A 70,319-nucleotide genomic window follows, 5' to 3' on the forward strand; every position below is an offset into this window, starting at 1 on the left:
CGTTACATGGGAGCGCCACGTCGCTCCCATCACCACCCGCGCGGCCGCACTCTGCGCCAGTTGGAGCCTCCGAGTGCTCCTCAAGGGGAGCCCCATGTAGAGATTTTTGTTGTTAAGTGAGCCATTTATTAAGTGAGTCCTCGTCCCCCCCATTTTATGACTTTTCTTGCCACAAGGGAATCGCCACACTTGATAAGTTACTAAATTAGTGTTAAATTAGTGCCTTCCCCATTGATTTTGCTCGTCAAAAGGTCACAAAAGGGGATCACACGGCAACAGTCATAAATACCGGTCAGTTGCCAAGCATCTGAATTTTGATCACGTGTACGGGGAGGGGGGGGGATGCTACAAAGGTCGCAATTGTGAAAAATAGTCAAAAGTCTCCTCTTTTTTCCCCCCAGTGCCGTTGTACCTGAACTAATTTACTAAAGTCACTAAATGAACCGTTGTAAAACAAGGACTACCTGGTACTCCAGAGTTTGATGGAACTGCCCAGTAGGAATTTTCCCCCAGGAAGAGAACATTTGAAGTCAGAAAAAAACAAGATGACTGCAGCTTGGCACAAAGAAGGGTGAGGATTAAATTAGAAGGAAGATTCCAAGACTGATGTCCAAAAAAATGACATTTGAGTCTACAATTAAATTACCGTAATCCTTTAAACAAAGACGAGAAAGGAACATCGGTTATTTGGTGACTGTTCCTTTATCTGTTTTCAGCCTCAAGGTGGATGCTGACATTACATTGGATTCTTTTAAAAAAAAAATCAGATTTGAGAGCAGACAGTATAGTTCTCTCTGTTCTTGGAAGCGAGCCGGAGCAAAAAGCATCTCTTTGGCATGTGCTAATAAAAGTTTACAGGATGATATTTTAAAAAAAAAAAACTATTTGAAAAAGGATTTAAAATTCTCTCTGTCTGTCCGACTGTCTCCGTCTCTCTCTCTCTCTCTCTCTCATCTCTCTCTCTCATCTATCTCTCTTTCTCTTTCTCTCTCTCTTATCTATCTCCTGTCCTTCTGTGTTGTCTGTCCTTCCGTCTGTCTGTCTATCCTATCTGTCTGTCTGTCCTGTCCTGTCCTGTCCTGTCCTGTCCTGTCCTGTCCTGTGTTGTCTGTCTGTCTATCTATCTGGCTTGATCCCATCCGTTTTGGTTTAATTGGGCTGTTTTAAATTGTGGGCCGAAATTATTTAATTACCTTTTAAATTGTTTTTTAAATTTTGTATGCTCTGTTTTATCTTTGCTATTCACCGCCCTGAGTCCTGCTGGAGAAGGGTGGTATACAAATTAAATAAAATAAATAAATATCTATCTGTCTATCTGTCTATCTATCTATCTATCTATCTATCTATCTATCTATCTATCTACTCTCTTTCTCTCTCTCTTGCTCTCTTATCTATCTGTCCTGTCCTCCTGTGTTGTCTGTCTGTCTGTTTATATCTGTCTGTCTATCTATCTATCAAATGAGAGTCACCAACAAAGGTTTGGTTAGTTTTTTCTGGCTTTTTGTACCGTGTTCAGCTCCACCTTTGGGTCTCCATGAAAACCAAAACACAAATTCAGTTAAGGTTAATGATGGGTAAAACCTCTTTGTGCTGACCTGAATCAATCCAGCAACGGCTTTTGTGTTTAGGGAGTAGCCCGCAAGCGTTCTCATGTTATACAAATAATGGCCAATGCCAAAAGAAAAAAAAAAGAGTCAAACCAGAGTCAAGTCAGGACAATCCAGCATGACTTTTGAGGTGCATAGTTTCATGAAAAGGCAACTACAGCCAATCCTTGATTTACAACAGGTTTATATGAGGCATGGAAGCCATCCTTATCTTTTCTCCTCCTGCTAGGATAATGGGGCCACCGCTGTAATTGATGACAGTTATCAATGTAATTAATCAATTACCACTGATTGACCCTGCAACTTGGTAACAAGGAGGCCATCCACCTTCGGTTGTGAGCATGATCTCGCTCTCTCTCTTTCTCTGCTCGTTTTGCGTTCCCCCCCGCCCATTCGGTTCAACCCAAATGCCCTTTTTGAAAAGGCAGAAAGCAAAGGGAAATGAGGCATAATGAATAATTCAGGACAGTGAAGCTGTAGAGTGACTGCTTGGAATCCGTTCAGCTCTTTAAGTGTTCTAATGTTTGGAGCCATTTTACCATAATGCAATCGTTTCAGACTCCTGATAAATCTACGTCAACCATCGGACTCTCGTTGCCGCTCCCGGCTCATTCACTGCAAGCAGCTTCTTTTTCCGCGAAGTCTCCTTCAACGCTTGGCTTTTCCAGAGTGGGTGAAAAGACCATTTATTTGCAAGAAGTCCTGGGGATGGTTCTTAGATCTTAGTTAGATGGTTCAGCCATCTGAGGTTTCTTATTTTTTACAACAAACCGCATCTTGGAAGATCCCGGGAACATTAAACCAAGTTTGAGGATGCTGCCAAGGATGACGGATTTATAGCAAGGTGGAAACCTTGCTCAATGCTATCGTAAATGAAAAGAGCGTACATGGGTTGCAAGCATGAACATGGAACTTGCTGCCTTGGGGCATCCTTAGGGAAGGTGCCTAGCAAAGATCAGCAAACTTATAAGGTTCTATGGAGATCAAATCTAGCACTGCACACTAGTTTGAAACACAACCGAAGAAAATGCTGGAGAACTGGTAGAGTTAAGGCCTTTGTAATCCTTCCGTCCTCATTCGAACTGCGATGTCTCCGGTGACATGCCCCCACATGTCAAATAAGCATGGGTTTCTTGTGCCACAGACATGAAAATGTGGGCAAGATTGCCATTCCCCAGGGAAATTATTTCTCCCTCAATCTCTTTTGCATACAGCTTCAATAACAGCACTGAGTAATCACCATACAGTTAAAAGAACATCTAAAATTTATTCTCGGCCCGCACAGATTTCCCTGGCTCCTATTTTTTCTCTGCTTCGGTGTAAAGTTCCTGCCATAAAGGCAAGATGGCTGTTTGAAGAAAAGGCATCTTGACATCAGTATAATAATAATTTGTGTTTGTTCTGCTGAAAAACACAAGGGATGATCCACACACACACACACACACATATATATATTTGGATATATTTTTTTATAATTTTTGATCATCCAAAGGGAAGCTATTTCTGTGAAAAACAGGACAAGGGTCACGAACGTGATTTATCCAACTTTGATATCAAACTCATCCCACTCTGAAATAATTAAATTTTCTTTGACAATCCCATTCTCTTCCCAGAGGAAGAAATAAACACGTTTTTTGTTAACAGCCATAAAGATGCTTTCAGTTAAAAATCTCAGTGGGTTTTCTTTCTTTTTATTTTGTCCCAAAAGTGCTTTTTCAAAAAGCTGCTTGGATGAGAAGCGACAGGTTTTCAAAGAAAAACCAGAAAGTCCAGTTTTGCCTCTTGAAAAAGGACCTTTGGGACAACCATGATCTGGATGACTGAGAACCTCCACAGGTATATATATATATATATATATATATTTAAGAGCACATGCATTCGTTGTTCGCTTGCTATCATAGGCGGTGGCGAAGGTTAACAACCAGTTCAATTAATCAAAATGTTCTCGGGGCGCATTCCTGACAAAAGGCAAATGACATTTTTGAATTATTTTTATTAAACAGCAGATAAAGCAACTCATTTGCAGAGGAAAGGCAGGATATAAAGAGGAACTAATTGCACTTTTAATCCTTCTGACGTCTTCTAAAGGGATGAATGACACGCAGGCCGTGTGAAGGAAAACACTTCCTCGTGGAGAAAAATCCTTCCTCATCGGGCAATTTTGGTTGAAGTAAAACAAAGAAAATCTTTTAAAAGATTTTGGCAAGGCTTCCCAAGAATGTGCCCCAAAAGGACTTGGAGATGCCATCGTTTTGATGGCCGAGAACGCGATCGAAAACCTTATTAACGTTGCTAATCAACGATACGTTGAACCTCCAGATGGTTGTGTCCCGCATGAGATACTGTTCCCCAAATTCGTTTTCCAGGTGTCTCCTACAGTTGTAAAGAATTGCAACGTCGCTGGACACTTCGAACGTCCGACCATATCCTTTGAGAACGGAATGGCTGGACGCCTGAACCACGCTCCTCGGGTTTACAATCATTTTCTTCAAAATATTGATATTCAGTTTATTGGGCTCACGATAAACATGTCGCAATATGTTAACTCCCGGGATGGTTTTCCAGAGCGTGATGTTGAATTTATCCAAAGACGAAAATACGTTCTGAGAGAAAAAATGAGTCTCAAAAAAGAAAATGCCAACTCCTGGGTTTTGATCCTCGAGGCTATCGATCATAGTTTTCCAATTTGGGTGTTTTAGGGGAAGGATAATTTCATTGATATCATGAAAAACCACGTATTTGCTTCGGTACATATTACGGTAAATGCAGTCGTTTAGAACGGTGGTTTTTCCATAGCCCCAGTCCTGGTAAGAATACCAAAAAGAAGACAAGCGCACGTAGGAAGTAATTGGCCAAGGTATGACCTCCACAGTGCCTTCTTGAACATAAAAATGTAAGATTCGGTCCATGAGCGAGCTGCAGTTCATTTTGTAAAGGTACACTTTCTTGGCCCCGAGGATTTTATACATTTCCATGCTCTGCACAAACTGCAGGGCGTTGTCGTAATTCTCGAGCATGACCGACAGACAGACGGTGTATTCCGTCACAAACCAAGTCCTGGCAACCCGGTTGTTGATTTCAAACCACGGCAGCTCCGCCATGGATCCTTTGGTCGATGGATGAATGGACATATACTGTGGCAAGCAGCGTTGCGGTTCCAAACACACGATATCTGCCCCACCAACCGGGAAGCCGTTTCTCTCCGGATGGATGTCTATGCTGGCCCGAATGATAGAAATGCGGTTGTTATGACTGCAACAAAACCAGCAATAAAGATCTTGGATTTTTTTGTAATGTACCATTGCAATTGCCCGGGTGAGGTTTTGTTGCCGGTCATCGTGGTACAACGAAACGACAAAGGTTTTGTTGTGTTTTAAGGCGGTGATGGTACCATTGACCAACTCACCTCTGCAGGCCCCCAAATTTAGTTGGGTTTGTTGGGCTGGGGCCAACGGCCTTCTGGAGTACATTTCGAAGAACAGAAGAATTAGGAAAGGGATGGCCATCCAAATCATCTTGCTCTTGAAGCGAGGCATCTTATTCCTTTGATGTTGCTACAAAATATATATAGATATATTGGTCAAATGAGAGGAGTAAGTGAAATTACATTGTTCCTCCTTAAAAAAAATGACCCTCCCTAAAAACTAAATAGTTTTCACAAGGAATCTCTCGAACCCTCTAAAATACAATGGGAACTGAGCAATGAGCCTGTAAATCTGTACAGGTGTGTCTGTTTCAACTTGAGCAGTTCCTGAAAAACAAGCTCCTGCTGCTTTCTTTGAAAAGCCTTTCCACAAAGGCCCAGCTGCCTCACCATTCATAAGGAAGCCACCTTTGTCCAGCATCACCTGTTCCACCTGGGGACTGAATAACTCGTTTTTGCTGGACCTTAACGAGGGCTACTTTGAGCACAATAGATGGAACCTACCGATAAAGGAGAATATTTGTAGATCGGAGTTTGAAAAGAAAATATTTGTAGGTCAGGGTTGAAATTAGGCAACAGAGCGGGTCCACTAGCACTGCTGACGTTAGCTAGTTGGGTAATGAAACATCAGCAAGAAAACCAACAAGCTCGGAGAGCACCAGGGACCCTTCAGACTGAATCAAACCATACCTGCTAGGCATGCTTAATGTGCAAAATCACACCCCACCAGATAAATATTAACTACATCCTATTTATATATCTATTATTATATATTTCTTTATATATTAAAAGATATAATGACCTTTGTGTCTATATCATCTATGTTAATATTGATATATCTGTCAATTATCAATTGATATTATCTATCAATATCTGTATCCATATCTACACCTATCTATCTCAATCTTTATATTTTCTCTATCGATCTATTAACCTTTCTATCAATAACTCTATTTCTCAATCTCTATATTTACCTATCTATCATCCATCTGTCTATCTATCTATCTATCTATCTATCTATCTATCTATCTATCTTCTATCCATCCATCTCCTATCTATCTATCATCTGTATATTTGATATCTTATACATCATTTATATTGATCATCTATATATATATAACTATATCGATCTCAGCTACATTATATCATCTCAATATCTATCAATTATCTATCATCTTTCTCTAATTCTCAACTACATATATTTCCATCAATATAGATATATTATCTGTATATATTATATCTATCAATGTCTTGATCTATATATTTGTATCTATCTAATCTGTATATATATATATATATATATATATATATATATATATATATATATATATACTATTTCTTGATCTATATATTTATCTAATCTGTGTGTGTATATATATATATATATATATATATATTCTATTTCTTGATCTATATATTTATATCTAATCTCTGTGTGTGTAAATATATATTATACTTCTTGATTTATATATTTATATCTATCTAATATATATATATATATATATATATATATATATATATATGTATGTATGTATGTATGTATGTATGTATGTATGTATGTATGTCTTTTTCTTTTTCGTAGGCTTTTATGTGCATATTCTTTCTAGCCAGGTTTTACCTACGTAAACTAAGTTGTTTTGCAGCTCTGGTTGTGTGAAATCTCATTCACAAGCTTCAGGGCTTTTTTTCTGTTGACAAACTGCAACTCTCCCAGAGAGCAACACAGAGTTGCAGTTTGTCAACAGAAAAAAAGCCCTGAAGCTTGTGAATGAGATTTCACACAACCAGAGCTGCAAAACAACTTAGTTTACGTAGGTAAAACCTGGCTAGAAAGAATATGCATATATATATATATATATATAAATTTTCTTATTTCTTCGTAGGGTTTATGTGTGTTTTTTTCTTCTAGCCAGGTTTTCCCTACGTAACCAAGAGCTACAAAAAACCTTGGTTACGTAGGGAAAACCTGGCTAGAAGAAAAAAAACATATATATATATATATATATATATATATATATATATATATATATATATATATTTATTTTCTATTTCTTGATTTATATATTTGTATCTAATATATACACACATACACACATACTATTTATCTACATTCAATATCAATATATTAAATATGTACGTGTGTGTGTGTGTGTGTGTGTGTGTGTGTGTATATATATATATATATATATAATATCTATCAATATTTCTATTTCTATCCATCCATAGACACAAACACCCTAATTCTCAATTCGCCCCATTAAATATTTTCCTCTTTGCTGAAGAACACACTAAAAAAACCTGAAATTACTTCATTTTTCTCTGGTTTTCTTTTCTTTTGTTTTGTTTTTTTTAATTGGCCTTCAAAATGTCTGGCTATTTTAGAAAATGTGGCGATGGAGGGAATAGATAGAAATAAAATAGATTTAATTTAAATTAAACAAGCTGAGGTAACCTTCAAACCGTTGAGGGAGCTGAAGCCAACGACTGGGGAGGGAAAAAAAACCTGATTATTTCCCTGACATTAATGGCTAATTTTTTTAAAAAAATTAGAACTAAAATCCTCACCTCAAGGATTTCCTCAGGAGGCTGAAGAAAAATGTTATTTTTCACCCCTCAAAAGAAAAAAGAAAGAAAGAGAGTTAAGCCCTGGAGAGTTACATGAGGAAAGGAGGGAGAGAGAGAGAGAGGAATTAAAATGTATATACAAATTCCCGCCTTTTTCTCTCCTCTCGCAATGGCTATTAATAAACTGTTCAAAATGGTGGAAAATGGTGCCATTATGGCTGCCTCTTATTCCTCCTCCTCCTCCTCCTCCTCCTCCTCCTCCTCCTCCTTTTCCCTCTTGAGGGTGGAAGAAGTGTTAATAATCATGTAAACTTAAAAAGGCCCTCTCTTCCAAATTATCCATATCTGTCTGTCTGTCTGTCTGTCTATTTATCTATATATCTATCTATCTATCTATCTATCTATCTATCTATCATCTATCTTCTCTCTTGCCTATCTTTATGTATCTACCGGTATCTATATTTATCTCTATTTCTATGTCTTATGTATCTTTCCATATTTGTTTATTTATCTCTATATATCTATATTTTTCTCTATTTCTATATCAATGTATCTATCCATAGATACATGGATACATGTACAGGTGGAAGAAGTGTTAATAATCATGTAAACTTAAAAAGGCCCTCTCTTCCAAATTATCCATATCTATCTATCTATCTATCTGTCTGTCTGTCTGTCTATCTATCTATCTATCTATTTATCTATCTATCTATCTATCTATCATCTATCTTATCTCTTGCCTATTTTTATGTATCTACCGGTATCTATATCTCTATATCTTATGTATCTATCTATATTTATTTGTTTGTTTCTCTCTCTCTCTCTCTCTCTCTCTCTCTCTCTCTCTCTCTCTCTCTCTCTCTCTCATCTGTTTGTCTTTTTAATTAGATGTATACAACCACCCAATTAAAAAAACTATTCTGGACAGCCTTACAAATTAATGGAATAATGGCTGTGGACTCCTAGGTCTACCATTTTTAGAAGTCCATTCAGATGCCACCAAACATCTTAATATCTTCATAGAGGATCCTAGCTTGCATACAACAGCTTGGAGCAAAAACAGGTTTGCAACTTATGGTCAAAATATCTTGATTGTTAGAAGAAAATGTGAGGCATCAGCCTGGGTGTGGCTGAGACAGGTGAGTCAATCTTCCTAAAAGTATTTTAATGGCTATGTATCTTAAAAGATCGAACTCACAGCAAATAGCCAAAAATGCAAAATAACCCACACTGTAATCAGCAGCTCCCGTTGCAAAATTCAAAAGCTGTTCCTGAATTCTCATCTGGGTATCTGCCAAATTCCCCATCCAGTTTCTATGTAGGCCGGGGTGGGGGTGGGTGGGGCAATGCATTGTTGTTATGAAAAGGTAAAGAATAAAGGAAGTGCTCTGGTGTGCTAAAATGCGGACAGGACGTTCGGGATTATCGCACCTTAACAAAAGAACAGCTTGGAGTGCAAAGCCTAAACCCAGCCAGGAAATATCATGCCACAGGGGAAAAAAAAAACCAAAAACCAATGAAACAAGAACATGGAGATCTTCAAACAAGGGTAAACCCAGGAGAGAATTTTGCAACACTTGTCTGACAGTCCTCACCTAAGGCAAAGTCCTCTCTCACCCCCCACCCCACCCCAGATGTTTGCAAACTATGCTAGAGAATCATTTCTGGTTGGGTTTATCCCAGTGGTGAAATCCAAATTTTTTTTACTACGGGTTCTGTGGGCATGGCTTGGTGGGCGTGGCAGGGGAAGGATATTGCAAAATCTCCATTCCCACCCCACTCTGGGGCCAGCCAGAGGTGGTATTTGCTGGTTCTCTGAAGTATTCAAAATTTCCGCTACCAGTTCTCCAGAACCTGTCAGAACCTGCTGGATTTCACCCCTGGTTTATCCAGTGGTTGAGAACATTTGGGGTGCTGGTTAGCTTTATAATTTTGCAAAATGGGGAACGAGGTATAAACACAGCAACCGGAGAAGATTTTGGTGGTCCACCCTGTAAGCAGCTTGGATGAATGAAACCCAAAGGCACGTCTCCTAAAATAGGTTTCTGGGAATACATCCCTCCTCCTTTAGGGGTTGTATCAGAGCTGATGTTGTTTACACAACTTGCCTAGCAGTTGTTAAAATTTTATGAGAGATCATATCTCCCCCCCCCCCCCCCGAGTCAAATAATACTCTGGAGCTAAATATCTTAAGAAAATAACCAGAGCAAAGTTTTTTTTTAAAAAAAAAAACTGGGTTCGGGAAGCTTGCTTTCTTGCAGACATTTCATTACCCAAACTAGGTTAACATCATCACTGCTGCTAAGGAGTGGGGTTTGCTCTCAGTTTACTACATTACCAGCACTGATGATGTTACCTGGTTTGGTCATGAGATGTCTGCAAGAAAACAACCAAGCTTAGAGAGCACCAAGGATGCAATCCTCTCCACAAACCCCACTCCCTACTACCACTGATGATGTTACCTAGTTGGGTCAAGTGGCAATTGGACAAGTCATTTCCACATCCCCTCCGTCGCAATAGTCTTGCACAACAGCACTGAGTCAAACCCCAACTCTGCTCCATTCATCATTGAAGAAATGTGCCTCGCCCTCAACATTGCTAAACAAAAAACAATTACGAATGAGTTGGAACATGCAACCCCCATGCCTTTCTCAGTTTCATCACAAGCAATTTTCCTGATCTGGTGTGTTTGTGTGTGTCTGTATGTCTGTGTATGTATCCACAAAATCAGAGGGAGAAGTTGCATGCACAAAATCAGATTCAGAAGTTGCATGGACAAAATCAGACGGAGAAGTTGTATGCACTAAATCAGACGGAGAAGTTGTATGCATTAAATCAGACGGAGAAGTTGCATGCACAAAATCAGACGGAGAAGTTGCAGGCACAAAATCAGAGGGAGAAGTTGCATGGACAAAATCAGAGGGAGAAGTTGCAGGCACAAAATCAGAGGGAGAAGTTATATGGGCAAAATCAGAAGGAGAAGTTGCATGGACAAAATCAGAGGGAGAAGTTGCATGGACAAAATCAGACGGAGAAGTTGCAAGCACAAAATCAGATGGAGAAGTTGCAGGCACAAAATCAGAGGGAGAAGTTATATGGGCAAAATCAGAGAAGTTGCAGGCACAAAATCAGAGGGAGAAGTTATATGGGCAAAATCAGAAGGAGAAGTTGCATGGACAAAATCAGAGGGAGAAGTTGCAGGCACAAAATCAGAGGGAGAAGTTACATGGACAAAATCAGAGGGAGAAGTTGCATGGACAAAATCAGAGGGAGAAGTTGCAGGCACAAAATCAGAGGGAGAAGTTATATGGGCAAAATCAGAAGGAGAAGTTGCATGGACAAAATCAGAGGGAGAAGTTGCATGGACAAAATCAGACGGAGAAGTTGCAAGCACAAAATCAGATGGAGAAGTTGCAGGCACAAAATCAGAGGGAGAAGTTATATGGGCAAAATCAGAGAAGTTGCAGGCACAAAATCAGAGGGAGAAGTTATATGGGCAAAATCAGAAGGAGAAGTTGCATGGACAAAATCAGAGGGAGAAGTTGCAGGCACAAAATCAGAGGGAGAAGTTACATGGACAAAATCAGAGGGAGAAGTTGCATGGACAAAATCAGAGGGAGAAGTTGCAGGCACAAAATCAGAGGGAGAAGTTATATGGGCAAAATCAGAAGGAGAAGTTGCATGGACAAAATCAGAGGGAGAAGTTGCATGGACAAAATCAGACGGAGAAGTTGCAAGCACAAAATCAGATGGAGAAGTTGCAGGCACAAAATCAGAGGGAGAAGTTATATGGGCAAAATCAGAGAAGTTGCAGGCACAAAATCAGAGGGAGAAGTTATATGGGCAAAATCAGACAGAAGTTGCAGGCACAAAATCAGAGGGAGAAGTTACATGGACAAAATCAGAGGGAGAAGTTGCATGGACAAAATCAGAGGGAGAAGTTGCAGGCACAAAATCAGAGGGAGAAGTAGCAGGCACAAAATCAGAGGGAGAAGTATGGACAAAATCAGAGGGAGAATTATATGGGCAAAATCAGACAGAGAAGTTGCAGGCACAAAATCAGAGGGAGAAGTTATATGGGCAAAATCAGAAGGAGAAGTTGCATGGACAAAATCAGAGGGAGAAGTTGCAGGCACAAAATCAGAGGGAGAAGTATGGACAAAATCAGAGGGAGAAGTTATATGGGCAAAATCAGAAGGAGAAGTTGCATGGACAAAATCAGAGGGAGAAGTTGCAGGCACAAAATCAGATGGAGAAGTTGCAGGCACAAAATCAGAGGGAGAAATATGGACAAAATCAGAGGGAGAAGTTGCATACTTGCCAGAATATAGATTTAAGATTTGAAGACTCTTCTATCTCGTGCCTTGAGACGTGCACCTAGAAATAAATATTCTTTTGCCAGCACACAGAATAGGTTTTATCTAATTAAAATTTAATGTGTTTTTCTAAGGCAACCTCTTACGGCCCTTGTTTAAAATCGATATTCAGAATAGCGGCAATTGCAGTCTTACTCCGGCTGTGCGTTTTGGGTGCAGCTGCACAATTTAGGTGCAAAATCTCAACGAAGGAGGCAGGAAAGGACACCACAAAGTAATTATCAAGAGTCTGCATCAGTAAATTTATTATCCTTCAAAGTTCCTGTAAGCACAACTCTTTGGAAAGAGTTTTATCCATTTAATAGAAGTTCATGAACATGATTAGGATATAACCCTCGTAGCCCAATTTTCAATAAAGCAAAGTTTTCAACTTAAGAAAGAATTACAGAATTTTTGCCCTGAGTACACTGATTTTTTTTTTTTCCAAGAGAAGTGCCACCTTCCATTTTTTTATATCATTAAATCCTGGGTTATACTTGCTAATGGATTTTATCTCAGGACTTAATAAGCAATTGCCATGGACATCACCCATCCATTCTCTATAGATAAAAAACAGATTCTGGGTTGAACCCACAGTTTTATTTCTTATTTATTTCTCCCTCTGGCTTCCCATTTTTTTCGATCAAATACAGATTGATTCAGGGGTGAAATGTAAAATTTGTTACTACCGGTTCTGTGGGCGTGGCTTGGTGGTGGTGGGTAATATGACTGGTTGGGCGTGGCCAACTTTTTTTAAAAAAAACTTTTCAAAGCATTTTTTCTAATGCTTTGAAAAGCCTCTGCCGATCAGGCAACTCAGCTGGGATCATCAGACTTTTCAAAGCATTTTTTTTACCACCTCTTCAGCCAAGAGGTTGCAGAAAAAAATGCTTTGAAAAGCCTCTGACGATCCCAGCTGAGCCGCGCGATCATCAGAGGCTTTTTTTGTTTTTTTACTTTTAAAAGCATTTTCTCATCGGAAGAGGTTGTAGAAAAAATGCTTTTAAAAGTAAAAAAAAAAGCCTCTGATGATCGTGCGGCTCAGCTGGCCATGGTGTGGTGGTGGGGGGGGCAGGGATTTTTGCTACTGGTTCTCCGAACCACCCGCCGCCATCGCTACCGGATCGGGCGATCTGGTGCAAACCGGGAGCATTTCATCCCTGGATTGATTAGGACAGGGGTTCCCACCATCGGGCCACGGCCTGTTTGGAACCGGACCACACGAGCGATGAACAAGTGTGCGCAAAGCTCCACTCACAGGAATAGCCGACAAGTGCGCAGACATGAAGCTGCACATTTGCAAACATAAGGCACTTGAGCAGAAGGTGTTTGGTCTTACGCACAAAGCTCCATTTGCACAAGTGGAGCTTCACGCACGAATACAAGCGCCCACTGCTCGCGCGAGTGGAGCTTTGTGCGCGAACGCAAGCACTCTCCACTCAAACACGAAGCTCAACTTGATGCTGCTCACACCAATGGAGCTGTATGCATGCACACGCGTGCCTGCCACTCACACACACACACACAAACACCTCGCACTGGGCCAGGTCGCCAAACTGCAAAAGTTGGAGACTACTGGATTAGAAGACCTGTCTTCTTTTCCCTGATTTGGGGGGGAGGGGGGGTCAAACTCGAGGCCCAGGGGGTTGGATCCATCCCACGGGGTGCTTAGATCTGGCCCGCGGGCCGCCCTGGAAACAGCAAAGGACCAGCCCGCGGTGCCTCTGCCAGTCGAAAACAGAGCTCCATTTTCACTGGCAGGGCGCTGCAGGAAGCTGTCGCGGCTGAAAACGGAGCTTGGGAGCCCATTTTCGCTGGTAGAGCACTTGGGCCACCGCAGGCACCCCTGACACTAGTGATGTCACCTTGGCCACGCCCACACTGCCCCCCTTCCCCCCCGAGATCAAATACAACCCTGATGTGGCCCTCAATGAAATCGAGTTTGACACTCCCTGCCCTGATTGATAAGCTTAAATATCTTCAACATCGGTCCCAATGATTCAAGGAGATTGGTCGCCCAAAAGAGCGTAATCAAGTTCCACCATAGCAGCGAAATTCTAAAAATGAAAGGAACCTATAATAAAAGAGAATGCTACAGAATGAGAACTCACCTTACAGGAAAGACTAACCCGCCAACCAAGGTATGGTGAAATACAGGCAGTTCTCGACTTACAACAGTTTCATTTTGTGACCGTTCGAAGTGACAATGGGATTGTAAAAAAAAAAAGTGATTTATGACCGTTTTTCGCACTTCTGACCTTTGTGGTCACGGGATCAAAATCCCGATGCTTGGGGACTGATTCATATTTATGACGGTTGCGGTGTCCCAGGGTCATGTGATCCCCTTCTGTGACTTTCAGACAAGCAAGGTCAATGGGGAAAGCCGGATTCACTTAACAACCGGGTTGCTAACTTAACAACTTTGTGATTCACTTGACAACCGTCGTAAAATGGGGCAAAACTCACTTAACAAATGTTTCACTGAACAGCAGAAACGTGGGACTGAATTGTGGTCGTAAATCGAGGACAACCTGTGCTTAAAGTTTAAATGACTGCCATCAAAGGACTAGCCATCAGTCTTTTCCACAAAAAGCGATTTAAGATTAGGGTGCTGCCCCAAAATGAGCATTTTGTTTTTCCTGAAGTAGAAATAGTGTCAAGATTGAGAGGTAGATCATGCAGTCAACTAAGGAGCATGTGTTTCTGTGCATAGTTGTCTGTGTGTGTGTTGGAGAGAAACTGGCCTAGCCGGGGGGGGGGGGGGAGGAGTCAAGCAGGGAATTAGTCTGGAATCCCTTCATGGACATAAGTAGGTGAAGTTTAATTCTCCCATTGAACCTTATCTAGCCTTACCCTGGGTAAGACTGAGATGATTCCTATCCACTTTTCATGTATGGATCTAGTTGTTCACACTTGACAATATAGATGTGAGTGTACACACACACACAACCATGCACAGACACACACTGATGCAATTTACTAAGGCTTCAACTTTTTTGCTTTTGCGCCGAGTCACCGGCTCCTAAAATCCCAGATTTAAATAACACATCATTCACTCTGGGGATCAAAGTTTTGTTGTATCTCCAGAAGACTGGGTCTCGAATCAAAGTGCTATCGGGTAAGTTCGTACGTTCGGCGATCCTGCAGTGGAAATTAAAGGCGAGATCATTGGCGACTTCAAGGGAGCCTCCATACATCTTGAGAACAGAATGGACCGAGGTCTGAATGACTCTGGTTGGATCCAGAATCATTTTCACGTTATTGAAACTGTGAACGTCTTTAGGTTCCTTGTGGATGTGTTCAAAGACGTTAAACCCCGGCACCGTTGTCCAGGATGAAAAGTTGAAAGGAGTCTCGGAGAACATGGTGCGACGGAAAACCTGGTTTTCGAAAAGGAAAATCCCAACTCCTGGATGTTCCTTTTCTAATCTTTCCATTAGGGACTTCCAGTCTGCATCCTTCAAGGGAAGAATAACCTCATCGGGGTCAATCAGCAAGAGATATTTGCTTTTAAACATGTTGTAGTAAACGCAGTCGTTCAAGGCTGCGATTTGCCCATAGTAGCCCAAATCTTTCCTTTCCATGGAGTAATGCCAGTGGGTCGAAACGTTCAGGTACGAATCGATGGGCCAAGGAATAATTTCCACGATGCCTTGGGAGATGTAATAGTCGAGAACTTTGTCCATGAGGGGGCTGCAACTGTTCTTGTATATCATCACTCTTTCGGCCCCCAGAAGCCTGTACAGCTCCATGGACTGTACGAACTGCAAGACGTTGTCATATTTCCCAAACATGGTAGACATGCAGATCGTGAAGTCCACAGAGGGCTCCTCTGGATAGAGGTTTCGGATGGGAAATAGGGGCAGGTGGGTCAATTCCAGGTTGGGATTCCCGGGGTGGACAGAAATGAAGTGAGCTTCGCAGTCTTCTGGCTGAAGACAAAGCAGATCTGCAGTGCCGTATGGGAAACCGAAGCGGTCTTTGTGGACATCGATTTCTCCTTGTACGACCTCAATCATCTGGCTGTTCTCGCAGCAAAAGATGCAGTAAATCTTGCTGACTTTTTGATGGTGGATAATGCTCAGGACCCGGACGAGATTTTCCTGTCGCTTGTCAAAATAAGGGGTGATGATAAAACTGTGTTTATCCTGGAGTGGGGTGATTGCACCATCGGCGAGCCGGCCTTTGCAAAACCTGCCAGGGCGTTTCCCTTCCTTAGCATTTTCGTTCAACGGATCCCAGCTTTTCTTCCAATAATATGACACAAGGAACAACGTAAAGACGAAAACGAAGCCGCAAATTCGAGGGGACGAGCTGTTTTTTCTGCCGCAGATGGACATTCCCAAAGCTCCTGCAGTTGATTGTTCAGTATTTCATTTCATTTGGTCTAATGAGAAGAAAAGAAGGAAGGGGGGGGGAGAGACAGGAAGAGAAAAGAGTGAGATGCCACCATGTTACTGCTTGTTTTGCAAGACGATCTTTTTGCAAGAGTGAGATGCCCAGGGGTGAGCTGCTGCAGGTTCGGGAAAACCTCTAGCTAAGATTCTCTGCAGTTTGGAGAACCCCCAAATCCCGCTCCTGGCTGGATCTGCCTGTCCATGCGGTCTGTCTTGGATGTAAGTGCAGGATGCATGCGGAGGTTCGGGGAGGGTGAAAAACGGGCCTACCAGAAGTTTGGGAAGGCTGGAAACGGGCCCGTTTCCGGCCTCTAGAGGGCCTCCGGAGCCTGGGGAGGCTGTTTTGGCCCTCCCAGAGGCTCAAGGAAAGCCGCTGGAACCCGGGGAGGGCAAAAAGCCCCCCCCATGGTGCAGGAGGTCGACTAGGCCATGCCCACCATGGCCACGCCCACCCAGCACCCGGGCAGAGAACCCCTTGCTAAAATTTTTGAAGCCCACCCCTGGAGATGCCACCATGTTACTGTTCGTTTTGCAAGAATATCTCCTGATCTTTCGGGAAAAGGTTTTCAGTTCTTCTTCCTGTTTTGACCATCTAGATAGGAAACTAGGATTACATCGGGGCATGGAGTCATCTCCCACTAAAAATAAAGAGGAAGGGGAAAAAAGGAGACGGAGAAAGGAAATCAGAACGAGGGGTGGAAAGGATGATGGAGCATTCTCTGCTAGTATCCTCCTGAAGGTCCTCATCCAGTTGTGATTGTCCTCCATCAGAAGAGCAACAGCAAGAATTTTTGTAGGGGGTGAATTCATAGCTAGCAAAGGGGGGACATGGAAAAGCTATCAGAGAGCTAACTTTCTTGTGAAAGGGAGATCAGGGATTAGAACGGCTTGGGGAAGGGGAAGGGAAGGGGAAGGGAAGGGGAAGGAAAGGAAAGAAAGGAAAGGAAAGAAGGAAGGAAAGGAAAGGAAAGGAAAGGAAAGGAAAGGAAAGGAAAGGAAAGGAAAGGAGGAAAGGAAGAACAGATGAAAAGGGAAGGGAAGGAGAAAGGAAGGGAAGGACAGATGAAAGGGAAAGGAAAGGAGAGGAGGAAGGAAAGGAAAGGAAAGGAGAGGAGAGGAGGAAGGGAAGGGAAGGAAAGGAAAGGAAAGGAGAGAAGGAAGGGAAGGAAAGGATAGATGAAAGGAAAGGGCAGATGAAAGGGGAAGGGAAGGAGAAGGGAAGGGAAGGACATGGAAGGGAAGGACAGATTAAAGGTGAAGGAAAGGGAAGGAGAGGAGGAAGAAGGGAAGGAAAGGAAAGGAAAGGAGAAAGGAAAGGAAATTAATGGACGAGGAAGGGAAAGGAAAGGAAAAACTGATAGGAAAGGAAAGCTAGGGAGGGAAGGGAAAGGAGAAGGGAAGGAAAGAGGGAAGGAAAGGAGAGGAGAGGGGAGAGAGGAAAGCTGAGAGCTAACTGTACTCTTATTATTAACAGTAGCTAATTCACCAGTTTAATCTGTATAATGGATAAATTTGACAAAGGAAGGCCAATTCATCCTTTGAGGATAAATTTGAACTCAACCTAAAATGAAAAACAAACCTTTTACAAGTTGCTATTGAATACAACCATATTTTAAATTCACTTACCTATGTATTCCTTATTTTTTAAAACCTCATTGACCCAGTCTTGGCATAATGTCAGATTGTGGTTTGGAGCTACGTGAATCTGAGATCCCCACAGTCCAACCTCTCAACTTCTTCTAAAGAAATAAAAACCTTTTTGGCAGCTTCTTGACTGACGCTTCTTGCCTGAGGTGAACCTCCCACCTTGCCTTCAGCGTCATGTCCGTTGCTAGGATTCCCTCTGATATTTACACATTCACACTTTTGCAAAGAAGACAAAACTTATTTGTCCCAAGGATGGCTGCGCAAACAGAGCTTTCTGCAGAATGTATGTCCCAGCGGGGACCAATCTGTAAACATTGTGATCTCCACATCCGTGAGAATTTCTAAGGATAGTTCATCTGCCTCTAATTTAGGTATTTGATCCATCGCATAACATAGACGAGCTTCTGTAATTTTTCAGTTACTTAAACAGAATAACACCTCGGAGGTCTTCTACTCCAACCCCCTTCTTAGGCAGGAGACCCTACACCACTTCAGACAAATGGTTATCCAACATCTTAAAAACTTCCAGCGTTGGAGCATTCACAACTTCTGGTGGTAAATTGTTCCACTGGTTAATTGTTCTCACTGTCAGGAAATTTCTCCTTAGTTCTAAATTGCTTCTCTCCTTGATTAGCTTCCACCCATTGCTTTTTCTCCTGCCTTCAGGTGCTTTGGAGAATAGCTTGACTCCCTCTTCTTTGGGGCAGCCTCTGAGATATTGGAACCCTGCTATCATGTCTCCCCAAGTCCTTCTTTTCATCAAACTAGACATAGTAGGCTTAGGGCCGGGGTACTTACGAGACCGCCTTCTGCCACCAATAGCCTCCCACCGGCCAGTACGCTCGCACAGAGTGGGCCTCCTCAGGGTGCCGTCCGCCAGACAATGTCGGCTGACGACCCCCAGGGGGAGAGCCTTCTCTGTAACGGCGCCCACCCTCTGGAACAACCTTCCCCCAGAGTTACGTACAATAACAGACCTCCGGATTTTTCGTCGGGCCCTGAAAACCTATTTATTTCAACTAGCTGGGCTGGCGTGAGTTTAATTTTAAATTGATTTTAAATTGGGTTGTTTTAATTTACGGCGAGAATATTTAATTATTTTAATATTGTTTTTAAATTTTGTATGCTCTGTTTTTACTTTGGCTGTGCACCGCCCTGAGTCCTTTTTGGAGAAGGGCGGTATAGAAATTTAATTAATAAAATAAATAAATAAATAAATAAATATCCAGTTCCTGCAACTGTTCTGCATATGTTTCAGCCTCCAGTCCCCTAATCATCTTTGTTGCTCTTCTCTGCACTCTTTCTCGAGTCTCCACATCTTTTTTACATCGTGGCGACCAAAACTGGATGCAGGATTCCAAGTTTAGCCTTAACAAGTCCTTATAAAACACTTCATGTTGATTCTATCCTTCTTTTTACACAGAAGGCTTTTTTGGCAGCTGCTGCACACAGCTGGCTCATATATAAGACTCGTATTAGACTAGAGATTGTTCCAAAGTACATTTCCTTACCTTTTTTTGCTTCCTTACAGCCAAAAAAGAGAGCCATATCAACCTATCCCAAAGGCGAATAGTACCTTTTTTTTGGAGTAACTGCGTCTCACTTCATCCAACACAACCGGTGCTTAATTGTGTTCCAAATGCGGCCACGCCAACAAAAACAAGCCAAGCGTTAAAATCAGCTCTTTCTCCATGCTGTGTCTTATTTTACTTTCCTTGTTGACGTTTCTCGTTCTCCGGAATCTTCCGGCCAGAGCTTAAAACTGCTTTGCCCAAAAGGGAATGCTTTCTGCGCCAGACAAACACTAATGTACTTATTTGAACTATTTCTAAACTCTTGTCAAATCGTCCACAGCCCGGGGCAACCTTGTAAGGCAGGCAGAGAAGCGAGTAAAATACACAACTGCTTTTGTTAAGGGCGTGGATGCCCAGCAGGTTTCAACCTCTGTCTCTGCTGTCTGTCATCTTTTCGTTAGGGTGCATTTAGCACGTATAAAAACAGATCTGCTCAGGACTAGAAAAACAGCTTCCACGCTGCCAAGAAAACAATGCAGCTTTGTTGCTCAGTGAAACGTATCATCATTGATTTCAACCCCCCCCCCCAGTTTCAAAGTGAGTTGCATAACAGAATAACAAAGAGTTGGAAGGGACCTTGGAGGTCATCTATCCGACCTCCTGCTCAGGCAGGAAAGCCTATACCATTTTAAACAGATGCCTGTCCAATCTCTTCTTTACAAAAAACCCTCCAGTGTTAAGAGCGCTTACAATTTCTGGAGGCAAAGCCGTTCCATGGATGAATTGATCTGGGGTTATAGGATAACGGAGAACAACGGAATTGGAAGGGACCTTGGAGGTCTTCTAGTCCAACCCTGTTTTAAAATTCTTTTTTACATCGAAATTTTAATTTGTTTTAAATTATTGGGATTTTTTAATTGTCTTGGGCTAAATGATTTAATCTGGTTTTAATTATATCTTTTAACTTTTGTATTTATGTATTTTATTTTGTGCCTGTTCACCGCCCTGAGTCCTTCGGGAGTAGGGCAGTATATAAATCTAATAATAATAATAATAATAAAAAAAAACCTTGCTCAGGCAGGAAAGCCTGTACCATTTTAAACAAATGTCTGTCCAATCTCTTCTTAAAAAAAAAAAAAATCTAATTTGGAGCACCCATAACTTCTGGAGGCAAGCTGTTCCACAGATGAATTGTTCTCAACTGTCAGGAAATTTCTCGGGCTGCATTTTTCTCTCTGTCTGCAAATCCACCCAGCTACAGCAGCCATTTTTTCCTCCCTGCCGTCCCTGCCCTAACGTGCCTACGATGGAAAATGGGAGATACAATCAAATACGCCTAGAGGAGCCCAGCTTTGGACGTGTTGAGATCAGATAAAGAAAGGCTCCTGCCAGCTCAAATCATCATCTTCTCACCGCTTCTGCCAAGCCTGCACACGCCCATCGCGCGATTTCACAAGACGTGCAACCATCTTTGATTTGTAAGCTGTTTTAAGAGGATACATATAGCCAGTCTATAGAGAAAAGAAGGACTGGGAAAGGGAGAGGGGACACGATAGCAGGTCTTCCAGTATTTGAGGTATTCAAAGAAGAGGGAAAAGTCAACTTATTTCCCAAAGCACCAGAAGGCAAGACAAGAAACGTCAAAATGGAAAACGAATCAAGGAACTAAGGAGAAACTTCCTAACAGTGAGGACAATCAACCAGTGAGATAGCTTCCCTTCAGAAATTGGGGGTGCTTCATCACTGGAGGTTTTTAAGAAGACACTAGGCAGCCATTTGTCTGAAATGGTATAGGCTCTCCTGCGGGGTTGGACTAGAAGACCTCCAAGGTCCCTTCGATTCTGATTGATTGAAGACGCAAGGAAATGTGGCTACTTGCAACCCAAGGCACCCCTCAAAACCCTTACCCTACTAGGACTAACATTGCCACCGTTCTCTCCCCACCCCCCGCCGCCCAAATATTAAATTATTTGAACCTTGGGATGGTTTCGATCTTCGATGCCCTTCTCCGATGCCTCTAGCCAAAAGCAGACCCCAACCTGCGTCAGTCTCTAAAATGAGAAATGTTTCATTAATGATCCACACAGCTTAAGGGCGGGGAAAGAGTTGCTTTGATGGGCCCCTGCTTCTTCTTTTTATTTCACTACCCTCCCTTCTTCCTCTTGTAATAATTGTTGAAGCAAAGAGAGGGAAAGTGGCACAAGGGTTACAGATTAGCTGTAACCCAGAGTTAACTAATTAACTCTGTTCCTAGAATTCAGAAAGGGCGGGCAGTTAGATGCTCTCTTCCCCCACAAAAGCTATTTACTTATTGCCCTTAAAATTTGGAGATCTCACCCATTTTTAGCTGGGGAAGAGAAAGGGATCCCGATCTCAGATTAACGAAGAATTGGAAGGGACCTTGGAGGTCGTCTAGTCCAACCCCCAACTCAAGCAGGAAACCCTATACCATTTCAGACCAGTGGCTGTCCAATCTCTTCTTGAAAACCTTCATTTTTCACTGACAACTTCTGGAGGCAAGCCTTTCCACGGGTTAATTGATCCGGGGTTATAGGATAACAGAATTGGAAGGGGCCTTGGAGGTCTTGTAGTCTAACCCCCTGCTCAAGCAGGAAACCCTATTTTCAGACAAACGGCTGTCACATCTCTTCTTGAAAACTTCCAGTGATGGAGCACCCACAATTTCTGGAAGTAAGCTGTTCCCCTAATGAATTATTCTCAACTGTCTGGAAATTTCTCCTTAATTCTAGATCGGTCCTCTCCTTAATGACTTTCATCAGCTCTGTTTAGATCTCCTGTTTCCAAGTTGTATTTAAGGCACCTCCCAACAGACAGGATTTTTACTACATTAAGCAATAAGCAAGGCACGCTGCTTTCAGCCTCTCTTTTAAGTTAAGACAGTGGAAGAGCCAGCCGCAACACTCTCATCGTGATTCCCTACCGGAGTCGGAAGACACCTTGGCCAGGTCTTCTCCAGATTGCTCAGCCCCACCACCCCAGATACACAGCAAGCTGGCCAAAACCCACCTACTCACATCGCTCCAAGAAACTGGCAGCCTTTTCATTTTCTGTGGCTCGGCGTGCGTCTCTCTCGATCAGCCTCTCTCGCCACAGGAAGGAGTGAGTCAGCTCCCTCTTTGGCTTCTGAGGTTCTTTCCTAATCGTCTTGTTCGGTGGCGCAGGAGGAGCAAAAATTTGAATTTACCTGGGCTCTGAGCAAAGGGAAACAGGGCTTCCGAGCCCCTCTGGTGACAACCGAGGTTTTTTTATCCCTTCGCTCGAGCTAGCTGGTGGGAGGGGAACGGAATGATCCCTGTTCGGGTAGATGAAGGGGAGGTGTAGGCTGGCTTATCTTTTGCGTGTTGTTTTTTTTGGGTCGATGCCTGGCATTTGTGAGTGTTTTGTGTGTCTCTGTGTTCGCCTGTGGGTGTTTTGTTAGGCATTGGGAGATACGGATAGGTAGGCCGGGACACAGGAACTCTGGGGAGAGGGAAGAATCATGGAGAGATATGACCTAGAACTAAGAGAACCAATTTAGAACTGAGAGGACCAACCTAGAGCTAAGAGAATGAGAGAACCAACCTACAACTAAGAGAATGTGAGAACCAACCTACACCTAAGAGAACAAAAGAACCAATCTAGAACTAGAGAACCAACCTAGAACTAAGGGAACTAGAGAATCAACCTAGAACTAAGGGAACTAGAGAATCAACCTAGAACTAAAAGAACAAGAGAACCAACCTAGAGCTAAGAGAACGAGAGAACCAACCTAGAACTAAGGGAACTAGAGAACCAACCTAGAACTAAGGGAACTAAGGAACCAACCTAAAACTAAGGGAACTAGAGAACCAACCTAGAGCTAAGAGAATGAGAGAACCAATTTAGAACTAAGAGAACGAGAGACCCAACCTAGAACTAAGAGAACCAACCTAGAACTAAAAGAACAAGAGAACCAACCTAGAACTAAGGGAACTAGAGAACCAACCTAGAACTAAGGGAACTAGACAACCAACCTAGAGCTAAGAGAATGAGAGAACCAATTTAGAACTAAGAGAACAAGAGACCCAACCTAGAACTAAAATGAAAGAACCAATCTAGAACTAGAGAACCAACCTAGAACTAAAAGAACAAGAGAACCAACCTAGAACTAAGAGAACTAGAGAACCAATCCAGATCTAAGAGAACTAGAGAACCAACCCAGAACTAAGAGAACTAGAGAACCAACCTAGAACTAAGGGAACTAGAGAACCAACCCAGAACTAAGGGAACTAGAGAACCAACCCAGAACTAAGAGAACTAGATGAACCAACTTAGAACTAAGGGAATTAGAGAACCCGGGAACTCTTGTTCTCTTGTTCTCTTAATTCTAGGTTGCTTCTCTTGTTCTCTTAGTTCTAGGTTGGTTCTTGTTCTCTTGGTTCTAGGTTGGTTCTCTAGTTCCCTTAGTTCTAGGTTGGTTCTCTCGTTCTCTTAGTTCTGGGTTGGTTCTCTCGTTCTCCTAGTTCTAAATTATCTAATCTTATATCTAAAATAAGCCAGCCTACACCTCCCCTTCATCTACCCGAACAGGGATCATTCCCCTCCCACCAGCTAGCTAGCTAGAGCAAAGGGATAACCTAACCAGAGGGGCTCGGAAGTCCTGTTTCCCTTTGCTCAGAGCCCAGGTGAATTCAAATTTTTGCTCCTCCTCCACCACTGAATAAGACGATTAGGAAAGAACCTCAGAAGCTGAAGAGGGAGCTGATTCACTCCTTCCTATGGCGAGAGAGGCTGATCGAGAGAGACACACGCCGAGCCACAGAAGATGAAAAGGCTGCCAGTTTCTTGGAGCGATGTGAGTAGGTGGGTTTGCCAGCTTGCTGTGTATCTGGGGTGGTGGGGCTGAGCGATCTGGAGAAGACCTGGCCAAGGTGTCTTCCAACTCTTGTAGGGAACCACGATGAGAGTGTTGCGGCTGGCTCTTCCACTGTCTTAACTTAAAAGAGAGGTTGGTGGCAGGAAGACAAGCAGCGTGCCTTGCTTATTGCTAGTAAAAGTCCTGCCTGTTGGGAGGTGCCTTAAATACAACTTGGAAACAGGAGATCTAAACAGAGCTGATGAAAGTCATTAAGGAGAGGACCGATCTAGAATTAAGGAGAAATTTCCAGACAGTTGAGAAGAATTCATCAGGGGAAACAGCTTGCCTCCAGAAATTGTGGGTGCTCCATCACTGGAAGTTTTCAAGAAGAAATGGGACAGCCGTTTGTCTGAAAATTAGGATCCCTCAGTTTTTGAGGGATCTGGACACTTCCCCCCCTTTTTTTTCTGAAGCATGGAAGGGGCTTAATGGGCTGAATGGCTTGAAGATCAAGCTTATGGGGAAGCAACTGAGAATTGTCAGTTGGGGGATGACAATTGGTCTCCCCCTTAACTGTTCCCCCCCCCCCTTATTAGGCTTAGGCCTAATAGGGCCACTCAGCATAAATTTACAACTTCTGATTGATCTGCAGCCTTATTTGACCATTATTTGACCATCTTGTCCTCCCTGGGTTACCCGGATTATTCGATTATTCTATCATTTATTCCATCCTATGACTACACCTTGCTTTTTTCTGAACTAAGCCTCGGCTATCACTGGTGTGAGAACGGGAGGAGGCACAGACACCGAGAGTCTTGGACTATGGTGGGACGGCCATCTCTCACTTGACCTTATGACTCTGGTTTGGGTCACCTTGAAAGGGCAGCATTTGAGACTTTTTTCCCCACCATTGAATAGACTTATTATAATCACAAGACTTCCCATTGTCATGACAGAACGATGATGTCCCGATGTTCTGATGTCTTTAGCATATTGTCTTCTCTTGAACATCTTTTCCTCCCTTATTTAATCCACCTGTTTTTACCATCTCTAACACCCTTTAATAGAAAATGATCCTTCATCACTCTCAGCTCATTGCTATTCTTTAATGTATTCAACTGCGGAGCTCCTTGCACTGCGAGACTCCCCCCTCTTGCAGGTTTGGCCCTCTCAACTATTGAGGGCCGCCCTTGACGACGGGTTTTGGAACCCCGAGAGGTGGTACGCTGAAAAACGGAAACTCTGGGGTTTTTAAAGTAGATTTTTAGATCCAATTTTAAGGGGATCCAGGAGGAGGGTGGTTTTTAATAATAAAAATGAGACTGGGGGGTCTCTTAAGGATCAGCAGCCATGCCGTTTTGACAGTCCCAGCGGGTTGGGGAGGTTGGGAGTCGTAGGAGATGCTCGGAGGAGGGTGGGACAAGCTATACCTGTGATGGTGGGAAGGGGCAGAAGAAATCGAAGTAGGAGTGGGGAGCATCACACCAGATGCATTCGGATGGTAACTTGCTCCCATACCTCCTGCTCACCCTGCTTTCCTGGGAATATGAGAGCGAGGGACCCTGGTTTCCGTCTGATATATGTGAATGCCAGGTCCGTGATGAATAAAGCTCTCCTCATACGAGATCTTATTGATGAGGAGGGTGCAGACCTGGCCTGTATCACGGAGGCCTGGTTGGGGCAAGAGGGGGGAATCCCTCTCTCTGATTTATGCCCCTCAGGCTTTCGTGTCCTGCACCAGCCGCGACACCAGGGAAGGGGCGGGGGGGTGGCAGTAGTTGTTAGAGAAAGTCTGAGTCCTAGGGAGGTCACTATCCCTCAGATAGGCGGGTGTGAGTCTCTTCTATTGAAGTGGGACCCTGGAGTTCAGTCGGGCTTGTTGGTCACATACCTATCTCCCAGCTATGTTGCCACAGCCCTGCCCGCACTGCTCGATGTCTTGTCTGAGGTGGCACTTGAACTCCCCAGCCTTTTAGTTGTGGGAGATTTTAATCTGCCTTCAGTTGGTGAGTCATCTGAGACAGTCCGGGAGTTCATGGCCTCCATGGCAGCCATGGACCTGACTCAGGTTATTCAGGGCCCAACTCATAGGGGAGGACACACAATCGATCTGGTTTTTCTCTCTGGGCAGTGGATAAATGGTCATAGTAAGGGGGAACTTTCCATCACTCCCCTGTCATGGACTGACCATTCCCTCCTTAGACTAGACTTTCAATCTGCCAACCCCTGCCGCTGGGAGACGGGACCCATAAAATGGTTCCGCCCTAGGCGCCTGATGGACCCAGAAAGGTTCTTAAAGGAGCATGGGACATTCCCCACCTCTCAATCCTGCGATTCAGCTGAGGCTCTGGTGGCATCCTGGGAACGGGTGGCTACCGATGCCTTGGACAGAATCGCACCTTTGCGGCCTCTAACCCGACACAGATCCCGGATTGCTCCTTGGTTTTCCATGGAGCTCCAGGAAATGAAACGTCGGAAAAGACGCTTAGAGGAGAGTTGGAGGTCCTCCCGATCTGAATCTGACCGAACACAGTTAAGAACCCATATTAGGTCTTATCTAGTGGCGATGGAAGCGGCGAAACATCACTACTTCGCCGCCCTCATTGCATCTGCAGAAAACCGCCCAGTGGCCCTGTTTCGTGTGACCCGCTCCCCCCTCAATCAGGGAGCGAGGGAAGACCCTTTGCAGGGCAGAGCTGAGGATTTTGTACAGTTTCTGCATGATAAAATCGCTCAGATCCGGATCGGATTGGACTCTGACTGGGCAGAATCCAATCAGGAGACTAGGGTGGGTCTTGAGAATAATATCTGGATTGAGTTTGACCCTGTTTCTGTCAAGGAAGTGGACAGGATTGTGGGCAAACTTAGTTCCTCCACTTGCTTATTGGACCCTTGTCCCTCCTGGTTGGTTTCGGCTGCCAGAGAGGTGACTAGAGACTGGATCCAGGCAATTGTCAACGCTTCGTTGAGAGAGGGGAACTTCCCCACCTCTCTTAAGGAGGCGGTGGTTCGACCTCTCCTCAAGAAGCCTTCCCTGGATCCAGACTCACTTAATAACTATCGTCCCGTCTCCAACCTTCGCTTCATCGCAAAGGTTGTTGAGACTGTAGTGGCTCAACAGCTCCCACAATTCCTGGAGGAAACGGAATACCTTGACCCGTACGAATCAGGCTTCCGACACGGTCACAGCACAGAAACGGCATTGGTCGCTCTGGTGAATGATCTCTGGCAGGCTCGGGATGGGGGTTGTTCCTCCATCCTGGTCCTACTTGACCTCTCAGCGGCTTTTGATACCATCGACCATGGTATCCTACTGCAGCGACTTGTGGGGTTAGGGGTGGGAGGCACTGTTTTACGGTGGTTTTCCTCCTACCTCTCGGGTCGCTTTCAGTTTGCACGGGTAGGAGGGCAGAGATCCACCCTGAGGCCCCTTAATTGTGGGGTGTGCCTCAGGGGTCGGTTCTCTCCCCCCTGCTCTTTAACATCTATATGAAGCCACTGGGTGAGTTCATTCGTGGCTTTGGGGTGAGATATCATCAATATGCTGATGATACCCAATTATACATCTCCACCCCAGACCACCCCAGAGATGCCCTTTCCGTGATGTCCCGTTGCCTGGAGGAGGTATGGGCCTGGATGGGCAGAAACAGACTCAAACTCAATCCCTCTAAGACTGAGTGGCTGTGGATGCCGGCATCTCGGGTTTCAGAGGCTCCATCACTTTTGATAGATGGGGAAAAACTTGCACCCGTTGATAGGGCTCGCAACTTGGGTGTCCTCCTGGATGCTCGGCTATCCCTAGAAGACCATCTAATGGCCGTGACCAGGGGGGCCTTCGCACAGGTTCGCTTGGTGCGCCAGTTGCGCCCTTTCCTGGACCGAGATGACCTTCGCACAGTCACTCATACCCTGGTTACTTCCCGCTTGGATTACTGCAATTTCCTCTACATGGGCCTGCCCCTGAGATGCACCCGGAGACTCCAGCTGATCCAGAATGCAGCTGCACGGGTTGTTACGGGAGCCCCTCGTTACTCCCATATAACACCCCTCCTTCATGAGCTGCACTGGTTACCAGTGGTTCTCCGGGTCCGCTTCAAGGTGCTAGTCCTCACCTATAAGGCCCTTCATGACTTAGGTCCGGGATATTTGCATGACCTTCTCCTGCCTGCCTCTCACCGTCCTGTTCGCTCACATAGGGCCGCTCTCCTCAGGGTTTCGACGGCGAGCCAATGTCGCCTTGCTGTGCCCAGGGGTAGGGCGTTCTCTGTGGGTGCTCCCACCCTCTGGAATGAATTGCCTACCGAGCTCCGGACGGCTCCTGATCTCCGCTCCTTCCGACGGGACTTGAAGACTTGGCTTTTCAAACAAATAGGCTGAGACTGATTCCGAGCTTTATTATTTACTACTAATTAATTATTTGGATTAAATTATGATTTTATTGTATTATTTCTTAACTTGTGTTCGCCGCCCTGAGTCCTTTGGGAGAATGGCAGCATATAAATACATTTAATAAATAAATAAATAATAAAATAGGCTTTCCTGCTTGAGCAGGGGGTTAGACTACAAGACCTCCAAGGCCCCTTCCAATTCCGTTGTTCTCTGTTATCCTATAACAGCAGATCAATTCATTCGTGCACCAGCATAGAGAAAGAGCTGGTTTTAACGTTCAGCTTGTTTTTGTTGGCGTGGCCGCATTTGGGACACAATTAAGCACCTGTTGTGTTGGATGAAGTGAGACGCGGTTACTCCAAAAAAAGGTACTATTGGCCTTTGGGATAGGTTGATATGGCTCTTTTCTTTGGGCGTAAGGAAGCGAGAAAAGGTAAGGAAATGTACTTTGGAACAATCTCTAGTCTAATATGAGTCTTATATATGAGCCAGCCGTGTGCAGCAGCTGCCAAAAAAGCCAATACCGGTTCTAGGCTGCATAAACAGAAGGATAGAATCAACATGAAGTGTTAATACCACTTTATAAGGACTTGTTAAGGCCACACTTGGAATCCTGGATCCTGTTTTGATCGCCAAGATGTAAAAAAGATGCTGAGACTCTGGAAAGAGTGCAGAGAAGAGCAACAAAGATGATTAGGGGACTGGAGGCTAAAACATACGAAGAACGGTTGCAGGAACTGGGTATGTCTAGTTGATGAAAAGAAGGACTAGGGGAGACAGGATAGCAGGGTTCCAATATCTCAAGGGCTGCCGCAAAAAAAAGGGAGTCAAGCTGTTCTCCAAAGCACCTGAGGGCAGGACAAGAAGAAATGGGTGGAAACTATTCAAGGAGAGAAGCCACTTAGAACTAAGGAGAAATTTCCTGACAGTTGGAACAATTAATCAGTGGAACAACTTGCCTCCAGAAGTTGTGAATGCTCCAACACTGGAAGTTTTTAAGAAGATGTTGGACAACCATTTGTCTGAAGTGGTGTAGGGTCTCCTGCCTAAGAAGAGGGTTGGACTAGAAGACCTCCAAGGTCCCTGCCATCTGTTATTCTGTTTAAGTAAGTGTTTAAGTGGCCTTCCTTTGTCAAATTTATCCATTATACAGATTAAACTGGTGAATTAGCTACTGCTAATAATAGAGTAGCCCTCAACTTTCCTCTCCTCCCCTCTCCTCTCCTTTCCTTCCCTCTTTCCTTCCCTTCTCCCTTCCCTTCCCTCCCTAGCTTTCCTTTCCTATCCGTTTTTCCTTTACTTTCCCTTCCTCATCCATTAATTTCCTTTCCTTCCCCTTCCCCTTCTCCTTCCCTTCTCTTCTTCCTCTCTTCTTTCCTTCCCTTTCCTTCCCCTTTCATCTGTCCTTCCTTTCCTGTCCTCCTCTCCTTTCCTTCCCCTTTCATCTTCCCTTCCCTTCTCCTTTCATCTGTCCTTTCCTTTCTTTCCTTTCCTTTCCTTTCCTTTCCTTTCCTTTCCTTTCCTTTCCTTTCCTTTCCTTTCCTTCCCCTTTCCCTTCCCCAAGCCGTTCTAATCCCTGATCTCCCTTTCCCAAGAAAGTTAGCTCTCTGCTAGCTTTTCCATGTCCCCCCTTTGCTAGAATTCACCTCCTACAAAAACTCTTGCTGTTGCTCTTCTGATGGAGGACAATCACAACTGGCTGAGGATCTTCATGAGGACACTAGCAGAGAATGCTCCATCATCCTTTCCACCCCTCATTCTTATTTCCTTTCTCCGTCACCTTTTCCCCCCTTCCTCTTTATTTTTAGTGGGAGATGACTCCACGCCCTGATGTAATCCTAGTTTCCTATCTAGATGGTCAAACCAGGAAGAAGAACTGAAAACCTTTTCCCGAAAGATCAGGAGATCTTCTTGCAAAACGAACAGTAACATGGTGGCATCTCCAGGGGTGGGCTTCAAAAATTTTAGCAAGGGGTTCTCTGCCTGGGTACTGGGTGGGCGTGGCCATGGTGGGCGTGGCCTGGTCGACTTCCCGCACCATGGTGGTGTTGGGGCGTTTTTGCCCTCCCCGGGTTCCAGCGGCTTTTCTTGTGCCTCCGGGAGGGCCAAAACAGCTTCCCCAGGCTCTGGAGGCTCTTTAGATGCCGGAAACGGGCCCGTTTCCAGCCTTCCCAAACTTCTGGTATGCCCATTTTTTGCCCTCCCCAATCCTCCGCACGCAGCCTGCACTTACCTGCATCCAAGACCCCCAGCAGCCCACTCCTGGGCATCTCACTCTTGCAAAAAGATTGTCTTGCAAAACAAGCAGTAACATGGTGGCATCTCACTCTTTTCTCTTCCTTTCTCCCCCCCCACCCCTTCCTTCTTTTCTTCTCATTAGATCAATTGAAATGAAATACTGAACAATCAACTGCAGGAGCTTTCGGAATGTCCATCTGCGGCAGAAAAAACAGCTCGCCCCCTCGAATTTGCAGCTTCCTTTTCGTCTTTACGTTGTTCCTTGTGTCGTATTATTGGAAGAAGAGCCAAAGCTGGGATCCGTTGAACGAAAATGTCAAGGAAGGGAAATGGCCTGGCAGTTTTTGCAAAGGCCGGCTCGCCAACGGTGCAATCACCCCACTCCAGGATAAACACAGTTTTATCATCACCCCTTATTTTGACAAGCGACAGGAAAATCTCGTCCGGGTCCTGAGCATTATCCACCATCAAAAAGTCAGCAAGATTTACTGCATCTTTTGCTGCGAGAACAGCCAGATGATTGAGGTCGTACAAGGAGAAATCGATGTCCACAAAGACCGCTTCGGTTTCCCATACGGCACCGCAGATCTGCTTTGTCTTCAGCCGGAAGACTGCGAAGCTCACTTCATTTCTGTCCACCCCGGGAATCCCAACCTGGAATTGACCCACCTGCCCCTATTTCCCATCCGAAACCTCTATCCAGAGGAGCCCTCTGTGGACTTCACGATCTGCATGTCTACCATGTTTGGGAAATACAACAACGTCTTGCAGTTCGTACAGTCCCTGGAGTTGTACAGGCTTCTGGGGGCCCAAAGAGTGATGATATACAAGAACAGTTGCAGCCCCCTCATGGACAAAGTTCTCGACTATTACATCTCCCAAGGCATCGTGGAAATTATTCCTTGGCCCATCGATTTGTACCTGAACATTTCGACCCGCTGGCATTACTCCATGGAAGGGAAAGATTTGGGCTACTATGGGCAAATCGCAGCCTTGAACGACTGTGTTTACTACAACATGTTTAAAAGCAAATATGTCTTGCTGATTGACCCCGATGAAGTTATTCTTCCCTTGAAGGATGCAGACTGGAAGTCCCTAATGGAAAGATTGGAAAAGGAACATCCAGGAGTTGGGATTTTCCGTTTCGAAAACCAGAATTTCCGTCACACCGTGTTCTCCGAGACTCCTTTCAACTTTTCATCCTGGACAACGGTGCCGGGGTTTAACGTCTTTGAACACATCCACAAGGAACCTAAAGACGTTCGCAGCTTCAATGCCATGAAAATGATTCTGGATCCAACCAAAGTCATTCAGACCTCGGTCCATTCTGTTCTCAAGCTATATGGAGGCTCCCTTGAAGTCCCCAATGATCTCGCCTTTAACCTCCACTGCAGGAGCCCCATACGCAGGAACTTGCCCGATAGCGCTTTGATTCGAGACCCAGTCTTCTGGAGATACAACAAAACTTTGATCCCCAGAGTGAACGATGTCTTATTTAAATCCGAGATTTTAGGAGCCGGTGACCCAGCACAAAAGCAAAAAAGTTGAAGCCTTAGTAAATTGCATCAGTGTGTGTCTGTGCATGGTTGTGTGTGTGTGTACATTCACATCTATATTGTCAAGTGTGAACAAGTAGATTCACACATGAAAAGTGGATAGGAATCATCTCAGTCTTACCCAGGGTAAGGCTAGATAAGGTTCAATGGGAGAGTTCACCTGCTTGTGTCTGTATAGGGATTCCAGACTAATTCCCTGCTTGACTCTGCCCCCAGCTAGGCCAGTCTCTCTCCAACATACACACAGACAACTATGCACAGAAACAGTTGTTAAATTAGCAACCCGGTTATTAAGTGAATCCGGCTTTCCCTATTGACCTTGCATTTAAGTAGCAATTGGTGTGTGTGTTTTTCTGGTAGATGGTGCGTCCTAGGGAGCCGTTGGGTTTTTTGTAGATTAGGACCTCCAGAAAGGAGAGTTGGTTGTTAGCTTCTATTTCTATAGTAAATTGTATGTTGGGGTGTAGGCTGTTGAGATGTGTGAGGAAGTTGGCCAGTTTTTCCTTTCCGTGTGGCCAAATTACGAAAGTCTCATCTACATATGTAAGACAGAGTTTGGGTTTGTGTTCAGATTTATCTAAAACGTTGATTTCAAAGTGTTTCATGTATAGGTTTGCGATGACGGGTGAGAGAGGTGATCATATAGGTGCTCCTTCTATCTGTTTGTATCTTTGTCCATTGTAGATGAAGTATGTGTTGGTTAGGCAGTGGTTGGTCAGATCTAGGATGTGCTTAGGGGTGTTGTATTTGTTTTGGATAGCTGTCAAGGCTTCTTTAATAGATACTTGGGTGAAGAGGGATATGACATCGAAGCTCACGAGTCGGTCGCTGAGTTGTAGGTTTTGTTTCTTTATTGTTTCTATGAAGTGGAATGAGTTTTGTATATGTGAAGTGATGGATTCTGCGTAGGGCTGAAGTTATTTGGCAAGAAATTTGGCAAGATTCTGTAGAGGTGAGCCTATGGAGCTGACTATGGGTCTGAGTGGTGTTCCTTCTTTGTGTATCTAGGGGAGGCCATAGAGCTTGGGGCATCTGGATGATTTCTCTCTGGCGATGATTCTTTGCTGGATCTCTTCACTGATGGGAGAGGTTTTTATTTTGGATTTGGTGGGACAATCTAGAACTAGGAGAATGATAGAACCAACCTAGAACTAAGAGAACAAGAGAACCAACTTAACGGTGAGAGCAGTCAACTAATGGATCAGCTTGCCTTCAGAAGTTATGGGTGCTCCATCACTGGAGGTTGTGAAGAAGAGATTGGAAGAAGGGATTGTATGTCTGGAATGGTTTAGGGTCTCCTGCTTGAGCAGGGAGCTGGACTAGAAGACCTCCAAGGTCCCTTCTGCCTCTGTTACTCTGTTATTCTGAATTGGGGAGGGGGGATATGAGTCTTGGGGGGACCTAAGGGACCCAATGAGGCACAGGGGTAGATAAGATGGGTAGCTGGGCTCGGAGACACCCAGAGAAGGATCCCAGTGTCTGGTCCTAAGCAATCACCTACAGGACGAAGTAAGCCGATCCATAATCACCTGGACTCTGTTGCTGTTTTGGAACGCCAGGTTAAGTGTGTCAAAGTAAGTGTAAAAACTCTGCCCTAAACCACAAACTAAGAACATGCACCAGGGTGCCAGCCTGGCCTGAATAATTGAGATGTGGGTGGTCTTGCGGAAGGGGGCGATTGACTCTCTGGGCTCTCAAAAAACATCAGGCTGTTTAAGAGACGACGTAACGCACAACAAAGCCCCCATCATTGGAATGTGGCATGACACCATCCTTTTTTTTCTTGGCACAGAGCCAAGCGAATGGGCCAGAAACTTAGGGTTTCCCTAGAAAAAAAAAGAGACGACGTAATGTCCAACAGAAGATGACATCATTGGAATATGGCATTACGTCGCCACCTTTTCCCCCCCTGGTCCCTGGCTGGCACGGAGTCAACCAAAAACCCTAGAACCCTTGGATTTAGCCAGGACTAAAAGATGACGTAATGCCCAAGAAAGACGACCTCATTGGAGTGGGGCATTACGTCACCCTTTTCTTTCCCTGGTCACCAGGTGGTAAATGCCAGGCAGGAGCCAGGCTACCTGGTGGCCAAGGCAAGGCAAGGGGAAGGCATGGTGATGTTTCCCTGGCACACAGGGGCCCTTGATGGGACCTGGCCCTGTGCCTGTACTGTATAGCTTTACCATTGATCAACAATTCTCTTTACCTTCCCAGATCAGAACAATTTGTTCCCTATGACTATCCTTAAGTGTTCTACCTTATGATTCTTGACGAATGTGTCTTTTCTTTTATGTACACTGAGAGCATATGCAACAAGACAAATTCCTTGCGTGTCCAATCACCCTTGACCAATAAAGAATTCTATTCTATCGGAACAAAGGAGGAGAAAAGAAACAAACACCCGAGCCATTTATTTATTTATTTTTACATTAAAGTTTTTGCTTTATTTAGTGAAACAGTTATTATCAATGTAACAAGCTGAAAAATGCAGCAATCCGATAAGAAGGCTGAGGTAACAAAATACTTTGCCAGAAGAAGAAGAAAAAAAACAAAAGAAAAATTTAAAAAAAGACTTCCCCAGGAGGGTGAAAAAACGTCCGTAGTTTTATCCGGAATTAAATTAAAATAGTGCAACTAGGTCTCACTGAGGAAATTGACAAATTGTCGTTGTGGAAATCGACGGACGGGGACCGTTTTTTCCCCCCAAAAGTGGCTAAACGGCGGTCAGTCCCAAAAGAGCGACTTGTCCCAGGCTGGACAGGGTAGGTCAGGTTTCAAAGGCAAAAATAAAAATAAAAATAAAATAACCTCCCTTGGAGCACAGACATGTCCACACATGCGCGCCCATCTCCATTCCTTCAACCGAAGGCAACTTCGACCTCAACCCGTTTCGCTTTACCCGGGCTGCCAAGACGACGTCTCCGGTTGAAGGAGCTTCAACAGAGATGGGTGTATGTGTGTGAAAGTACTCTTTTCACACATGCGGTAGTAGCCATATAGTACCTCCTCAGTGGATCTCGCCACTTGTCCTTTCCCTCTTGTGATGCCCATCTCATCGAACGCCAGCTCGGAAGGTCCTTTCCCAAAGTGGAAATCTTCACATTTATCGAGCTTTGGCCCTACCCATCGTTGGATAGAGATGGGGGGGGGGGTTTGGATGAAGAGGGCTTTTCTGGGGGAGACTCAATAGTACCAATATGCACCTGCTTAATTCACAGTCAACGATGCACAATAAAAAAACGTGTTTTTTTTAAAAAAAAGCTATAGAATCCTCATGCTTTTCATAGGACAATTACCATTTAAACGTGGATTATGCTAAGAAGGAGAAGGAGAAGGAGAAGAAGAGGGGAGGAGGAGGAGGGGGAGGAGGAGGAGGAGGAGGAGGAAGAGGAGGAAGAGGAGGAGAAGAAGAAAGAAGAAGACACTGTTCTATTACTCATTTATTTCACATTTTTCAAACCACCCTGCTGCCTGTATTGCTGAACGAAGCACCATGTCACTCAGTCTTTACTGTACATTTTTCTCCGGGCTGTGAGCCACAGTGCTTACTTAATATTGTTCTACCAAAGTCAAAAAAAAAAAAAATGTGGCAGGCTTTCCTTTTGCAACACTGGTTCTTTTTTTTCTTTCGTTAACAATGGAGAGGGTTGTCTACTTGGGCACACCAAAACAAGCGCATTTTCCAATGTCATTTAAAAAGAAAAAAAAAAAAAACTAGCAATTTCCAGTCCTGAAAACTTTTCACAGGAAGGTGACGAACGAAAATGACGGAGGTTGTTGGGAAAGGAGCTATACTTGTACTACCTCCTTTTTAAGACAGGGATATTTTTAGAGTGTGTGGGGGGGGGGTTTCCTCCCCTTCCTAGTTCTCACCCAGTAAATCAATAATTTTTTTTTTTGTTCTGAAAGCAATTGACAATCAAATCCTGAACTTCGTTTCTGGAACTCTGACTAACTTAAAATTCAGCACACGTACAATTTCATAGATTTGCTTAGTCTTTGCATGGTTGGGGGGTGGGGGGCAACACAGGAAACTACTATCGCGTCCTTTCAAAAGGATTTCATTAAAAAGCACCTCTTTTCGTGACTTAAAATGATGTCTGGCTTGAGCTGCTGCCATTAGTCATTTAACTTTAATTAACGTCCTCATCACCAAGTCAGACCAGAAACTTTTATGAATGGGGTTAATTTTATTGCACTAGTCCAATCTTTGATGTAAATAGGAATTCATTCCGGGCAATTAAAAACTTGAAATTTTTTTCCCCAAAAAAATGCTGCATTGCATTTGAATGCTGGTGTCACATCCTTTGAGCAGCTTGCTAACAATCCCATCAGTCTCAACCCTCTGTTATATATATATATATATATATATATATATATATATATATATATATATATATATATATATAAAAACATGATTCCCTTTTGTTGCAAATCAGTTTTTCATAACGGAGAAAAGTATTTCAAAAAACATTTTGGTTCCTGGGCAGCATTTTTCCTGACCGCGGTGTAAAGCGTTTTCTTCTCCTGGCACCAAAAAGGCTCGATTTTCAAAAAGTGGAAGCAACACCATTTTTAGACATGGAATTTCATCCTGAAACTCCTCCTGGTGTCCGTTTTTGCATTTGGTTTAAAAAAAAAAATTGGGCTTCAAAAAACATTTTTTTCCTGGGCAGCATTTTTCTGACGTGGAGTCGCGCGTTTTCTTCCCCAGGCACCAAAAAGGCTCGATTTTTAAAAAGTGGGAGCAACACCATTTTTAGACATGGAATTTCATCCCAAAACTCATCCTTGGGTCCGTTTTTGCATTTGGTTTTAAAAAACAAATTGGGCTTCAAAAAACATTTTTTTCCTGGGCAGCATTTTTCTGACCGCGGAGTCACGCGTTTTCTTCCCCAGGCACCAAAAAGGCTCGATTTTTAAAAAATGGGAGCAACACCATTTTTAGACATGGAATTTCATCCCAAAACTCATCCTGGGGTCCGTTTTTGCATTTGGTTTTAAAAAACAAATTGGGCTTCAAAAAACATTTTTTTCCTGGAAAGCATTTTTCTGACCGCGGAGTCACGCGTTTTCTTCCCCAGGCACCAAAAAGGCTCGATTTTCAAAAACTTGAAGCAACACCATTTTTAGACATGGAATTTCATCGTGAAACTCATCCTGGTGTCCGTTTTTGCATTTGGTTTAAAGAGACAAATTTTGGCTTCAAAAAACATTTTTGGTTCCTGGGCGGCATTTTTCCTGACCGCGGAGTAAAGCATTTTCTTCTCCTGGCACCAAAAAGGCTCGATTTTTAAAAAGTGGGAGCAACACCATTTTTAGACATGGAATTTCATCCCAAAACTCATCCTTGAGTCCGTTTTTGCATTTGGTTTTAAAAAACAAATTGGGCTTCAAAAAACATTTTTTTCCTGGGCAGCATTTTTCTGACCGCGGAGTCACGCGTTTTCTTCCCCAGGCACCAAAAAGGCTCGATTTTTAAAAAATGGGAGCAACACCATTTTTAGACATGGAATTTCATCCCAAAACTCATCCTGGGGTCCGTTTTTGCATTTGGTTTTAAAAAACAAATTGGGCTTCAAAAAACATTTTTTTCCTGGGAAGCATTTTTCTGACCGCGGAGTCACGCGTTTTCTTCCCCAGGCACCAAAAAGGCTCGATTTTTAAAAAGTGGGACCAACACCATTTTTAGACATGGAATTTCATCCCAAAACTCATCCTGGGGTCCGTTTTTTGAAGCCAAATTTTTTTTTTGAAACCAAATGAAAAAACGGACACCAGGATGAGTTTCAGGATTAAATTCCATGTCTAAAAATGGTGTTGCTTCAACTTTTTAAAAATCAAGCCTTTTTGGTGCCAGGAGAAGAAAAGGCTTTACTCCACGGTCGGGAAAAATCCTGCCCAGGAACCAAAATGTTTTTTGAAGCCAAATTTTTTTTTTGAAACCAAATACAAAAACGGACACCAGGATGAGTTTCCTGATGAAATTCCATGTCTAAAAATGGTGTTGCTTCAACTTTTTAAAAATCAAGCCTTTTTGGTGCCAGGAGAAGAAAAGGCTTTACTCCACGGTCAGGAAAAATCCTGCCCAGGAACCAAAATGTTTTTTGAAGCCAAATTTTTTTTTTGAAACCAAATACAAAAATGGACACCAGGATGAGTTTCCTGATGAAATTCCATGTCTAAAAATGGTGTTGCTTCAACTTTTTAAAAATCAAGCCTTTTTGGTGCCAGGAGAAGAAAAGGCTTTACTCCGCGGTCAGGAAAAATCCTGCCCAGGAACCAAAATGTTTTTTGAAGCCAAATTTTTTTTTTTGAAACCAAATGCAAAAACGGACACCAGGATGAGTTTCCTGATGAAATTCCATGTCTAAAAATGGTGTTGCTTCAACTTTTTAAAAATCGAGCCTTTTTGGTGCCAGGAGAAGAAAAGGCTTTACTCCACGGTCAGGAAAAATCCTGCCCAGGAACCAAAATGTTTTATGAAGCCAAATTTTTTTTTTGAAACGAAATGCAAAAACGGACACCAGGATGAGTTTCCTGATGAAATTCCATGTCTAAAAATGGTGTTGCTTCAACTTTTTAAAAATCAAGCCTTTTTGGTGCCAGGAGAAGAAAAGGCTTTACTCCACGGTCAGGAAAAATCCTGCCCAGGAACCAAAATGTTTTTTGAAGCCAAATTTTTTTTTTGAAACCAAATACAAAAACGGACACCAGGATGAGTTTCCTGATGAAATTCCATGTCTAAAAATGGTGTTCCTTCATCTTTTTAAAAATCGAGCCTTTTTGGTGCCAGGAGAAGAAAAGGCTTTACTCCACGGTCAGGAAAAATCCTGCCCAGGAACCAAAATGTTTTTTGAAGCCAAATTTTTTTTTTGAAACCAAATGCAAAAACGGACACCAGGATGAGTTTCCTGATGAAATTCCATGTCTAAAAATGGTGTTGCTTCAACTTTTTAAAAATCAAGCCTTTTTGGTGCCAGGAGAAGAAAAGGCTTTACTCCGCGGTCAGGAAAAATGCTGCCCAGGAACCAAAATGTTTTTTGAAGCCAAATTTTTTTTTTGAAACCAAATGCAAAAACGGACACCAGGATGAGTTTCCTGATGAAATTCCATGTCTAAAAATGGTGTTGCTTCAACTTTTTAAAAATCAAGCCTTTTTGGTGCCAGGAGAAGAAAAGGCTTTACTCCACGGTCAGGAAAAATCCTGCCCAGGAACCAAAATGTTTTTTGAAGCCAAATTTTTTTTTTGAAACCAAATGCAAAAACGGACACCAGGATGAGTTTCCTGATGAAATTCCATGTCTAAAAATGGTGTTGCTTCAACTTTTTAAAAATCAAGCCTTTTTGGTGCCAGGAGAAGAAAAGGCTTTACTCCACGGTCAGGAAAAATCCTGCCCAGGAACCAAAATGTTTTTTGAAGCCAAATTTTTTTTTTCAAACCAAATGCAAAAACGGACACCAGGATGAGTTTCAGGATGAAATTCCATGTCTAAAAATGGTGTTGCTTCAACTTTTTAAAAATCAAGCCTTTTTGGTGCCAGGAGAAGAAAAGGCTTTACTCCACGGTCAGGAAAAATCCTGCCCAGGAACCAAAATGTTTTTTGAAGCCAAATTTTTTTTTTGAAACCAAATACAAAAACGGACACCAGGATGAGTTTCCTGATGAAATTCCATGTCTAAAAATGGTGTTGCTTCAACTTTTTAAAAATCAAGCCTTTTTGGTGCCAGGAGAAGAAAAGGCTTTACTCCACGGTCAGGAAAAATCCTGCCCAGGAACCAAAATGTTTTTTGAAGCCAAATTTTTTTTTTGAACCCAAATGCAAAAACGGACACCAGGATGAGTTTCCTGATGAAATTCCATGTCTAAAAATGGTGTTGCTTCAACTTTTTAAAAAACAAGCCTTTTTGGTGCCAGGAGAAGAAAAGGCTTTACTCCATGGTCAGGAAAAATCCTGCCCAGGAACCAAAATGTTTTTTGAAGCCAAATTTTTTTTTTGAAACCAAATGCAAAAACGGACACCAGGATGAGTTTCAGGATGAAATTCCATGTCTAAAAATGGTGTTGCTTCAACTTTTTAAAAATCAAGCCTTTTTGGTGCCAGGAGAAGAAAAGGCTTTACTCCACGGTCAGGAAAAATCCTGCCCAGGAACCAAAATGTTTTTTGAAGCCAAATTATTTTTTTGAAACCAAATGCAAAAACGGACACCAGGATGAGTTTCCTGATGAAATTCCATGTCTAAAAATGGTGTTGCTTCAACTTTTTAAAAATCAAGCCTTTTTGGTGCCAGGAGAAGAAAAGGCTTTACTCCACGGTCAGGAAAAATCCTGCCCAGGAACCAAAATGTTTTTTGAAGCCAAATTTTTTTTTTGAAACCAAATACAAAAACGGACACCAGGATGAGTTTCCTGATGAAATTCCATGTCTAAAAATGGCGTTGCTTCAACTTTTTAAAAATCAAGCGTTTTTGGTGCCAGGAGAAGAAAAGGCTTTACTCCACGGTCAGGAAAAATCCTGCCCAGGAACCAAAATGTTTTTTGAAGCCAAATTTTTTTTTTGAAACCAAATGCAAAAACGGACACCAGGAGGAGTTTCAGGATGAAATTCCATGTCTAAAAATGGTGTTGCTTCAACTTTTTAAAAATCAAGCCTTTTTGGTGCCAGGAGAAGAAAAGGCTTTACTCCACGGTCAGGAAAAATCCTGCCCAGGAACCAAAATGTTTTTTGAAGCCAAATTTTTTTTTTGAAACCAAATACAAAAACGGATACCAGGATGAGTTTCCTGATGAAATTCCATGTCTAAAAATGGTGTTGCTTCAACTTTTTAAAAATCAAGCCTTTTTGGTGCCAGGAGAAGAAAAGGCTTTACTCCATGGTCAGGAAAAATCCTGCCCAGGAACCAAAATGTTTTTTGAAGCCAAATTTTTTTTTTGAAACCAAATACAAAAACGGACACCAGGATGAGTTTCCTGATGAAATTCCATGTCTAAAAATGGTGTTGCTTCAACTTTTTAAAAATCAAGCCTTTTTGGTGCCAGGAGAAGAAAAGGCTTTACTCCACGGTCAGGAAAAATCCTGCCCAGGAACCAAAATGTTTTTTGAAGCCAATTTTTTTTTTTGAAACCAAATGCAAAAACGGACACCAGGATGAGTTTCCTGATGAAATTCCATGTCTAAAAATGGTGTTGCTTCAACTTTTTAAAAATCAAGCCTTTTTGGTGCCAGGAGAAGAAAAGGCTTTACTCCACGGTCAGGAAAAATCCTGCCCAGGAACCAAAATGTTTTTTGAAGCCAAATTTTTTTTTTGAAACCAAATGCAAAAACGGACACCAGGAGGAGTTTCAGGATGAAATTCCATGTCTAAAAATGGTGTTGCTTCAACTTTTTAAAAATCAAGCCTTTTTGGTGCCAGGAGAAGAAAAGGCTTTACTCCACGGTCAGGAAAAATCCTGCCCAGGAACCAAAATGTTTTTTGAAGCCAAATTTTTTTTTTGAAACCAAATACAAAAACGGATACCAGGATGAGTTTCCTGATGAAATTCCATGTCTAAAAATGGTGTTGCTTCAACTTTTTAAAAATCAAGCCTTTTTGGTGCCAGGAGAAGAAAAGGCTTTACTCCATGGTCAGGAAAAATCCTGCCCAGGAACCAAAATGTTTTTTGAAGCCAAATTTTTTTTTTGAAACCAAATACAAAAACGGACACCAGGATGAGTTTCCTGATGAAATTCCATGTCTAAAAATGGTGTTGCTTCAACTTTTTAAAAATCAAGCCTTTTTGGTGCCAGGAGAAGAAAAGGCTTTACTCCACGGTCAGGAAAAATCCTGCCCAGGAACCAAAATGTTTTTTGAAGCCAATTTTTTTTTTTGAAACCAAATGCAAAAACGGACACCAGGATGAGTTTCCTGATGAAATTCCATGTCTAAAAATGGTGTTGCTTCAACTTTTTAAAAATCAAGCCTTTTTGGTGCCAGGAGAAGAAAAGGCTTTACTCCACGGTCAGGAAAAATCCTGCCCAGGAACCAAAATGTTTTTTGAAGCCAAATTTTTTTTTGAAACCAAATACAAAAACGGACACCAGGATGAGTTTCAGGATGAAATTCCATGTCTAAAAATGGTGTTGCTTCAACTTTTTAAAAATCAAGCCTTTTTGGTGCCAGGAGAAGAAAAGGCTTTACTCCACGGTCAGGAAAAATCCTGCCCAGGAACCAAAATGTTTTTTGAAGCCAAATTTTTTTTTGAAACCAAATACAAAAACGGACACCAGGATGAGTTTCAGGATGAAATTCCATGTCTAAAAATGGTGTTGCTTCAACTTTTTAAAAAACAAGCCTTTTTGGTGCCAGGAGAAGAAAAGGCTTTACTCCACGGTCAGGAAAAATCCTGCCCAGGAACCAAAATGTTTTTTGAAGCCAAATTTTTTTTTTGAAACCAAATGCAAAAACGGACACCAGGATGAGTTTCCTGATGAAATTCCATGTCTAAAAATGGTGTTGCTTCAACTTTTTAAAAATCAAGCCTTTTTGGTGCCAGGAGAAGAAAAGGCTTTACTCCACGGTCAGGAAAAATCCTGCCCAGGAACCAAAATGTTTTTTGAAGCCAAATTTTTTTTTTGAAACCAAATACAAAAACGGACACCAGGATGAGTTTCCTGATGAAATTCCATGTCTAAAAATGGTGTTGCTTCAACTTTTTAAAAATCAAGCCTTTTTGGTGCCAGGAGAAGAAAAGGCTTTACTCCACGGTCAGGAAAAATCCTGCCCAGGAACCAAAATGTTTTTTGAAGCCAATTTTTTTTTTTGAAACCAAATGCAAAAACGGACACCAGGATGAGTTTCAGGATGAAATTCCATGTCTAAAAATGGTGTTGCTTCAACTTTTTAAAAATCAAGCCTTTTTGGTGCCAGGAGAAGAAAAGGCTTTACTCCACGGTCAGGAAAAATCCTGCCCAGGAACCAAAATGTTTTTTGAAGCCAAATTTTTTTTTTGAAACCAAATGCAAAAACGGACACCAGGATGAGTTTCCTGATGAAATTCCATGTCTAAAAATGGTGTTGCTTCAACTTTTTAAAAATCAAGCCTTTTTGGTGCCAGGAGAAGAAAAGGCTTTACTCCACGGTCAGGAAAAATCCTGCCCAGGAACCAAAATGTTTTTTGAAGCCAAATTTTTTTTTTTGAAACCAAATACAAAAACGGACACCAGGATGAGTTTCCTGATGAAATTCCATGTCTAAAAATGGTGTTGCTTCAACTTTTTAAAAATCAAGCGTTTTTGGTGCCAGGAGAAGAAAAGGCTTTACTCCACGGTCAGGAAAAATCCTGCCCAGGAACCAAAATGTTTTTTGAAGCCAAATTTTTTTTTTGAAACCAAATGTAAAAACGGACACCAGGAGGAGTTTCAGGATGAAATTCCATGTCTAAAAATGGTGTTGCTTCAACTTTTTAAAAATCAAGCCTTTTTGGTGCCAGGAGAAGAAAAGGCTTTACTCCACGGTCAGGAAAAATCCTGCCCAGGAACCAAAATGTTTTTTGAAGCCAAATTTTTTTTTTGAAACCAAATACAAAAACGGACACCAGGATGAGTTTCCTGATGAAATTCCATGTCTAAAAATGGTGTTGCTTCAACTTTTTAAAAATCAAGCCTTTTTGGTGCCAGGAGAAGAAAAGGCTTTACTCCACGGTCAGGAAAAATCCTGCCCAGGAACCAAAATGTTTTTTGAAGCAAATTTTTTTTTTGAAACGAAATGCAAAAACGGACACCAGGATGAGTTTCCTGATGAAATTCCATGTCTAAAAATGGTGTTGCTTCAACTTTTTAAAAATCAAGCCTTTTTGGTGCCAGGAGAAGAAAAGGCTTTACTCCACGGTCAGGAAAAATCCTGCCCAGGAACCAAAATGTTTTTTGAAGCCAAATTTTTTTTTGAAACCAAATACAAAAACGGACACCAGGATGAGTTTCAGGATGAAATTCCATGTCTAAAAATGGTGTTGCTTCAACTTTTTAAAAAACAAGCCTTTTTGGTGCCAGGAGAAGAAAAGGCTTTACTCCACGGTCAGGAAAAATCCTGCCCAGGAACCAAAATGTTTTTTGAAGCCAAATTTTTTTTTTTGAAACCAAATGCAAAAACGGACACCAGGATGAGTTTCAGGATGAAATTCCATGTCTAAAAATGGTGTTGCTTCAACTTTTTAAAAATCAAGCCTTTTTGGTGCCAGGAGAAGAAAAGGCTTTACTCCACGGTCAGGAAAAATCCTGCCCAGGAACCAAAATATTTTTTGAAGCCAAATTTTTTTTTTGAAACCAAATACAAAAACGGACACCAGGATGAGTTTCCTGATGAAATTCCATGTCTAAAAATGGTGTTGCTTCAACTTTTTAAAAATCAAGCCTTTTTGGTGCCAGGAGAAGAAAAGGCTTTACTCCACGGTCAGGAAAAATCCTGCCCAGGAACCAAAATGTTTTTTGAAGCCAATTTTTTTTTTGAAACCAAATACAAAAACGGACACCAGGATGAGTTTCCTGATGAAATTCCATGTCTAAAAATGGTGTTGCTTCAACTTTTTAAAAATCAAGCCTTTTTGGTGCCAGGAGAAGAAAAGGCTTTACTCCACGGTCAGGAAAAATCCTGCCCAGGAACCAAAATGTTTTTTGAAGCCAATTTTTTTTTTTTGAAACCAAATGCAAAAACGGACACCAGGATGAGTTTCAGGATGAAATTCCATGTCTAAAAATGGTGTTGCTTCAACTTTTTAAAAATCAAGCCTTTTTGGTGCCAGGAGAAGAAAAGGCTTTACTCCACGGTCAGGAAAAATCCTGCCCAGGAACCAAAATGTTTTTTGAAGCCAAATTATTTTTTTGAAACCAAATGCAAAAACGGACACCAGGATGAGTTTCCTGATGAAAGTCCATGTCTAAAAATGGTGTTGCTTCAACTTTTTAAAAATCAAGCCTTTTTGGTGCCAGGAGAAGAAAAGGCTTTACTCCACGGTCAGGAAAAATCCTGCCCAGGAACCAAAATGTTTTTTGAAGCCAAATTTTTTTTTTGAAACCAAATGCAAAAACGGACACCAGGATGAGTTTCCTGATGAAATTCCATGTCTAAAAATGGTGTTGCTTCAACTTTTTAAAAATCAAGCCTTTTTGGTGCCAGGAGAAGAAAAGGCTTTACTCCACGGTCAGGAAAAATCCTGCCCAGGAACCAAAATGTTTTTTGAAGCCAAATTTTTTTTTTGAAACCAAATACAAAAACGGACACCAGGATGAGTTTCCTGATGAAATTCCATGTCTAAAAATGGTGTTGCTTCAACTTTTTAAAAATCAAGCCTTTTTGGTGCCAGGAGAAGAAAAGGCTTTACTCCACGGTCAGGAAAAATCCTGCCCAGGAACCAAAATGTTTTTTGAAGCCAAATTTTTTTTTTTGAAACCAAATGCAAAAACGGACACCAGGAGGAGTTTCAGGATGAAATTCCATGTCTAAAAATGGTGTTGCTTCAACTTTTTAAAAATCAAGCCTTTTTGGTGCCAGGAGAAGAAAAGGCTTTACTCCACGGTCAGGAAAAATCCTGCCCAGGAACCAAAATGTTTTTTGAAGCCAAATTTTTTTTTTGAAACCAAATACAAAAACGGACACCAGGATGAGTTTCCTGATGAAATTCCATGTCTAAAAATGGTGTTGCTTCAACTTTTTAAAAATCAAGCCTTTTTGGTGCCAGGAGAAGAAAAGGCTTTACTCCATGGTCAGGAAAAATCCTGCCCAGGAACCAAAATGTTTTTTGAAGCCAAATTTTTTTTTTTGAAACCAAATGCAAAAACGGACACCAGGATGAGTTTCCTGATGAAATTCCATGTCTAAAAATGGTGTTGCTTCAACTTTTTAAAAATCTAGCCTTTTTGGTGCCAGGAGAAGAAAAGGCTTTACTCCACGGTCAGGAAAAATCCTGCCCAGGAACCAAAATGTTTTTTGAAGCAAATTTTTTTTTTGAAACGAAATGCAAAAACGGACACCAGGATGAGTTTCCTGATGAAATTCCATGTCTAAAAATGGTGTTGCTTCAACTTTTTAAAAATCAAGCCTTTTTGGTGCCAGGAGAAGAAAAGGCTTTACTCCACGGTCAGGAAAAATCCTGCCCAGGAACCAAAATATTTTTTGAAGCCAAATTTTTTTTTGAAACCAAATGCAAAAACGGACACCAGGATGAGTTTCAGGATGAAATTCCATGTCTAAAAATGGTGTTGCTTCAACTTTTTAAAAATCAAGCCTTTTTGGTGCCAGGAGAAGAAAAGGCTTTACTCCACGGTCAGGAAAAATCCTGCCCAGGAACCAAAATGTTTTTTGAAGCCAAATTTTTTTTTTGAAACCAAATACAAAAACGGACACCAGGATGAGTTTCCTGATGAAATTCCATGTCTAAAAATGGTGTTGCTTCAACTTTTTAAAAATCAAGCCTTTTTGGTGCCAGGAGAAGAAAAGGCTTTACTCCACGGTCAGGAAAAATCCTGCCCAGGAACCAAAATGTTTTTTGAAGCCAATTTTTTTTTTTGAAACCAAATGCAAAAACGGACACCAGGATGAGTTTCCTGATGAAATTCCATGTCTAAAAATGGTGTTGCTTCAACTTTTTAAAAATCAAGCCTTTTTGGTGCCAGGAGAAGAAAAGGCTTTACTCCACGGTCAGGAAAAATCCTGCCCAGGAACCAAAATGTTTTTTGAAGCCAAATTTTTTTTTTTGAAACCAAATGCAAAAACGGACACCAGGATGAGTTTCCTGATGAAATTCCATGTCTAAAAATGGTGTTGCTTCAACTTTTTAAAAATCTAGCCTTTTTGGTGCCAGGAGAAGAAAAGGCTTTACTCCACGGTCAGGAAAAATCCTGCCCAGGAACCAAAATGTTTTTTGAAGCCAAATTTTTTTTTTGAAACCAAATGCAAAAACGGACACCAGGATGAGTTTCCTGATGAAATTCCATGTCTAAAAATGGTGTTGCTTCAACTTTTTAAAAATCAAGCCTTTTTGGTGCCAGGAGAAGAAAAGGCTTTACTCCACGGTCAGGAAAAATCCTGCCCAGGAACCAAAATGTTTTTTGAAGCCAAATTTTTTTTTTGAAACCAAATACAAAAACGGACACCAGGATGAGTTTCCTGATGAAATTCCATGTCTAAAAATGGTGTTGCTTCAACTTTTTAAAAATCAAGCCTTTTTGGTGCCAGGAGAAGAAAAGGCTTTACTCCACGGTCAGGAAAAATCCTGCCCAGGAACCAAAATGTTTTTTGAAGCCAAATTTTTTTTTTTGAAACCAAATGCAAAAACGGACACCAGGAGGAGTTTCAGGATGAAATTCCATGTCTAAAAATGGTGTTGCTTCAACTTTTTAAAAATCAAGCCTTTTTGGTGCCAGGAGAAGAAAAGGCTTTACTCCACGGTCAGGAAAAATCCTGCCCAGGAACCAAAATGTTTTTTGAAGCCAAATTTTTTTTTTGAAACCAAATACAAAAACGGACACCAGGATGAGTTTCCTGATGAAATTCCATGTCTAAAAATGGTGTTGCTTCAACTTTTTAAAAATCAAGCCTTTTTGGTGCCAGGAGAAGAAAAGGCTTTACTCCACGGTCAGGAAAAATCCTGCCCAGGAACCAAAATGTTTTTTGAAGCCAAATTTTTTTTTTTGAAACCAAATGCAAAAACGGACACCAGGATGAGTTTCCTGATGAAATTCCATGTCTAAAAATGGTGTTGCTTCAACTTTTTAAAAATCTAGCCTTTTTGGTGCCAGGAGAAGAAAAGGCTTTACTCCACGGTCAGGAAAAATCCTGCCCAGGAACCAAAATGTTTTTTGAAGCAAATTTTTTTTTTTGAAACGAAATGCAAAAACGGACACCAGGATGAGTTTCCTGATGAAATTCCATGTCTAAAAATGGTGTTGCTTCAACTTTTTAAAAATCTAGCCTTTTTGGTGCCAGGAGAAGAAAAGGCTTTACTCCACGGTCAGGAAAAATCCTGCCCAGGAACCAAAATGTTTTTTGAAGCAAATTTTTTTTTTGAAACGAAATGCAAAAACGGACACCAGGATGAGTTTCCTGATGAAATTCCATGTCTAAAAATCGTGTTGCTTCAACTTTTTAAAAATCAAGCCTTTTTGGTGCCAGGAGAAGAAAAGGCTTTACTCCACGGTCAGGAAAAATCCTGCCCAGGAACCAAAATATTTTTTGAAGCCAAATTTTTTTTTTGAAACCAAATGCAAAAACGGACACCAGGATGAGTTTCAGGATGAAATTCCATGTCTAAAAATGGTGTTGCTTCAACTTTTTAAAAATCAAGCCTTTTTGGTGCCAGGAGAAGAAAAGGCTTTACTCCACGGTCAGGAAAAATCCTGCCCAGGAACCAAAATGTTTTTTGAAGCCAAATTTTTTTTTTGAAACCAAATACAAAAACGGACACCAGGATGAGTTTCCTGATGAAATTCCATGTCTAAAAATGGTGTTGCTTCAACTTTTTAAAAATCAAGCCTTTTTGGTGCCAGGAGAAGAAAAGGCTTTACTCCACGGTCAGGAAAAATCCTGCCCAGGAACCAAAATGTTTTTTGAAGCCAATTTTTTTTTTTGAAACCAAATGCAAAAACGGACACCAGGATGAGTTTCCTGATGAAATTCCATGTCTAAAAATGGTGTTGCTTCAACTTTTTAAAAATCAAGCCTTTTTGGTGCCAGGAGAAGAAAAGGCTTTACTCCACGGTCAGGAAAAATCCTGCCCAGGAACCAAAATGTTTTTTGAAGCCAAATTTTTTTTTTTGAAACCAAATGCAAAAACGGACACCAGGATGAGTTTCAGGATGAAATTCCATGTCTAAAAATGGTGTTGCTTCAACTTTTTAAAAATCAAGCCTTTTTGGTGCCAGGAGAAGAAAAGGCTTTACTCCACGGTCAGGAAAAATCCTGCCCAGGAACCAAAATGTTTTTTGAAGCCAAATTTTTTTTTTGAAACCAAATACAAAAACGGACACCAGGATGAGTTTCCTGATGAAATTCCATGTCTAAAAATGGTGTTGCTTCAACTTTTTAAAAATCAAGCCTTTTTGGTGCCAGGAGAAGAAAAGGCTTTACTCCACGGTCAGGAAAAATCCTGCCCAGGAACCAAAATGTTTTTTGAAGCCAAATTTTTTTTTTGAAACCAAATGCAAAAACGGACACCAGGATGAGTTTCCTGATGAAATTCCATGTCTAAAAATGGTGTTGCTTCAACTTTTTAAAAATCAAGCCTTTTTGGTGCCAGGAGAAGAAAAGGCTTTACTCCGCGGTCAGGAAAAATGCTGCCCAGGAACCAAAATGTTTTTTGAAGCCAATTTTTTTTTCTTGAAACCAAATGAAAAAACGGACACCAGGATGAGTTTCAGGATGAAATTCCATGTCTAAAAATGGTGTTGCTTCAACTTTTTAAAAATCAAGCCTTTTTGGTGCCAGGAGAAGAAAAGGCTTTACTCCACGGTCAGGAAAAATCCTGCCCAGGAACCAAAATGTTTTTTGAAGCCAAATTATTTTTTTGAAACCAAATGCAAAAACGGACACCAGGATGAGTTTCAGGATGAAATTCCATGTCTAAAAATGGTGTTGCTTCAACTTTTTAAAAATCAAGCCTTTTTGGTGCCAGGAGAAGAAAAGGCTTTACTCCATGGTCAGGAAAAATCCTGCCCAGGAACCAAAATGTTTTTTGAAGCCAAATTTTTTTTTTGAAACCAAATGCAAAAACGGACACCAGGATGAGTTTCAGGATGAAATTCCATGTCTAAAAATGGTGTTGCTTCAACTTTTTAAAAATCAAGCCTTTTTGGTGCCAGGAGAAGAAAAGGCTTTACTCCACGGTCAGGAAAAATCCTGCCCAGGAACCAAAATGTTTTTTGAAGCCAAATTATTTTTTTGAAACCAAATGCAAAAACGGACACCAGGATGAGTTTCCTGATGAAATTCCATGTCTAAAAATGGTGTTGCTTCAACTTTTTAAAAATCAAGCCTTTTTGGTGCCAGGAGAAGAAAAGGCTTTACTCCACGGTCAGGAAAAATCCTGCCCAGGAACCAAAATGTTTTTTGAAGCCAAATTTTTTTTTTGAAACCAAATACAAAAACGGACACCAGGATGAGTTTCCTGATGAAATTCCATGTCTAAAAATGGTGTTGCTTCAACTTTTTAAAAATCAAGCGTTTTTGGTGCCAGGAGAAGAAAAGGCTTTACTCCACGGTCAGGAAAAATCCTGCCCAGGAACCAAAATGTTTTTTGAAGCCAAATTTTTTTTTTGAAACCAAATGCAAAAACGGACACCAGGAGGAGTTTCAGGATGAAATTCCATGTCTAAAAATGGTGTTGCTTCAACTTTTTAAAAATCAAGCCTTTTTGGTGCCAGGAGAAGAAAAGGCTTTACTCCACGGTCAGGAAAAATCCTGCCCAGGAACCAAAATGTTTTTTGAAGCCAAATTTTTTTTTTGAAACCAAATACAAAAACGGACACCAGGATGAGTTTCCTGATGAAATTCCATGTCTAAAAATGGTGTTGCTTCAACTTTTTAAAAATCAAGCCTTTTTGGTGCCAGGAGAAGAAAAGGCTTTACTCCACGGTCAGGAAAAATCCTGCCCAGGAACCAAAATGTTTTTTGAAGCCAATTTTTTTTTTTGAAACCAAATGCAAAAACGGACACCAGGATGAGTTTCCTGATGAAATTCCATGTCTAAAAATGGTGTTGCTTCAACTTTTTAAAAATCAAGCCTTTTTGGTGCCAGGAGAAGAAAAGGCTTTACTCCACGGTCAGGAAAAATCCTGCCCAGGAACCAAAATGTTTTTTGAAGCCAAATTTTTTTTTTTGAAACCAAATGCAAAAACGGACACCAGGATGAGTTTCCTGATGAAATTCCATGTCTAAAAATGGTGTTGCTTCAACTTTTTAAAAATCTAGCCTTTTTGGTGCCAGGAGAAGAAAAGGCTTTACTCCACGGTCAGGAAAAATCCTGCCCAGGGACCAAAATGTTTTTTGAAGCCAAATTTTTTTTTTGAAACCAAATGCAAAAACGGACACCAGGATGAGTTTCCTGATGAAATTCCATGTCTAAAAATGGTGTTGCTTCAACTTTTTAAAAATCAAGCCTTTTTGGTGCCAGGAGAAGAAAAGGCTTTACTCCACGGTCAGGAAAAATCCTGCCCAGGAACCAAAATGTTTTTTGAAGCCAAATTTTTTTTTTTGAAACCAAATGCAAAAACGGACACCAGGATGAGTTTCCTGATGAAATTCCATGTCTAAAAATGGTGTTGCTTCAACTTTTTAAAAATCTAGCCTTTTTGGTGCCAGGAGAAGAAAAGGCTTTACTCCACGGTCAGGAAAAATCCTGCCCAGGAACCAAAATGTTTTTTGAAGCAAATTTTTTTTTTGAAACCAAATGCAAAAACGGACACCAGGATGAGTTTCCTGATGAAATTCCATGTCTAAAAATGGTGTTGCTTCAACTTTTTAAAAATCAAGCCTTTTTGGTGCCAGGAGAAGAAAAGGCTTTACTCCACGGTCAGGAAAAATCCTGCCCAGGAACCAAAATGTTTTTTGAAGCCAAATTTTTTTTTTGAAACCAAATACAAAAACGGACACCAGGATGAGTTTCCTGATGAAATTCCATGTCTAAAAATGGTGTTGCTTCAACTTTTTAAAAATCAAGCCTTTTTGGTGCCAGGAGAAGAAAAGGCTTTACTCCACGGTCAGGAAAAATCCTGCCCAGGAACCAAAATGTTTTTTGAAGCCAATTTTTTTTTTGAAACCAAATGCAAAAACGGACACCAGGATGAGTTTCAGGATGAAATTCCATGTCTAAAAATGGTGTTGCTTCAACTTTTTAAAAATCAAGCCTTTTTGGTGCCAGGAGAAGAAAAGGCTTTACTCCACGGTCAGGAAAAATCCTGCCCAGGAACCAAAATGTTTTTTGAAGCCAATTTTTTTTTTTGAAACCAAATGCAAAAACGGACACCAGGATGAGTTTCCTGATGAAATTCCATGTCTAAAAATGGTGTTGCTTCAACTTTTTAAAAATCTAGCCTTTTTGGTGCCAGGAGAAGAAAAGGCTTTACTCCACGGTCAGGAAAAATCCTGCCCAGGAACCAAAATGTTTTTTGAAGCAAATTTTTTTTTTGAAACGAAATGCAAAAACGGACACCAGGATGAGTTTCCTGATGAAATTCCATGTCTAAAAATGGTGTTGCTTCAACTTTTTAAAAATCAAGCCTTTTTGGTGCCAGGAGAAGAAAAGGCTTTACTCCACGGTCAGGAAAAATCCTGCCCAGGAACCAAAATGTTTTTTGAAGCCAAATTTTTTTTTTGAAACCAAATGCAAAAACGGACACCAGGATGAGTTTCCTTATGAAATTCCATGTCTAAAAATGGTGTTGCTTCAACTTTTTAAAAATCAAGCCTTTTTGGTGCCAGGAGAAGAAAAGGCTTTACTCCACGGTCAGGAAAAATCCTGCCCAGGAACCAAAATGTTTTTTGAAGCCAAAATTTTTTTTTGAAACCAAATACAAAAACGGACACCAGGATGAGTTTCCTGATGAAATTCCATGTCTAAAAATGGTGTTGCTTCAACTTTTTAAAAATCAAGCCTTTTTGGTGCCAGGAGAAGAAAAGGCTTTACTCCACGGTCAGGAAAAATCCTGCCCAGGAACCAAAATGTTTTTTGAAGCCAAATTTTTTTTTTGAAACCAAATACAAAAACGGACACCAGGATGAGTTTCCTGATGAAATTCCATGTCTAAAAATGGTGTTGCTTCAACTTTTTAAAAATCAAGCGTTTTTGGTGCCAGGAGAAGAAAAGGCTTTACTCCACGGTCAGGAAAAATCCTGCCCAGGAACCAAAATGTTTTTTGAAGCCAAATTTTTTTTTTGAAACCAAATGCAAAAACGGACACCAGGAGGAGTTTCAGGATGAAATTCCATGTCTAAAAATGGTGTTGCTTCAACTTTTTAAAAATCAAGCCTTTTTGGTGCCAGGAGAAGAAAAGGCTTTACTCCACGGTCAGGAAAAATCCTGCCCAGGAACCAAAATGTTTTTTGAAGCCAAATTTTTTTTTTGAAACCAAATACAAAAACGGACACCAGGATGAGTTTCCTGATGAAATTCCATGTCTAAAAATGGTGTTGCTTCAACTTTTTAAAAATCAAGCCTTTTTGGTGCCAGGAGAAGAAAAGGCTTTACTCCACGGTCAGGAAAAATCCTGCCCAGGAACCAAAATGTTTTTTGAAGCCAATTTTTTTTTTTGAAACCAAATGCAAAAACGGACACCAGGATGAGTTTCCTGATGAAATTCCATGTCTAAAAATGGTGTTGCTTCAACTTTTTAAAAATCAAGCCTTTTTGGTGCCAGGAGAAGAAAAGGCTTTACTCCACGGTCAGGAAAAATCCTGCCCAGGAACCAAAATGTTTTTTGAAGCCAAATTTTTTTTTTTGAAACCAAATGCAAAAACGGACACCAGGATGAGTTTCCTGATGAAATTCCATGTCTAAAAATGGTGTTGCTTCAACTTTTTAAAAATCTAGCCTTTTTGGTGCCAGGAGAAGAAAAGGCTTTACTCCACGGTCAGGAAAAATCCTGCCCAGGGACCAAAATGTTTTTTGAAGCCAAATTTTTTTTTTGAAACCAAATGCAAAAACGGACACCAGGATGAGTTTCCTGATGAAATTCCATGTCTAAAAATGGTGTTGCTTCAACTTTTTAAAAATCAAGCCTTTTTGGTGCCAGGAGAAGAAAAGGCTTTACTCCACGGTCAGGAAAAATCCTGCCCAGGAACCAAAATGTTTTTTGAAGCCAAATTTTTTTTTTTGAAACCAAATGCAAAAACGGACACCAGGATGAGTTTCCTGATGAAATTCCATGTCTAAAAATGGTGTTGCTTCAACTTTTTAAAAATCTAGCCTTTTTGGTGCCAGGAGAAGAAAAGGCTTTACTCCACGGTCAGGAAAAATCCTGCCCAGGAACCAAAATGTTTTTTGAAGCAAATTTTTTTTTTGAAACCAAATGCAAAAACGGACACCAGGATGAGTTTCCTGATGAAATTCCATGTCTAAAAATGGTGTTGCTTCAACTTTTTAAAAATCAAGCCTTTTTGGTGCCAGGAGAAGAAAAGGCTTTACTCCACGGTCAGGAAAAATCCTGCCCAGGAACCAAAATGTTTTTTGAAGCCAAATTTTTTTTTTGAAACCAAATACAAAAACGGACACCAGGATGAGTTTCCTGATGAAATTCCATGTCTAAAAATGGTGTTGCTTCAACTTTTTAAAAATCAAGCCTTTTTGGTGCCAGGAGAAGAAAAGGCTTTACTCCACGGTCAGGAAAAATCCTGCCCAGGAACCAAAATGTTTTTTGAAGCCAATTTTTTTTTTGAAACCAAATGCAAAAACGGACACCAGGATGAGTTTCAGGATGAAATTCCATGTCTAAAAATGGTGTTGCTTCAACTTTTTAAAAATCAAGCCTTTTTGGTGCCAGGAGAAGAAAAGGCTTTACTCCACGGTCAGGAAAAATCCTGCCCAGGAACCAAAATGTTTTTTGAAGCCAATTTTTTTTTTTGAAACCAAATGCAAAAACGGACACCAGGATGAGTTTCCTGATGAAATTCCATGTCTAAAAATGGTGTTGCTTCAACTTTTTAAAAATCTAGCCTTTTTGGTGCCAGGAGAAGAAAAGGCTTTACTCCACGGTCAGGAAAAATCCTGCCCAGGAACCAAAATGTTTTTTGAAGCAAATTTTTTTTTTGAAACGAAATGCAAAAACGGACACCAGGATGAGTTTCCTGATGAAATTCCATGTCTAAAAATGGTGTTGCTTCAACTTTTTAAAAATCAAGCCTTTTTGGTGCCAGGAGAAGAAAAGGCTTTACTCCGCGGTCAGGAAAAATCCTGCCCAGGAACCAAAATGTTTTTTGAAGCCAAATTTTTTTTTTGAAACCAAATGCAAAAACGGACACCAGGATGAGTTTCCTTATGAAATTCCATGTCTAAAAATGGTGTTGCTTCAACTTTTTAAAAATCAAGCCTTTTTGGTGCCAGGAGAAGAAAAGGCTTTACTCCACGGTCAGGAAAAATCCTGCCCAGGAACCAAAATGTTTTTTGAAGCCAAAATTTTTTTTTGAAACCAAATACAAAAACGGACACCAGGATGAGTTTCCTGATGAAATTCCATGTCTAAAAATGGTGTTGCTTCAACTTTTTAAAAATCAAGCCTTTTTGGTGCCAGGAGAAGAAAAGGCTTTACTCCACGGTCAGGAAAAATCCTGCCCAGGAACCAAAATGTTTTTTGAAGCCAAATTTTTTTTTTGAAACCAAATACAAAAACGGACACCAGGATGAGTTTCCTGATGAAATTCCATGTCTAAAAATGGTGTTGCTTCAACTTTTTAAAAATCAAGCCTTTTTGGTGCCAGGAGAAGAAAAGGCTTTACTCCACGGTCAGGAAAAATCCTGCCCAGGAACCAAAATGTTTTTTGAAGCAAATTTTTTTTTTGAAACGAAATGCAAAAACGGACACCAGGATGAGTTTCCTGATGAAATTCCATGTCTAAAAATGGTGTTGCTTCAACTTTTTAAAAATCAAGCCTTTTTGGTGCCAGGAGAAGAAAAGGCTTTACTCCACGGTCAGGAAAAATCCTGCCCAGGAACCAAAATGTTTTTTGAAGCCAAATTTTTTTTTTGAAACCAAATGCAAAAACGGACACCAGGATGAGTTTCAGGATGAAATTCCATGTCTAAAAATGGTGTTGCTTCAACTTTTTAAAAATCAAGCCTTTTTGGTGCCAGGAGAAGAAAAGGCTTTACTCCACGGTCAGGAAAAATCCTGCCCAGGAACCAAAATGTTTTTTGAAGCCAAATTTTTTTTTTGAAACCAAATACAAAAACGGACACCAGGATGAGTTTCCTGATGAAATTCCATGTCTAAAAATGGTGTTGCTTCATCTTTTTAAAAATCAAGCCTTTTTGGTGCCAGGAGAAGAAAAGGCTTTACTCCACGGTCAGGAAAAATCCTGCCCAGGAACCAAAATGTTTTTTGAAGCCAAATTTTTTTTTTGAAACCAAATGCAAAAACGGACACCAGGATGAGTTTCCTGATGAAATTCCATGTCTAAAAATGGTGTTGCTTCAACTTTTTAAAAATCAAGCCTTTTTGGTGCCAGGAGAAGAAAAGGCTTTACTCCGCGGTCAGGAAAAATGCTGCCCAGGAACCAAAATGTTTTTTGAAGCCAAATTTTTTTTTTGAAACCAAATGCAAAAACGGACACCAGGATGAGTTTCCTGATGAAATTCCATGTCTAAAAATGGTGTTGCTTCAACTTTTTAAAAATCAAGCCTTTTTGGTGCCAGGAGAAGAAAAGGCTTTACTCCACGGTCAGGAAAAATCCTGCCCAGGAACCAAAATGTTTTTTGAAGCAAATTTTTTTTTTGAAACCAAATGCAAAAACGGACACCAGGATGAGTTTCCTGATGAAATTCCATGTCTAAAAATGGTGTTGCTTCAACTTTTTAAAAATCAAGCCTTTTTGGTGCCAGGAGAAGAAAAGGCTTTACTCCACGGTCAGGAAAAATCCTGCCCAGGAACCAAAATGTTTTTTGAAGCCAAATTTTTTTTTTGAAACCAAATACAAAAACGGACACCAGGATGAGTTTCCTGATGAAATTCCATGTCTAAAAATGGTGTTGCTTCAACTTTTTAAAAATCAAGCCTTTTTGGTGCCAGGAGAAGAAAAGGCTTTACTCCACGGTCAGGAAAAATCCTGCCCAGGAACCAAAATGTTTTTTGAAGCCAATTTTTTTTTTGAAACCAAATGCAAAAACGGACACCAGGATGAGTTTCAGGATGAAATTCCATGTCTAGAAATGGTGTTGCTTCAACTTTTTAAAAATCAAGCCTTTTTGGTGCCAGGAGAAGAAAAGGCTTTACTCCACGGTCAGGAAAAATCCTGCCCAGGAACCAAAATGTTTTTTGAAGCCAAATTTTTTTTTTTGAAACCAAATGCAAAAACGGACACCAGGATGAGTTTCCTGATGAAATTCCATGTCTAAAAATGGTGTTGCTTCAACTTTTTAAAAATCTAGCCTTTTTGGTGCCAGGAGAAGAAAAGGCTTTACTCCACGGTCAGGAAAAATCCTGCCCAGGAACCAAAATGTTTTTTGAAGCAAATTTTTTTTTTGAAACGAAATGCAAAAACGGACACCAGGATGAGTTTCCTGATGAAATTCCATGTCTAAAAATGGTGTTGCTTCAACTTTTTAAAAATCAAGCCTTTTTGGTGCCAGGAGAAGAAAAGGCTTTACTCCACGGTCAGGAAAAATCCTGCCCAGGAACCAAAATGTTTTTTGAAGCCAAATTTTTTTTTTGAAACCAAATGCAAAAACGGACACCAGGATGAGTTTCCTTATGAAATTCCATGTCTAAAAATGGTGTTGCTTCAACTTTTTAAAAATCAAGCCTTTTTGGTGCCAGGAGAAGAAAAGGCTTTACTCCACGGTCAGGAAAAATCCTGCCCAGGAACCAAAATGTTTTTTGAAGCCAAAATTTTTTTTTGAAACCAAATACAAAAACGGACACCAGGATGAGTTTCCTGATGAAATTCCATGTCTAAAAATGGTGTTGCTTCAACTTTTTAAAAATCAAGCCTTTTTGGTGCCAGGAGAAGAAAAGGCTTTACTCCACGGTCAGGAAAAATCCTGCCCAGGAACCAAAATGTTTTTTGAAGCCAAATTTTTTTTTTGAAACCAAATACAAAAACGGACACCAGGATGAGTTTCCTGATGAAATTCCATGTCTAAAAATGGTGTTGCTTCAACTTTTTAAAAATCAAGCCTTTTTGGTGCCAGGAGAAGAAAAGGCTTTACTCCACGGTCAGGAAAAATCCTGCCCAGGAACCAAAATGTTTTTTGAAGCAAATTTTTTTTTTGAAACGAAATGCAAAAACGGACACCAGGATGAGTTTCCTGATGAAATTCCATGTCTAAAAATGGTGTTGCTTCAACTTTTTAAAAATCAAGCCTTTTTGGTGCCAGGAGAAGAAAAGGCTTTACTCCACGGTCAGGAAAAATCCTGCCCAGGAACCAAAATGTTTTTTGAAGCCAAATTTTTTTTTTTGAAACCAAATGCAAAAACGGACACCAGGATGAGTTTCAGGATGAAATTCCATGTCTAAAAATGGTGTTGCTTCAACTTTTTAAAAATCAAGCCTTTTTGGTGCCAGGAGAAGAAAAGACTTTACTCCACGGTCAGGAAAAATCCTGCCCAGGAACCAAAATGTTTTTTGAAGCCAAATTTTTTTTTTGAAACCAAATACAAAAACGGACACCAGGATGAGTTTCCTGATGAAATTCCATGTCTAAAAATGGTGTTGCTTCATCTTTTTAAAAATCAAGCCTTTTTGGTGCCAGGAGAAGAAAAGGCTTTACTCCACGGTCAGGAAAAATCCTGCCCAGGAACCAAAATGTTTTTTGAAGCCAAATTTTTTTTTTGAAACCAAATGCAAAAACGGACACCAGGATGAGTTTCCTGATGAAATTCCATGTCTAAAAATGGTGTTGCTTCAACTTTTTAAAAATCAAGCCTTTTTGGTGCCAGGAGAAGAAAAGGCTTTACTCCGCGGTCAGGAAAAATGCTGCCCAGGAACCAAAATGTTTTTTGAAGCCAAATTTTTTTTTTGAAACCAAATGCAAAAACGGACACCAGGATGAGTTTCCTGATGAAATTCCATGTCTAAAAATGGTGTTGCTTCAACTTTTTAAAAATCAAGCCTTTTTGGTGCCAGGAGAAGAAAAGGCTTTACTCCACGGTCAGGAAAAATCCTGCCCAGGAACCAAAATGTTTTTTGAAGCCAAATTTTTTTTTTGAAACCAAATGCAAAAACGGACACCAGGATGAGTTTCCTGATGAAATTCCATGTCTAAAAATGGTGTTGCTTCAACTTTTTAAAAATCAAGCCTTTTTGGTGCCAGGAGAAGAAAAGGCTTTACTCCACGGTCAGGAAAAATCCTGCCCAGGAACCAAAATGTTTTTTGAAGCCAAATTTTTTTTTTGAAACCAAATGCAAAAACGGACACCAGGATGAGTTTCCTGATGAAATTCCATGTCTAAAAATGGTGTTGCTTCAACTTTTTAAAAATCTAGCCTTTTTGGTGCCAGGAGAAGAAAAGGCTTTACTCCACGGTCAGGAAAAATCCTGCCCAGGAACCAAAATGTTTTTTGAAGCCAAATTTTTTTTTTCAAACCAAATGCAAAAACGGACACCAGGATGAGTTTCAGGATGAAATTCCATGTCTAAAAATGGTGTTGCTTCAACTTTTTAAAAATCAAGCCTTTTTGGTGCCAGGAGAAGAAAAGGCTTTACTCCACGGTCAGGAAAAATCCTGCCCAGGAACCAAAATGTTTTTTGAAGCCAATTTTTTTTTTTGAAACCAAATACAAAAACGGACACCAGGATGAGTTTCCTGATGAAATTCCATGTCTAAAAATGGTGTTGCTTCAACTTTTTAAAAATCAAGCCTTTTTGGTGCCAGGAGAAGAAAAGGCTTTACTCCACGGTCAGGAAAAATCCTGCCCAGGAACCAAAATGTTTTTTGAAGCAAATTTTTTTTTTGAAACCAAATGCAAAAACGGACACCAGGATGAGTTTCCTGATGAAATTCCATGTCTAAAAATGGTGTTGCTTCAACTTTTTAAAAATCAAGCCTTTTTGGTGCCAGGAGAAGAAAAGGCTTTACTCCACGGTCAGGAAAAATCCTGCCCAGGAACCAAAACGTTTTTTGAAGCCAAATTTTTTTTTTGAAACCAAATGCAAAAACGGACACCAGGATGAGTTTCAGGATGAAATTCCATGTCTAAAAATGGTGTTGCTTCAACTTTTTAAAAAACAAGCCTTTTTGGTGCCAGGAGAAGAAAAGGCTTTACTCCACGGTCAGGAAAAATCCTGCCCAGGAACCAAAATGTTTTTTGAAGCCAAATTTTTTTTTTGAAACCAAATGCAAAAACGGACACCAGGATGAGTTTCAGGATGAAATTCCATGTCTAAAAATGGTGTTGCTTCAACTTTTTAAAAATCAAGCCTTTTTGGTGCCAGGAGAAGAAAAGGCTTTACTCCACGGTCAGGAAAAATCCTGCCCAGGAACCAAAATGTTTTTTGAAGCCAAATTTTTTTTTTGGAACCAAATGCAAAAACGGACACCAGGATGAGTTTCAGGATGAAATTCCATGTCTAAAAATGGTGTTGCTTCAACTTTTTAAAAATCAAGCCTTTTTGGTGCCAGGAGAAGAAAAGGCTTTACTCCACGGTCAGGAAAAATCCTGCCCAGGAACGAAAATGTTTTTTGAAGCCAAATTTTTTTTTTGAAACCAAATGCAAAAACGGACACCAGGATGAGTTTCAGGATGAAATTCCATGTCTAAAAATGGTGTTGCTTCAACTTTTTAAAAATCAAGCCTTTTTGGTGCCAGGAGAAGAAAAGGCTTTACTCCACGGTCAGGATCCTGCCCAGGAACCAAAATGTTTTTTGAAGCCAAATTTTTTTTTTGAAACCAAATGCAAAAACGGACACCAGGATGAGTTTCAGGATGAAATTCCATGTCTAAAAATGGTGTTGCTTCAACTTTTTAAAAATCAAGCCTTTTTGGTGCCAGGAGAAGAAAAGGCTTTACTCCACGGTCAGGAAAAATCCTGCCCAGGAACCAAAATGTTTTTTGAAGCCAATTTTTTTTTTTGAAACCAAATGCAAAAACGGACACCAGGATGAGTTTCAGGATGAAATTCCATGTCTAAAAATGGTGTTGCTTCAACTTTTTAAAAATCAAGCCTTTTTGGTGCCAGGAGAAGAAAAGGCTTTACTCCACGGTCAGGAAAAATCCTGCCCAGGAACCAAAATGTTTTTTGAAGCCAAATTTTTTTTTTTTGAAACCAAATGCAAAAACGGACACCAGGATGAGTTTCCGGATGAAATTCCATGTCTAAAAATGGTGTTGCTTCAACTTTTTAAAAATCAAGCCTTTTTGGTGCCAGGAGAAGAAAAGGCTTTACTCCACGGTCAGGAAAAATCCTGCCCAGGAACCAAAATGTTTTTTGAAGCCAAATTTTTTTTTTGAAACCAAATGCAAAAACGGACACCAGGATGAGTTTCAGGATGAAATTCCATGTCTAAAAATGGTGTTGCTTCAACTTTTTAAAAATCAAGCCTTTTTGGTGCCAGGAGAAGAAAAGGCTTTACTCCACGGTCAGGAAAAATCCTGCCCAGGAACCAAAATGTTTTTTGAAGCCAAATTTTTTTTTTGAAACCAAATACAAAAACGGACACCAGGATGAGTTTCCTGATGAAATTCCATTTCTAAAAATGGTGTTGCTTCAACTTTTTAAAAATCAAGCCTTTTTGGTGCCAGGAGAAGAAAAGGCTTTACTCCACGGTCAGGAAAAATCCTGCCCAGGAACCAAAATGTTTTTTGAAGCCAAATTTTTTTTTTTTGAAACCAAATGCAAAAACGGACACCAGGATGAGTTTCCGGATGAAATTCCATGTCTAAAAATGGTGTTGCTTCAACTTTTTAAAAATCAAGCCTTTTTGGTGCCAGGAGAAGAAAAGGCTTTACTCCACGGTCAGGAAAAATCCTGCCCAGGAACCAAAATGTTTTTTGAAGCCAAATTTTTTTTTGAAACCAAATGCAAAAACGGACACCAGGATGAGTTTCAGGATGAAATTCCATGTCTAAAAATTTGTTGCTTCAACTTTTTAAAAATCAAGCCTTTTTGGTGCCAGGAGAAGAAAAGGCTTTACTCCACGGTCAGGAAAAATCCTGCCCAGGAACCAAAATGTTTTTTGAAGCCAATTTTTTTTTTGAAACCAAATGCAAAAACGGACACCAGGATGAGTTTCAGGATGAAATTCCATGTCTAAAAATGATGTTGCTTCAACGTTTTAAAAATGAAGCCTTTTTGGTGCCAGGAGAAGAAAAGGCTTTACTCCACGGTCAGGAAAAATCCTGCCCAGGAACCAAAATGTTTTTTGAAGCCAATTTTTTTTTTGAAACCAAATGCAAAAACGGACACCAGGATGAGTTTCAGGATGAAATTCCATGTCTAAAAATGGTGTTGCTTCAACGTTTTAAAAATCAAGCCTTTTTGGTGCCAGGAGAAGAAAAGGCTTTACTCCACGGTCAGGAAAAATCCTGCCCAGGAACCAAAATGTTTTTTGAAGCCAATTCTTTTTTTGAAACCAAATGCAAAAACGGACACCAGGATGAGTTTCAGGATGAAATTCCATGTCTAAAAATGGTGTTGCTTCAACTTTTTAAAAATCAAGCCTTTTTGGTGCCAGGAGAAGAAAAGGCTTTACTCCATGGTCAGGAAAAATCCTGCCCAGGAACCAAAATGTTTTTTGAAGCCAAATTTTTTTTTTGAAACCAAATGCAAAAACGGACACCAGGATGAGTTTCAGGATGAAATTCCATGTCTAAAAATGGTGTTGCTTCAACTTTTTAAAAATCAAGCCTTTTTGGTGCCAGGAGAAGAAAAGGCTTTACTCCACGGTCAGGAAAAATCCTGCCCAGGAACCAAAATGTTTTTTGAAGCCAAATTTTTTTTTGAAACCAAATGCAAAAACGGACACCAGGATGAGTTTCAGGATGAAATTCCATGTCTAAAAATTTGTTGCTTCAACTTTTTAAAAATCAAGCCTTTTTGGTGCCAGGAGAAGAAAAGGCTTTACTCCACGGTCAGGAAAAATCCTGCCCAGGAACCAAAATGTTTTTTGAAGCCAATTTTTTTTTTGAAACCAAATGCAAAAACGGACACCAGGATGAGTTTCAGGATGAAATTCCATGTCTAAAAATGGTGTTGCTTCAACGTTTTAAAAATCAAGCCTTTTTGGTGCCAGGAGAAGAAAAGGCTTTACTCCACGGTTAGGAAAAATCCTGCCCAGGAACCAAAATGTTTTTTGAAGCCAATTTTCTTTTTGAAACCAAATGCAAAAACGGACACCAGGATGAGTTTCAGGATGAAATTCCATGTCTAAAAATGGTGTTGCTTCAACGTTTTAAAAATCAAGCCTTTTTGGTGCCAGGAGAAGAAAAGGCTTTACTCCACGGTCAGGAAAAATCCTGCCCAGGAACCAAAATGTTTTTTGAAGCCAAATTTTTTTTTTGAAACCAAATACAAAAACGGACACCAGGATGAGTTTCCTGATGAAATTCCATGTCTAAAAATGGTGTTGCTTTAACTTTTTAAAAATCAAGCCTTTTTGGTGCCAGGAGAAGAAAAGGCTTTACTCCATGGTCAGGAAAAATCCTGCCCAGGAACCAAAATGTTTTTTGAAGCCAAATTTTTTTTTTGAAACCAAATGCAAAAACGGACACCAGGATGAGTTTCAGGATGAAATTCCATGTCTAAAAATGGTGTTGCTTCAACTTTTTAAAAATCAAGCCTTTTTGGTGCCAGGAGAAGAAAAGGCTTTACTCCACGGTCAGGAAAAATCCTGCCCAGGAACCAAAATGTATTTTGAAGCCAAATTTTTTTTTTTGAAACCAAATGCAAAAACGGACACCAGGATGAGTTTCAGGATGAAATTCCATGTCTAAAAATGGTGTTGCTTCAACTTTTTAAAAATCAAGCCTTTTTGGTGCCAGGAGAAGAAAAGGCTTTACTCCACGGTCAGGAAAAATCCTGCCCAGGAACCAAAATGTTTTTTGAAGCCAAATTTTTTTTTTGCAACCAAATGCAAAAACGGACACCAGGATGAGTTTCAGGATGAAATTCCATGTCTAAAAATGGTGTTGCTTCAACTTTTTAAAAATCAAGCCTTTTTGGTGCCAGGAGAAGAAAAGGCTTTACTCCACGGTCAGGAAAAATCCTGCCCAGGAACCAAAATGTTTTTTGAAGCCAAATTTTTTTTTTGAAACCAAATGCAAAAACGGACACCAGGATGAGTTTCAGGATGAAATTCCATGTCTAAAAATGGTGTTGCTTCAACGTTTTAAAAATCAAGCCTTTTTGGTGCCAGGAGAAGAAAAGGCTTTACTCCACGGTCAGGAAAAATCCTGCCCAGGAACCAAAATGTTTTTTGAAGCCAATTTTCTTTTTGAAACCAAATGCAAAAACGGACCCCAGGATGAGTTTCAGGATGAAATTCCATGTCTAAAAATGGTGTTGCTTCAACTTTTTAAAAATCAAGCCTTTTTGGTGCCAGGAGAAGAAAAGGCTTTACTCCACGGTCAGGAAAAATCCTGCCCAGGAACCAAAATGTTTTTTGAAGCCAAATTTTTTTTTTGAAACCAAATACAAAAACGGACACCAGGATGAGTTTCCTGATGAAATTCCATGTCTAAAAATGGTGTTGCTTCAACTTTTTAAAAAACAAGCCTTTTTGGTGCCAGGAGAAGAAAAGGCTTTACTCCATGGTCAGGAAAAATCCTGCCCAGGAACCAAAATGTTTTTTGAAGCCAAATTTTTTTTTTGAAACCAAATGCAAAAACGGACACCAGGATGAGTTTCAGGATGAAATTCCATGTCTAAAAATGGTGTTGCTTCAACTTTTTAAAAATCAAGCCTTTTTGGTGCCAGGAGAAGAAAAGGCTTTACTCCACGGTCAGGAAAAATCCTGCCCAGGAACCAAAATGTTTTTTGAAGCCAAATTTTTTTTTTGAAACCAAATACAAAAACGGACACCAGGATGAGTTTCAGGATGAAATTCCATGTCTAAAAATGGTGTTGCTTCAACTTTTTAAAAAACAAGCCTTTTTGGTGCCAGGAGAAGAAAAGGCTTTACTCCACGGTCAGGAAAAATCCTGCCCAGGAACCAAAATGTTTTTTGAAGTCAATTTTTTTTTTGAAACCAAATGCAAAAACGGACACCAGGATGAGTTTCAGGATGAAATTCCATGTCTAAAAATGGTGTTGCTTCAACTTTTTAAAAAACAAGCCTTTTTGGTGCCAGGAGAAGAAAAGGCTTTACTCCACGGTCAGGAAAAATCCTGCCCAGGAACCAAAATGTTTTTTGAAGCCAAATTTTTTTTTTGAAACCAAATGCAAAAACGGACACCAGGATGAGTTTCAGGATGAAATTCCATGTCTAAAAATGGTGTTGCTTCAACTTTTTAAAAATCAAGCCTTTTTGGTGCCAGGAGAAGAAAAGGCTTTACTCCACGGTCAGGAAAAATCCTGCCCAGGAACCAAAATGTTTTTTGAAGCCAAATTTTTTTTTTGAAACCAAATGCAAAAACGGACACCAGGATGAGTTTCAGGATGAAATTCCATGTCTAAAAATGGTGTTGCTTCAACGTTTTAAAAATCAAGCCTTTTTGGTGCCAGGAGAAGAAAAGGCTTTACTCCACGGTCAGGAAAAATCCTGCCCAGGAACCAAAATGTTTTTTGAAGTCAATTTTTTTTTTGAAACCAAATGCAAAAACGGACACCAGGATGAGTTTCAGGATGAAATTTCATGTCTAAAAATGGTGTTGCTTCAACTTTTTAAAAATCAAGCCTTTTTGGTGCCAGGAGAAGAAAAGGCTTTACTCCACGGTCAGGAAAAATCCTGCCCAGGAACCAAAATGTTTTTTGAAGCCAAATTTTTTTTTTGAAACCAAATGCAAAAACGGACACCAGGATGAGTTTCAGGATGAAATTCCATGTCTAAAAATGGTGTTGCTTCAACTTTTTAAAAAACAAGCCTTTTTGGTGCCAGGAGAAGAAAAGGCTTTACTCCATGGTCAGGAAAAATCCTGCCCAGGAACCAAAATGTTTTTTGAAGCCAAATTTTTTTTTTGAAACCAAATGCAAAAACGGACACCAGGATGAGTTTCAGGATGAAATTCCATGTCTAAAAATGGTGTTGCTTCAACTTTTTAAAAATCAAGCCTTTTTGGTGCCAGGAGAAGAAAAGGCTTTACTCCACGGTCAGGAAAAATCCTGCCCAGGAACCAAAATGTTTTTTGAAGCCAAATTTTTTTTTTGAAACCAAATGCAAAAACGGACACCAGGATGAGTTTCAGGATGAAATTCCATGTCTAAAAATGGTGTTGCTTCAACTTTTTAAAAATCAAGCCTTTTTGGTGCCAGGAGAAGAAAGGCTTTACTCCACGGTCAGGAAAAATCCTGCCCAGGAACCAAAATGTTTTTTGAAGCCAAATTTTTTTTTTGAAACCAAATACAAAAACGGACACCAGGATGAGTTTCAGGATGAAATTCCATGTCTAAAAATGGTGTTGCTTCAACTTTTTAAAAAACAAGCCTTTTTGGTGCCAGGAGAAGAAAAGGCTTTACTCCACGGTCAGGAAAAATCCTGCCCAGGAACCAAAATGTTTTTTGAAGCCAAATTTTTTTTTTGCAACCAAATGCAAAAACGGACACCAGGATGAGTTTCAGGATGAAATTCCATGTCTAAAAATGGTGTTGCTTCAACTTTTTAAAAATCAAGCCTTTTTGGTGCCAGGAGAAGAAAAGGCTTTACTCCACGGTCAGGAAAAATCCTGCCCAGGAACCAAAATGTTTTTTGAAGCCAAATTTTTTTTTTGAAACCAAATGCAAAAACGGACACCAGGATGAGTTTCAGGATGAAATTCCATGTCTAAAAATGGTGTTGCTTCAACGTTTTAAAAATCAAGCCTTTTTGGTGCCAGGAGAAGAAAAGGCTTTACTCCACGGTCAGGAAAAATCCTGCCCAGGAACCAAAATGTTTTTTGAAGCCAATTTTCTTTTTGAAACCAAATGCAAAAACGGACCCCAGGATGAGTTTCAGGATGAAATTCCATGTCTAAAAATGGTGTTGCTTCAACTTTTTAAAAATCAAGCCTTTTTGGTGCCAGGAGAAGAAAAGGCTTTACTCCACGGTCAGGAAAAATCCTGCCCAGGAACCAAAATGTTTTTTGAAGCCAAATTTTTTTTTTGAAACCAAATACAAAAACGGACACCAGGATGAGTTTCCTGATGAAATTCCATGTCTAAAAATGGTGTTGCTTCAACTTTTTAAAAAACAAGCCTTTTTGGTGCCAGGAGAAGAAAAGGCTTTACTCCATGGTCAGGAAAAATCCTGCCCAGGAACCAAAATGTTTTTTGAAGCCAAATTTTTTTTTTGAAACCAAATGCAAAAACGGACACCAGGATGAGTTTCAGGATGAAATTCCATGTCTAAAAATGGTGTTGCTTCAACTTTTTAAAAATCAAGCCTTTTTGGTGCCAGGAGAAGAAAAGGCTTTACTCCACGGTCAGGAAAAATCCTGCCCAGGAACCAAAATGTTTTTTGAAGCCAAATTTTTTTTTTGAAACCAAATACAAAAACGGACACCAGGATGAGTTTCAGGATGAAATTCCATGTCTAAAAATGGTGTTGCTTCAACTTTTTAAAAAACAAGCCTTTTTGGTGCCAGGAGAAGAAAAGGCTTTACTCCACGGTCAGGAAAAATCCTGCCCAGGAACCAAAATGTTTTTTGAAGTCAATTTTTTTTTTGAAACCAAATGCAAAAACGGACACCAGGATGAGTTTCAGGATGAAATTCCATGTCTAAAAATGGTGTTGCTTCAACTTTTTAAAAAACAAGCCTTTTTGGTGCCAGGAGAAGAAAAGGCTTTACTCCACGGTCAGGAAAAATCCTGCCCAGGAACCAAAATGTTTTTTGAAGCCAAATTTTTTTTTTGAAACCAAATGCAAAAACGGACACCAGGATGAGTTTCAGGATGAAATTCCATGTCTAAAAATGGTGTTGCTTCAACTTTTTAAAAATCAAGCCTTTTTGGTGCCAGGAGAAGAAAAGGCTTTACTCCACGGTCAGGAAAAATCCTGCCCAGGAACCAAAATGTTTTTTGAAGCCAAATTTTTTTTTTGAAACCAAATGCAAAAACGGACACCAGGATGAGTTTCAGGATGAAATTCCATGTCTAAAAATGGTGTTGCTTCAACGTTTTAAAAATCAAGCCTTTTTGGTGCCAGGAGAAGAAAAGGCTTTACTCCACGGTCAGGAAAAATCCTGCCCAGGAACCAAAATGTTTTTTGAAGTCAATTTTTTTTTTGAAACCAAATGCAAAAACGGACACCAGGATGAGTTTCAGGATGAAATTCCATGTCTAAAAATGGTGTTGCTTCAACTTTTTAAAAATCAAGCCTTTTTGGTGCCAGGAGAAGAAAAGGCTTTACTCCACGGTCAGGAAAAATCCTGCCCAGGAACCAAAATGTTTTTTGAAGCCAAATTTTTTTTTTGAAACCAAATGCAAAAACGGACACCAGGATGAGTTTCAGGATGAAATTCCATGTCTAAAAATGGTGTTGCTTCAACTTTTTAAAAAACAAGCCTTTTTGGTGCCAGGAGAAGAAAAGGCTTTACTCCATGGTCAGGAAAAATCCTGCCCAGGAACCAAAATGTTTTTTGAAGCCAAATTTTTTTTTTGAAACCAAATGCAAAAACGGACACCAGGATGAGTTTCAGGATGAAATTCCATGTCTAAAAATGGTGTTGCTTCAACTTTTTAAAAATCAAGCCTTTTTGGTGCCAGGAGAAGAAAAGGCTTTACTCCACGGTCAGGAAAAATCCTGCCCAGGAACCAAAATGTTTTTTGAAGCCAAATTTTTTTTTTGAAACCAAATGCAAAAACGGACACCAGGATGAGTTTCAGGATGAAATTCCATGTCTAAAAATGGTGTTGCTTCAACTTTTTAAAAATCAAGCCTTTTTGGTGCCAGGAGAAGAAAGGCTTTACTCCACGGTCAGGAAAAATCCTGCCCAGGAACCAAAATGTTTTTTGAAGCCAAATTTTTTTTTTGAAACCAAATACAAAAACGGACACCAGGATGAGTTTCAGGATGAAATTCCATGTCTAAAAATGGTGTTGCTTCAACTTTTTAAAAAACAAGCCTTTTTGGTGCCAGGAGAAGAAAAGGCTTTACTCCACGGTCAGGAAAAATCCTGCCCAGGAACCAAAATGTTTTTTGAAGCCAAATTTTTTTTTTGAAACCAAATGCAAAAACGGACACCAGGATGAGTTTCAGGATGAAATTCCATGTCTAAAAATCGTGTTGCTTCAACTTTTTAAAAATCAAGCCTTTTTGGTGCCAGGAGAAGAAAAGGCTTTACTCCACGGTCAGGAAAAATCCTGCCCAGGAACCAAAATGTTTTTTGAAGCCAAATTTTTTTTTTGAAACCAAATGGAAAAACGGACACCAGGATGAGTTTCCGGATGAAATTCCATGTCTAAAAATGGTGTTGCTTCAACTTTTTAAAAATCAAGCCTTTTTGGTGCCAGGAGAAGAAAAGGCTTTACTCCACGGTCAGGAAAAATCCTGCCCAGGAACCAAAATGTTTTTTGAAGCCAATTTTTTTTTTGAAACCAAATGCAAAAACGGACACCAGGATGAGTTTCAGGATGAAATTCCATGTCTAAAAATGGTGTTGCTTCAACTTTATAAAAATCAAGCCTTTTTGGTGCCAGGAGAAGAAAAGGCTTTACTCCACGGTCAGGAAAAATACTGCCCAGGAACCAAAATGTTTTTTGAAGCCAAATTTTTTTTTTGAAACCAAATACAAAAACGGACACCAGGATGAGTTTCCTGATGAAATTCCATGTCTAAAAATGGTGTTGCTTTAACTTTTTAAAAATCAAGCCTTTTTGGTGCCAGGAGAAGAAAAGGCTTTACTCCATGGTCAGGAAAAATCCTGCCCAGGAACCAAAATGTTTTTTGAAGCCAAATTTTTTTTTTGAAACCAAATGCAAAAACGGACACCAGGATGAGTTTCAGGATGAAATTCCATGTCTAAAAATGGTGTTGCTTCAACTTT

At 40.8% G+C, this 70,319-nt stretch overlaps 3 protein-coding genes across 11 annotated transcripts; 1 reads left to right on the forward strand and 2 right to left on the reverse strand.

Moving 5' to 3' along the window:
• Positions 1–3,580: 3,580 nt before the first annotated feature.
• Positions 3,581–10,260, reverse strand: LOC117665090 (uncharacterized). Of its 2 annotated transcripts, XM_060691843.2 has the most exons (3): positions 10,059–10,260; positions 7,597–7,643; positions 3,581–5,161 (listed from the first exon to the last, which is right to left on the reverse strand). In XM_060691843.2, exons 1-3 carry the CDS (start codon positions 10,156–10,158, stop codon positions 3,797–3,799), a joined length of 1,512 nt encoding a protein of 503 aa, XP_060547826.2. In that variant the 5' UTR covers positions 10,159–10,260; the 3' UTR covers positions 3,581–3,796. The 2 variants fall into 2 exon arrangements, with proteins under 2 accessions (XP_060547826.2, XP_060547827.2); XM_060691844.2 differs by lacking the exon at positions 7,597–7,643 and having other exon boundaries at positions 10,059–10,179.
• A 1,930-nt stretch (positions 10,261–12,190) lies between these two features.
• On the reverse strand, positions 12,191–22,880 carry LOC117665088 (beta-1,4-galactosyltransferase galt-1-like). 7 transcript variants are annotated; one of them, XM_034416605.3, is made up of 3 exons: positions 22,545–22,809; positions 21,486–21,560; positions 12,191–16,338 (listed from the first exon to the last, which is right to left on the reverse strand). In XM_034416605.3, exon 3 carries the CDS (start codon positions 16,289–16,291, stop codon positions 14,939–14,941), a length of 1,353 nt encoding a protein of 450 aa, XP_034272496.2. In that variant the 5' UTR covers positions 16,292–16,338; positions 21,486–21,560; positions 22,545–22,809; the 3' UTR covers positions 12,191–14,938. The 7 variants fall into 7 exon arrangements, with proteins under 7 accessions (XP_034272496.2, XP_034272497.2, XP_034272499.2 ...); XM_034416606.3 differs by having other exon boundaries at positions 22,537–22,753; XM_034416608.3 differs by lacking the exon at positions 21,486–21,560 and having other exon boundaries at positions 22,545–22,880.
• Positions 22,881–23,832: 952 nt separating this feature from the next.
• LOC148111803 (beta-1,4-galactosyltransferase galt-1-like) lies at positions 23,833–34,927 on the forward strand. 2 transcript variants are annotated; one of them, XM_087879554.1, is made up of 2 exons: positions 23,833–24,343; positions 31,116–34,927. In XM_087879554.1, exon 2 carries the CDS (start codon positions 31,163–31,165, stop codon positions 32,519–32,521), a length of 1,359 nt encoding a protein of 452 aa, XP_087735680.1. In that variant the 5' UTR covers positions 23,833–24,343; positions 31,116–31,162; the 3' UTR covers positions 32,522–34,927. The 2 variants fall into 2 exon arrangements, with proteins under 2 accessions (XP_087735680.1, XP_087735681.1); XM_087879555.1 differs by having other exon boundaries at positions 24,271–24,351.
• Positions 34,928–70,319: the final 35,392 nt, after the last annotated feature.

Source organism: Pantherophis guttatus, chromosome 16, assembly GCF_059756535.1.
Source record: "Pantherophis guttatus breed Tessera chromosome 16, ASM5975653v1, whole genome shotgun sequence".
Taxonomy (NCBI): Eukaryota; Metazoa; Chordata; class Lepidosauria; order Squamata; family Colubridae; genus Pantherophis; species Pantherophis guttatus.

Coding starts and splice junctions, on each gene's coding strand:
- LOC117665088 (XM_034416608.3), bottom strand. CDS start 16,291: ATGTCCATCTGCGGCAGAAAAAACAGCTCGTCCCCTCGAATTTGCGGC.
- LOC148111803 (XM_087879554.1), top strand. CDS start 31,163: ATGTCCATCTGCGGCAGAAAAAACAGCTCGCCCCCTCGAATTTGCAGC.
- LOC117665090 (XM_060691843.2), bottom strand. CDS start 10,158: ATGGAGCAGAGTTGGGGTTTGACTCAGTGCTGTTGTGCAAGACTATTG. Junction 7,644..10,058: donor TTGCCACTTGACCCAACTAG/GTAACATCATCA, acceptor TTTTCTTTTGAG/GGGTGAAAAATAACATTTTT. Junction 5,162..7,596: donor CTCCTGAGGAAATCCTTGAG/GTGAGGATTTTA, acceptor TATATTTTGTAG/CAACATCAAAGGAATAAGAT.